This window comes from Haliotis cracherodii, unplaced genomic scaffold (assembly GCF_022045235.1).
Source record: "Haliotis cracherodii isolate W230 unplaced genomic scaffold, xgHalCrac1.p SCAF_17, whole genome shotgun sequence".
Lineage (NCBI taxonomy): Eukaryota > Metazoa > Mollusca > Gastropoda > Lepetellida > Haliotidae > Haliotis > Haliotis cracherodii.
Genome location: NW_027266272.1, coordinates 1,487,709 through 1,559,797, shown reverse-complemented (window position 1 = coordinate 1,559,797; position 72,089 = coordinate 1,487,709). Strand labels below are relative to the sequence as shown.

At 42.7% G+C, this 72,089-nt stretch overlaps 3 protein-coding genes across 3 annotated transcripts in view; 2 read left to right on the top strand and 1 right to left on the bottom strand.

Annotated features, from left to right (window-relative positions):
- Positions 1 to 534, bottom strand: part of LOC139464610 (uncharacterized) — an 8,714-nt gene extending 8,180 nt beyond the window's left edge. Inside the window, exon 1 of the mRNA XM_071246138.1 lies at positions 374 to 534. Within this exon, the coding sequence (XP_071102239.1) occupies positions 374 to 534 (161 nt within the window). The remainder of the gene's footprint in view (positions 1 to 373) is intronic.
- Positions 535 to 9,053: 8,519 nt separating this feature from the next.
- On the top strand, positions 9,054 to 18,559 carry LOC139464215 (uncharacterized). Its single transcript, XM_071245740.1, has 7 exons — positions 9,054 to 9,251; positions 9,743 to 9,842; positions 10,116 to 10,237; positions 10,785 to 10,872; positions 13,099 to 13,208; positions 14,829 to 14,955; positions 18,003 to 18,559. The coding sequence occupies exons 1-7, from the start codon at positions 9,076 to 9,078 to the stop codon at positions 18,057 to 18,059; spliced, it is 780 nt and encodes a 259-aa protein (XP_071101841.1). The 5' UTR covers positions 9,054 to 9,075; the 3' UTR covers positions 18,060 to 18,559.
- Positions 18,560 to 35,182: 16,623 nt separating this feature from the next.
- Positions 35,183 to 68,608, top strand: LOC139465100 (protein white-like). Its single transcript, XM_071246792.1, has 19 exons — positions 35,183 to 35,492; positions 36,080 to 36,128; positions 36,905 to 37,091; positions 38,171 to 38,242; positions 39,324 to 39,422; positions 43,421 to 43,587; positions 45,097 to 45,168; positions 45,393 to 45,495; positions 47,391 to 47,492; positions 48,054 to 48,085; positions 52,106 to 52,211; positions 54,970 to 55,101; positions 57,657 to 57,749; positions 58,293 to 58,350; positions 61,147 to 61,224; positions 63,894 to 63,999; positions 65,025 to 65,125; positions 65,396 to 65,478; positions 68,504 to 68,608. Exons 1-19 carry the CDS (start codon positions 35,183 to 35,185, stop codon positions 68,606 to 68,608), a joined length of 2,055 nt encoding a protein of 684 aa, XP_071102893.1.
- The last annotated feature ends 3,481 nt before the right edge of the window (positions 68,609 to 72,089 follow it).

Below are 72,089 nucleotides of genomic sequence, written 5' to 3'. Positions count from 1 at the left end.
TATAGCTGTCACAACAAAACATATAGATGTCACAACAAAACATGTAGCTATCACAACAAAACATATAGCTGTCACAACAAAACATATAGCTGTCACAACAAAACATATAGCTGTCACAACAAAACATGTAGCTATCACAACAAAACATGCATGAATCAAACCATGAACCTACGACACTAATGGTACTGCTAAATACAAACATAGCGATAACCAACCAGTATGTAGATACAATGTCAAAACATGAATATACCGATAGTAATAGTTAATGACAAAAATATCGATTATATAGATACATAATTAGTTATATACAAAGAGATTGCAAGTGAAATACACAGATTGATGGTCGCAGAGGCGCATTTAAAGCAGTGTTTACCTTGGTCCATTTGTGCTCGATAGGGGAGTTAAGTCCACCACACCTTTGTCGGTTTTACAGGAACAAGAGGACATTTTCTCACATTTAGTAATTGCTCCGGACGAGGGCACAGATAGGACTGTTAATAAAATCATCAGCATCACTTTATTATGAGTCGCCATGTTGAGAGAAGTATTGAAACGACCTGCCCTGGTCATGTGATGGAGGTGTGTGACAGGTGGCTCGAGTTTCACACATCTGTTATAACACTATACCCACTGTCATTTGAATGGTTTAATACTGAACCGAGATGAACTAGTTTCAGTAGCATCAATTACTGCTTACAGGGTTAGGCTGGACTACCTTGGGCTCATTTTCCAGTGTATGTATGTTGTTTGTTTGACGTTTATCGTCTGTAAACAATCGACTCCGGACCAGGCAATCAAGTGATTGCTTCAATCTACGTAATTAGAATACAATGACATGTTGTTGAAGACCAGTTCTGACTCGGAATCTTCGCGAGGCTATATGTGTGCAATAACGGTTAGTAAGAGCGGTGGTGGTGGGGTAGCCTTGTGGTTAAACTGTTCGCTCGTCACGCCGAAGGTCCGGGTTCCTTCTCACTCACTCACTCACTCACTCACTCATTCACTCACCCACCCACCAACAGCGATCTGAATGTAATCGACTTTGGGAACACGAACCAGGGATTGATAGCATGAGCAGCAATTCACCCCGTTGGGGCACGATGCTACCCAACCAGCGAGGTCATACGTTTATACCTAGACTAGGCTTCGGTCCCGTCCACATATAACAGGGGACAAAAACACGAGTGATATATATGTGACATATATTCGAAAGTGATTGATTTCTTTTAGATTCGATCGTTATATATCTATACAAAATAACACACGGAAGGACATGTGTATGTTAACACCCGAGAACAGATCCTTTTGGATTTGCAGTTAAGATATGCACTGCACTACATTTTCTTATGGTGAGTGACTGAGCTGGGTTTAACGCCGCTTTGAACAGGATTCCAGTTTCGAGAGGAAAGTCCGACGTGATGCGATGTTTGCTTGGAAAAATGATGGAATATGAAACGGAATGAGTATTGGAAGGTTGGGTTTTTTGGAATCGAGAAGAGTCAAGCACCCATCCAACTACTCTCCGAGACCGACGTTGCTTCACTTCCCCTGATTTGTGATCTGTGCGCTGTGCACAGGACCACGTGCCACGTGCCACCATAATTGGTGCAACAAGGCTGATACAAGCCGCCACGTTTGCCATACTGGCGTTCTATTTCAAGAAAGTGATACCGTTTGTGTGATTCTTGAAAAGGCTGCGTTGATCAACCCTTTGACATGTGTGAGTTTGAATGTTTGGCCACGAATCCTTCACAGCTCAAAAGGGTTGAGCTCACAATGTCTGACTGGCGTATGTGAGATTGTCAGAAGGGCTGTATTCCTGGCAACAGACCCGGGTACTCTCCAAATGTCAGTCAACCAATCACATTAGTGTCAAAAGGGACAGAAAATTCAATAATCTAAAGTATTTCATTGGATATATAAAAAAGGACAATATGAGGTTTGTTGGCCTGGATACGTCTGAGCTGTATACGGGCCTATTCCCAAGAAGTTTGTATTTTTCATTTTCAGTGACGCCCTCTACATATTCTGGGTCGTACCATGGATGGACCTCTGTGTCAAAACCACAAGCATGGCGAAGACGGTCATAAAATGATCGCGCCACTCCGTCACGTCGCTTAAGATACTGTGTTTGTGCCAAAGGTGGGCATCCACTAACAACCAACTACCCACAGATAGGTAGATCCGTAGTTACTCGATATTTCAATAGCAACAGCTAGCCTGTGTAACATTCTATCTCGTTTAAACGGCAAAAGGGCATTTGTCAGTATTTCCGATTGTACGTTGTTTTAGTATGTGTGATAGGCGATGTGACATGGGGTTTAACCTCGCGTTCAAAATTAATGCACCCATATGCACGTGCGTGTGCGGCTTCTTGTACTGGTACAGTTTAACATAAATACCACACTCAGACACAGTATACTGACTCCGAGCCGACCACTACTTGTTTTAGCCCCTTAATGCTGAACGCCAGCCAGGGTAACAACAAATACAATATTCTAACATCTTTTGGTATGACGCGGTCGGGATCGAATCGCTCCCCGGGCGGACGCTCTACCACTAGACGGCGGAGGCGGTCAGTATGTATGCTGAGTGTGAAGTACACTGTTTGTGTATAAATAACTAATTGCTTGTTTTAAACTTAGTGTGATGCTATTTTCAAAATGACTTTTGAAGCGTCAGCTCATGCGTATTAGTAGCATTTTCGTGTTGAGTTTCAAATAAGCGTAACCTAAACCTAATAATGTTTAAGTCATGTTATGATGCAAGAGCTCACGGAAGCGTACATAAAATAATCACTTAGCCTCATATCTATGTTGTGATAGTCCTCCACTCCACAACAATCATGTGCGCTCACTGGGACATTCTGATGCGGCAGTTATGTTTACATTCACGTGGAAGTTGATCAGCTTTACATGGACGGCTGAAATGTTTACGATTTTGAACTTGGGTAGGAACGTATTTCAATGAACTTACAAAACGTTGAAAAAGGCCAAGGCAATGCTATTGGAGAAATACTTGGGAAATATGATTTGTTTGTTGTTCAACGCCGGACTATGCAATATCCCCGCCGTACAACGATGGCCTGCAAATAATAAAGACTGGGCTAGACAATCCAGTGATTGATATTATGAGCTGTGATCGAAGCCATTATAACATGCACTTCACCAAATCAGCGAGTGTGACTACCCGATGCATTCAGTCGCCTCTTACGACAAACACAGGTTGCAGGTGCCCTGAATGTATTCTGATTCTGGGAGTCCTCATAAAGTGTCCCTGATCTTGTTATCACGTAATTGTCCTAAACTGCCTGTTCCGATAATCACGTCAGCATCCTATTGTGCCTTGTATACTGGTCTTGACAGAGATTACGCGGCTGAGTGAGTGAGTGAGTGAGTTTGGGTTAATAAGTATTGAGTGAGTGAGTGTTTGTTTTGTACTTTCTACGCATCCTGCACAATGGTCTTGACAGATATTACGTGAGTGGGTGAGTGACTGAGTGAGAGTTTATTTTTACGCATTGCAATATTCCAGCTGAGAGGGCGCTAAGGTGGCCCACTCGTCTGAGGCGCCGCGATTCGCTGTGCAGAGTTGCGTCCCTTGGACACGCCAGAAACCAATGATTGTGGGTTCGAATCCCGGTTCGCCCCGATTATGTTTCTAGGTTTGTCAGCACCATACCCGTGCTCGTGGGTTTCACCGAAGTGGTAAACGGTCTGAGACCTGCGTCAATTGGGGCTTTCCTCCCGCATTAAGCTGACACGCCGTGATATGACTGGAATATTGTTAAAAGCGGCGCCAAACACAACTCACTCACTCACTCCAGCTGAGAAAACAATCGAACTACAACAGAACTTGATATAAACGCTGTGAGTCAAATAAGGTCCCTCTAGCGAGGAGCCAGTGCTTTAACAACTAACCTTCCACATCGCCCACGCGACGATGACCTAAAACCAGCTTGGAACTGTATTGACTAGCTTCCGCAGATCTGAGGGAGCTATATTGCGGTGCACCAACACGCCGTCTGAATGTAACGGTGTGACCTGTCGAATGTGTTTCGTAAGTACCAGGCTCGATAACATTACGGCCTTATAAGTAGGCCGGTAAATCAAGTCTGTAAGAAATGTTCCTTTGATTGTATTTATTGACCCTGTTAGAACATTTTGTCCTGGTCGTGTTGCACTGTCGGACTGACAAGCTATCTAAGAAGCAGGCGCCATAAAATTAAAACACAACCACATAAAATTCTCCTTCCAATGTTTCTTGCTTTGATGTCATAAAGGTCAAGAAGACATGACACATTTGATTGTGAAGGAGTTAAGGTGTTGAGAAGGTCTCTCTGTTTCTTCCAGCTGCCTCGCGACCCTCGCTACGTATCCGCTAGATGTCGCTGTGTATCGTGGAACCTTCCCATCATTAACGCATCCACCTCCTTTTTTACTGGACCCGTGGAGATCCGGGGTAGAATAGGTCTTCAGCAACCCATGCTTGCCGTAATAGGTGACTATGCTTGTCGTAAGAAGCAACTAACGGGATTTGTCGATCAGGCTCGCTGACTTGGTTGATGCATGTCAACGTATCCCAATTGCGTGGATCGATGCTCATGATGTGAATCACTGGATTGTCTGGTCCAGACTTAATTATTTACAGACCGCCGTCATAGATGGAATATTGCTGAGTGCGGCGTTAAACAACAAACAAACAAACAAACAAACACTCCTATCTCACTACCTTACATACTCACCCATCAGGGTTCATGCCGTCCGTCACCGGGGACCACTGTCTCAGTAGACACGTTAACGCAACGTCATTTCTGAGTGTGGTGGCAGTCACGAAGTGATGACGTCTTCCTACATTCATGCGAACCTGTCTTCCAGCTGTGTGGTGCAACGTTGCCGGCCACCTACATGTTGCTGGGCAGCTGATTCAAACCTTTGATTCAATGCCCACACTTTGGCTGACACCAAATACGTTTGCAACGTGATTTTGCGTTGACCCAGTTTTAAGCATGCCTGCGCGTCTGCCTTATTCTGCAGTCCTCAAACCACGTCTTTGACGCTGAGGGGGCAAAGGTGCATTCAGATGTTGCAATCCTCAGTAGCAAATGTTGTGCTGATAATGATGTGCAACGATTCTGTCGTGACGCATCCAAACAGAGCTTCTCAAGCACCCCGTGCACATCGAGCCCTTGACTGCATGCCTCTGTCTGTTCATCATAAAATTAGGGCCTACAGGAGCTACCCATTCTTTGTGTACCGAGATATTTCAATGTTTATTTAATTGGGTGGGATGATTTTTTATATATAATCAAACCTTGATCCTCAGCAAACAGCGAGTCGTAAATAATCAAGAAGAACACAGGAACAATCACCTCGGACAGCTTGGTATCTGAATATGAGTGAGTGAGTTGGGTTTAACGCCGCTTTTAACAGTATTCCAGTTTTATCACGGCGTCGTATCTGAATATATGTATACACGCTCTAGGACGAAACTGTGAGTGAGTGATTGAGTATTGTTTAGGGCGGAGGACACCAGAAATGGGCTTTACATATTGTACACATGTATGGAATCGAACCTGGGTCTTCGGCGTGACAAGCGAACACTTCCACCACAAGGCTACCCCACCGCCCCGGCCGGATCTGTGAATGGCGTGACCAATATAATTGAATAGTATTAAGTTGGAAATAATTCCAGCGTATCCTGATTCATGGAGAATTAGGATAACCGCGGTGTTCCAATGTACACGTACAGACTGGATATATACACGCACACACGGTCCTGTCCGACATATCGTCTCATGTAAAGTCTTTTTGCCAACGTTTTCTCATTATGGGTCTTCTGAACCTTGGAGGTCTCTGTTGTTTTTGTATTTTTTTCTTAAGGTATATGATTGGAATAACATACGCCCTCTTTTCAATATGACTAGAATTATCAGACTCTCTCCCTTCAATTTGGCTTAAACTCGGTTTAACTGAAATCAGATCTTCTAAGCAAACTCAATAACTCTCACGGCCAATAGAGTTATCAAATTGGAGATCCGTTTTTGGTGATGTTGCCTTTAAATTAAACGCAATCGCTCCCTTAATGAGTATAAAAACTTCCATACGTTGTTTTGATCCAAAATATAAAATAACACAACTGTGTACGCTTGAGGGAATATTGTCAGCCTTTTCCCTGCAATCTGGCTCCTGCCTTGGGCAAGTCAAGTAATGGATCCCACCAGATTGACGGAGAAAGGCCTCATTCGGGTACTTGCATCCCCTTCTCTAGTTTTTCACAGCGTGCTTCATCAAACAGATCATATCTTGCCAAAACCGTTGGAAAATTACGATCATGTCCCTAAGCAGTAATTATTTCAACGAGTCGTATTGTACAAGCGCGATTAGAGTAAATAAGCTGGATGTTGCCCGTTTGTGCTTGTGCTTCTGGTGTAAGAGAGCACATAGTCTCGTGTCTCCGTGCAGTCCAGTGGATGTATGAGAGCACATTGTCTCGTGTCTCCGTGCAGTCCAGTGGATGTAAGAGAGCACATTGTCTCGTGTCTCCGTGCAGTCCAGTGGATGTATGAGAGCACATAGTCTCGTGTCTCCGTGCAGTCCAGTCGATGCATGAGAGCACATCGTCTCGTGTCTCCGTGCAGTCCAGTGGATGTATGAGAGCACATGGTCTCGTGCCTCCGTGCAGTCCAGTGGATGTTTGAGAGAACATGGTCTCGTGTCTCCGTACAGTCCAGTGGATGTATGAGAGCACATGACTTCGTGTCTCCGCGCAGTCCAGTGGATGTATGAGAGCACATAGTCTAGTGTATCCGTACAGTCCAGTGGATGTATGAGAGCACATGATTTCGTGTCTCCGCGCAGTCCAGTGGATGTATGAGAGCACATAGTCTAGTGTCTCCGTGCAGTCCAGTGGATGTAAGAGAGCACATGGCCTCGTGTCTCCGTGCAGTCCAGTGGATGTATGAGAGCACATAGTCTCGTGTCTCCGTGCAGTCCAGTGGATGTATGAGAGCACATAGTCTCGTGTCTCCGTGCAGTCCAGTGGATGTATGAGAGCACATTGTCTCGTGTCTCCGTGCAGTCCAGTGGATGTATGAGAGCACATGGTCCAGTCCAGTCGACGGGGGTATTTGTCATTTGGTCCGGTGTGGGTTCTGAGAACATGTTCTTTTTAAGACTGTTATCATACGTAAACAATAAATATGTCTGCATTCGTCCTGTAATTTAAACTCTTCTGGACAGATGATTGCGATGCTGGTGTACCAACACAACTCAGCACGTCTTTGCGTAAATGAAGAATGGATCCGCCAGGCTCTTGTTGACCTTTAGCTGTTGTCTCATTGTGAACACTGTCGATATCAGGCGACCTTTGCACCTGTAGATCCGGAGTGTCCTACCCTTGAAACCACAAGAAGGATCTGTAGAGTTCATGTTCTTCATTGGGTACGTCTAATTCCTCCAGCTGTGCTTGAACTAGTCTGGCCTAATGCTGGGTTTATAGTTGACATAACATGCCGCACTCTTATTACATAACTTGGATACCCATTCAGACACAGTATACTGACACCAAGCTACCCAGTTCATGTTTTAGCCCCTTAATGCAGAGCGCCAGGCACGGTAGCAACAAGTAGCATCTCTTCCCGTCCTTTGGTGTGACGCGGCCGGGGATCGAACCACAGACCTTCCGTTCTCAATTCAGTCGCTCTATCGAGACCAGAAAAAAATAACCACAAGGCCACCATCCACCCCCAAACCCTGGATAATGGAGGATGTAATATAACGAAACTACAAGTCTGTAAGAAGCAGCGTTAGATACAAATCCCTCGTTTGGGTTGCAAGACGCACACCACATGACTAAGCTATCATTGCAATAGGGTGGCCACACAATGGACGGTCAGATATCAGATTTGTACCAGGCCACTTGCAACCTTTGACCAGTCAATCCCACGCCTTCGGTTCACCGATATAGACGCGCGTGGTTTTCACAGCGTGTTAACTCAACTATAGTCTATGCAAGTTCGATGAAAGCATATTTTCAATAATTATATCAATTTTCAGTATTTGACCTTTCGGGTTTTCTGTTCATGGAGTTGAAATTTCAGTTGCTCAAGATAAAAATTTAAATAAATTATGTATTTTACAAACTATGTTGCATGAGAAATATTGCGCTGTACTACTGAATATAAAAGCGATAAACCATTTCCATCACCATAAGGAATATCTGGCAAAGCATATGTCCGTTGAACGATACCGACTAAAAGATGGATATGTGTTTATGTGTCGTCAAAACTTGAACGTTTCCTGCCCCATCGGTATCACAGACACATGCAAAGGCAAGTCAATTGTTCGCCTAAACAAAACACGGGAACATATGGGACGGGTCAATATAGGGTGAGGTGAGGTGAGGACGGACGGATTCCGATTAATAGTGCTAGTACACTAAGATACCATGCCACGGGTTAACATGAATACCCCACTCAGACACAGTGTACTGACTTCGTGCCGACCTGTCCTTGTTTTAGTCCCTTTATGCCGAGCGCCATTTTGAAATTTCCTACACGTGTCCCATTGATCACCCAATGTGCGTGTCATCCAATGTCCCAATGAGGCCCTGAATGTTGTCACCCTGATCAAACTACTGCTGAGCAGGAGTCAGATCAGGCATTTTGAAATCTTCGTAGAAAGAGCCTGTACTTCAAAAGTTGTGAAATGTTGACCCCAAAGGCTGGAGCTGCTGGAATATTGCTCGACATAAAGGAAAGGGTGACTATTGGAACTCTTGTCATATAGTCTTGTGGGAAGATTTTTTCACACCCCAATGATGACTGATGAAAATACAGCGTTGTAACGAGACGCTGTAATCTACCAAGTGGCACTGTATAGTGAGGATGCTGGTGGCGACACCTGGCGGTTCACAGGCGACACTAGCCGAAGGTGTATAATATGTATTATAGAACGTATGCGTCGTGTCGCATGTGACAAAATATCCACGAATCAGGTCACAAACCTCGTGCGGACAGTGACGAAGCACTGAGTGACCTGTCTTCTGGGATATGATACCTGTTTATTCAGTAACATGACCCACCGCAGTATTCATCCTGTTTATATTTGTCTACTCTTGTACTCGTTCGCTCTAACTCCCTCACTCACCCAAGTATTAGACACGTGTGTTCAAGAGACGTCATGCACGTGCAAGAATTCCAAGGGGACGATCGATCTTACCCCTCTTGCCAACACAGCCGGGTCCGCCAGGTGAGTTTTCAACATCCTTCTAAAGGTACATTCGACCGCCTGGTCTCGTGGTAGAGCGTCCGCCCGGAGAGAGGGAAGTCGGGGTTCGATCCCCGGCCGCGTCATATAACTATCGTGTGCCTACTATTACTGTACTATATCTCTGCGATCTGTCATGTGTTGTATATCATGGAGGATATATCTGCCATCTGTTCTATATTATGGAGTATATATCTGTTATCTGTTCTATATTATGGAGTATATATCTGCCATCTCTTTTATATTATGAAGTATATACCTGTTATCTGTTCTATATTATGGTGTATATATATGTCATCTGTTCTATATTATGGAGTATATAACTGTCATGTGTTGTAAATTATGGAGTATATATCTGTCACCTGTTCTATATTATGGAGTATATATCTGTTTTCTGTTCTATGTTATGGAGTATATATATCTGTCACCAATTGTATATGATGGAGTATATATATATCTGTCATCTGTTGTAGATTCCTCGACCTGTCAGACGCAAGTGGGTCCAATTTTAAGTACTCCTGGAATCCCTGCCAAGACTTCACTGAGGGTAGTGGCTCTTGTGACAAGGTCGCGGTGAGTCCCACACAAGGTCAAACAGAACATGTGAAGCCCAAGGCGCCGCAAGTCGCTGTTTTGAGATGTGTCCGGGATTCGAACTAACGAGCATAGACTTCTGGCACAGAAACGTATGATAGTGGGTTCGAATCTCGGTTTGCCAGCGCCATACCCACTGCGGGCTTCACTTTCACGCCCACATGACCGGGTTCACTTGAAACACTCCACATCCATTTACTCTCTGTCCTGTCATCTATTAACATGTAGTTCACCATACCCATTGTATTACAGGGATGTCAGTCTGACAGCAGCACCGCCACCTACTACAACCTCGGAGACCAGGCCTCAGCTCAGTTCGTGAACGACGCCACTTCTCTTAGCCTCCATTACTCAGCCACAACCGACATCACCAGGTACGCCGACATCAATTTGTATATCTTCATGAACGCGAAAACATATTGCTATCAATTGTTATAAATACATTCGTCAACAATAATAACTTAACAGACAGCTTATATAATCATCAACACACAAAAACTGAACACAACGGTACTAACTAGGTGACATCACCATGCCACACAGGCCACGCCCATTCTATTATGAGATAAACTGGAAACAGTAATCCGGCAGTGGGCGTGGCATAGTATTTTGTTTTATTTGTTTGTTGTTTTACTCCGCACTCGGCAATATTCCAGTAATATGACAGCAGTCTGTAAAATAATCGCGTCTGGACCAGACAAGCCAGTGATTGACATCATGAGCATTGATCGACGCAATTGGGATACGATAACATGCCTCAACCAAGCCAGCGAGCCTAACCACCCGATCCCGCTAGTTTCCTCTTACGACAAATACAATCGCCTTTTGAATAGTATTATGTCGGTTCGTGGACATATAAGCGCAATAAATTGCTTTGTTAACCAATCAAGTACCTCGGAATCACATGCAATTTATTTATAGAACGATGATAGTGACGTTGACGTGTGACGAAACCCAAGAGGACACGCTTAGCATCACAGGGGAGGACCCCAATAACCCAGGGACATACGTCAGTATCTGTTGCTTATGTCCCCTCCCCAGCACCCCTCACTCCCCACACGCCCTCCTCCACACAAGCATACCCCCTCCCAGCACCCCTCACACACCCTCCTCCACACAAACATACCCCCTCCCAGCCCCCCTCACACACCCTCCTCCACACAAACATACCCCCTCCCAGCCCCCCTCACACACCCTCCTTCACACAAACATAACCCCTCCCCAGCACCCCTCACTCCCCACACACCCTCCTTCACACAAACATAACCCCTCCCCAGCCCCCCTCACACACGCTCATTCACACAAACATAGCCCCTCCCAGCACCCCTCACACACCCTCCTTCACACAAACATAGCCCCTCCCAGCACCCCTCACACACCCTCCTCCCCACAAACATAACCCCTCCCCAGCACCCCTCACACACCCTCCTTCACACAAACATAACCCCTCCCCAGCACCCCTCACTTCCCACACACCCTCCTTCACACAAACATAACCCCTCCCCAGCCCCCCTCACACACCCTCCTTCACACAAACATAGCCCCTCCCAGCACCCCTCACACACCCTCCTCCCCACAAACATAACCCCTCCCAGCACCCCTCACACACCCTCCTCCACACAAACATAACCCCTCCCCAGCACCCCTCACACACCCTCCTTCACACAAACATAACCCCTCCCCAGCACCCCTCACACACCCTCCTTCACACAAACATAACCCCTCCCCAGCACCCCTCACACACCCTCCTTCACACAAACATAACCCCTCCCCAGCACCCCTCACCCCTCACTCACCCTCCTCCACACAAACATAACCCCTCCCAGCACCCCTCACCCCTCACACACCCTCCTTCACACAAACATAACCCCTCCCAGCACCCCTCACCCCTCACACACCCTCCTTCACACAAACATAACCCCTCCCCAGCACCCCTCACACACCCTCCTTCACACAAACATAACCCCTCCCCAGCACCCCTCACACACCCTCCTTCACACAAACATAACCCCTCCCAGCACCCCTCACCCCTCACACACCCTCCTCCCCACAAACATAACCCCTCCCAGCACCCCTCACACACGCTCATTCACACAAACATAACCCCTCCCCAGCACCCCTCACACACGCTCATTCACACAAACATAACCCCTGCCCAGCACCCCTCACACACCCTCCTTCACACAAACATAACCCCTCCCAGCACCCCTCACACACCCTCCTTCACACAAACATAACCCCTCCCCAGCACCCCTCACACACCCTCCTCCACACAAACATAACCCCTCCCCAGCACCCCTCACACACCCTACTCCTCACAAACATAACCCCTCCCCAGCACCCCTCACACACCCTCCTCCACACAAACATAACCCCTCCCCAGCACCCCTCACACACCCTCCTCCTCACAAACATAACCCCTCCCCAGCACCCCTCACACACCCTCCTCCTCACAAACATACCCCCTCCCAGCACCCCTCACTCCCAACACAACCTCCTTCACACAAACATAACCCCTCCCAGCACCCCTCACACACCCTCCTCCTCACAAACATACCCCCTCCCAGCACCCCTCACTCCCAACACAACCTCCTTCACACAAACATAACCCCTCCCCAGCACCCCTCACACACTCTCCTTCACACAAACATAACCCCTCCCCAGCACCCCTCACACACCCTCCTTCTCACAAACATAACCCCTCCCAGCAGCACACATCACACACCCTCCTTCACACAAACATAACCCCTCCCCAGCACCCCTCACACACCCTCCTTCACACAAACATAACCCCTCCTCAGCACCCCTCACTCCTCACACACCCTCCCTCACACAAACATACCCCCTCCCCAGCACCCCTCACACACCCTCCTTCACACAAACATAACCCCACTCACGCTCACTCACTCATAACAGTTGGTGACGTTACCTAGCACGTATGCTTGTCACAAAGCAACGTTACACAAACGCAAGAGCGTGAGTTATTGTAACGCTGCTCTGGCGTTACAATTGATGACGTTGACCAGTAAGTATGCCTGCCCCAAAGCTACACTTACCCACTCATTCCAGTTGATTTCGTTGCACAGCAAGTACGCTTGTATCAAAGCAGGTCTAGGACCTTACCTGAATGTGTGAGTGTAACGCTCCTTTGGGGCAAGTATTAAAGTGGATGACGTTGGCCAACAAAAATGCTTATCCTAAAGCAAAGTTACACTAAGTTGCTCACGCATTACAGTTGATGACGTTGACCAGCAAGTATGCTTGTCCCAAAGCAGGCCCAGGACCAACCAAGGGGCCCCCGGGGCCTGACGGGGGGATATCCATCGGCAGCATCCTTATCATCATGTAAGTCGCACTGAACGACGCCTGTATATTCCTTCTGCGCCATGTTGTTGGCCCTCCTGGTTGCCCCATCACCGCCATGTGTGCTGCTTTTAGGTATCTTTCATTTCCACCGGCTCTCATTGCCACTTGTGAGGCATCGTCATAGCAAGCTAACTGTCACATTTCTCTTACAATATACATATCCTTCTTGCCACATATTTGTAATCATCTCGGTACTCTCATTGCCACAACTTTTGTAATCATCTAGGCCCACTCATTGCCTCATGATTGTAATCATCTAGGTCCCCTCATTGCCTCATGTTTGTAATCATCTAGGTCCCCTCATTGCCTCATGTTTGTAATCATCTAGGTCCCCTCATTGCCTCATGTTTGTAATCATCTAGGTCCCCTCATTGCCTCATGTTTGTAATCATCTAGGCAGCCTTATTGCCACATGTTTGTAATGATCTATGTACCCTCATTGCTACAGTTGGTAATCATCTATGTACCCTCTTTGACAAATGTTTGTAATGACCCATGTACCCACATTGCCACAGTTGGTAATCATCTATGTACGCTCATTGCCTCATGTTTGTAATCATCTATGTACCCTCATTGCCAGATGTTTTGTAATCATCTGTGTACCCTCATTGCCACAGTTGGTAATCATCTATGTACCCTCATTGCCACATGTTTGTAATCATCTAGGTACCCTCATTGCCACATGTTTGTAATCATCTATGTACTCTCATTGCCACATGTTGGTAATCATCAATGTACCCTCATTGTCACATGTTTGTAATCATCTAGGTACCCTCACTGTCACATGTTTGTAATCATATAGGTACCCTCATTGCCACATGTTTGTAATCATATAGGTACCCTCATTGCCACATGTTTGTAATCATATAGGCCACCTCATTGCCTCATGTTTGTAATCATATAGGTACCCTCATTGCCACATGTTTGTAATCATATAGGTACCCTCATTGCCACATGTTTGTAATCATCTAGGTACCCTCATTGCCACATGTTGGTAATCATATAGGTACCCTCCTTGCCACATGTTTGTAATCATATAGGTACTCTCATTGCCACATGTTTGTAATCATATAGGTACCCTCATTGCCACATGTTTGTAATCATATAGGTACCCTCCTTGTCACATGTTTGTAATCATATAGGTACCCTCATTGCCACATGTTTGTAATCATATAGGTACCCTCATTGCCACATGTTTGTTATCATCTAGGTACCCTCATTGCCACATGTTGGTATTCATATAGGTACCCTCCTTGCCACATGTTTGTAATCATCTAGGTACCCTCATTGCCACATGTTTGTAATCATATAGGTACCCTCATTGCCACATGTTTGTAATCATCTAGGTACCCTCATTGCCACATGTTTGTAATCATATAGGTACCCTCATTGCCACATGTTTGTAATCATCTAGGTACCCTCATTGTCACATGTTGGTATTCATATAGGTACCCTCATTGCCACATGTTTGTAATCATCTAGGTACCCTCCTTGCCACATGTGGGTTGATTGTAACACAATAATGCTACTCGTATGTATTCCATACACCTCTAAGAAAACAACAGGCAATATCAAACATAATGTGTAACTATTTTCCAGCTTCTTCGCGACTGTCGTCGTGTACATGTCGGGAGGGGTGGCCGTGCAGACGTTTGTCCGCCGGGCCTCGGGGAGGGACATGGTCCCTAACTATGGACTATGGACTACACTGTTAGGACTCATTAAGGTAAGCTGTCATATTTCAGATCTGTGCGGCCCAGCTGACAGGCTAATTGTTGCTCGCAACTTTACATCAGACCTGATTAATAAAAATTGTTTAATTGTTATTGTTTAACGCTGGATCCGGCCATAATCCTGTCACATGGCGGCGGACCGTAAATAATGTCATGAAAGTCCAAGGTAAGTGTCTTCCCCAGGACGCTGACTCAGCCGGTCAGCTGATTGCAGGGTTTCGGATATGGTCATTTAGAATGTGATTGATATAACGTGTCCACTTACATACCGAATAACTCCGCACGCGAGTTACATCCCACGTCGTAGGAGGTATAATGACACAAACTTGACGTCTCATCACCCAAACCGACTTTAATGTAACCCGACAGGGTTGTGGGGTGTGTGGCCATCAAGCGTTGAAGACAGTGAGTGAGTGAGTGAGTGGATGGGTGAGTGAGTGAGTGAGTGAGTGGATGGGTGGGTTGGTGGGTGGTGAGTGAGTGAGTGAGTGAGTGATATCACACCTATTATGTTGAGGGGAGAGGAAAGCCGAAGTGACACAGGTCACACGTATATATATATATATATACATAACTGTGCATGTACGTGAATTTTAAAACCAGGCAACAGTCCTACCACTGAAGAGACCCGGGTTGTGTTATCCATGTTCTAGGGCAATATGCAAGGCAAACTGGCCCGACCTGATAATACTAATCTAAATGTTATTTACCCATATTGATAGGCCTGTTATGATGAGCAAACATATATTGTAACCCTGATCAAGAAAAGAATACGTTTTGTTCAATTTATTCGATTCCTTGAAGGAAAAGCTTTTAATCACACGTACATTCAATGTATAGATTGGATACTATATAAAACACACATATCCCCTTTCATACGCCGATTCAGTATCAGGTCTTGAGGTAGGCAAATATTCAATTTTTAATTCCATGTCGCCGTGGCTGAAGACGCCATTCGTTGCAAACGTTGCCCGATGGCCACACAGGTTTTCCATCCAATTACACTATCAGTCAGATCCTTCATTGCCAGTTGCTGTTAGCAAATAATTTCATTTTGGCACAGACACAGGAGTGGCGGTTTACAAGCGCTGTTCATGACGTTGCCGTGGCGTTTTAATCACATTACCTGACAAAACCTGATGTAACGGAACTATTGGTCAAAGTGGCGTGTCACCCAACACAAACTTCTGACATTCACTCACTCATCCACTCACTATAGACAAGTATACATGACTACAGACGCTTGAAGAACTGGATCAGCGAGACTGAACAGCATCAGGTTTGATGATATTTCTCGAGCATTGGTGTTGTTGGGTAGTCAGAAGGTAGTTAATTAAAACCATTGGTGCGAATCATGAAGTAGGACACTGTCGTTGTTTGTATAAATCGGATATGAGTTTTGAAATTTGCATTTAAACTCAAAAACGATTTTCTCAACAAAGGTCAGTGTTTTTACAGCAATAGAATTAAGTGTGATTTTATTGTTCTTTCGTGGAATCGATTAAGCACGTGAATTGAAATCATTTGACACTTTTGACACCCTGCAGGCCTGTTTCATTGAAGGTGGAATTGGCAAAGGACATGATATTGAATTTGAACGAGTCTGTTATCGGCTTTTCAATCACGAGTACCAGCTTTGCTTGCGGATCACTGGCACTGATGATGAAGGTGCTTTGACCATGTTAGAGAATCACTGACGTGTTAATGCATGCCCCCCTTCAATTCTCAGAAACCATCAACAGTGATCTATATTTGATTAGGGCATCTGAGTCTTAACACGGTTTTATTCTTGATGTTTGGTTATCAGGCTATGCATTACATGCGTAACTGACATGGCTGCACAGGGAAAACGTTTGGCTGTTGGGGAAATAGACGAACGATAAAGAATGGTTACTTGTTAATCTGTGAATCTCAACACGGTGAGGTGAGGTGAGGTGAGGTGAGGTGAGGTGAGGTTTAACGTTACGTTTAAAATTATTGCACCTATTTAGCGATGTGCATGCATGAACGCTTACCGTGTGTGTGTGTGTGCGTGCGTGTGCGTTTGTTTGTGCGTGCGTGTGTGTGTGTTTGTGTGTGTGCGCGTGTGTGTGTTTGTGTGCGTGCGCGTGTGTGTGTGCGTGCGTGTGCATGTGTGTGTGTGTGTGTGCACTTATACTAGAACTACCCAGTGCCGGATTTATAGTATTAGCTCTCAGAGATACCATGCCCTGCTCAGACACAGCATACTGACTCCAAGCAGACCATTCTTTGTTTTGTGCCATGAGAGGAAAACGACAACTACCACATTTGAACGTCTTTGGGTATGACGGAGCCGGGGATCGAACCACGACCTTTCGCTCTCCGGGCAGACACTATCCACAAGACCACGGAATCAGTCACACGTCATCAGTGCTTCATCTTGAGTGAATACATCTCACATGCCATGTACTCTGATTTCACTTCACGTAGTTTCGATCCAAAGCATCTTTATACGATAATTTGAACTTTTCTTTTAAAGAGGCGAAATATGCTCATATCTAGGACTAGACTCTGTAATAGGTTCCGAAGAATATTTTGTCTTCATAAATATCGTGTTGGTGTATGACGACTCAGTAGATTGATGGGGTAATACTTTTGAGACGAGTAAAGCATTAAAAAGCGCCTGAGGCACCGTGTCCAGCAACTAAACTACCGGGCAAAAGAAAGCTTACATCCATGTATGAAACAACCACGAAACAGTAATTCGATGGTGATATATTCAATGCGGGTGTCGTTGTGTTTTGGAATTTAAGTGTTTTCAGGCTAGTTTGTTTGTTTGTTGTTTAACGCCGAACTTAGCAAAATTCCAGCTCTATGAGGGCGGTCTGTAAATAATCGAGCCTGGACAAGACAATCCAGTGTTTGACATGATGAGCATCGATCCACGCACGTTTTGATAACGTGTGTAATTTTGGTGTCACAACCAATTTTCAAGTGAATAATTTCTTTTCCCCGACAGTTCAATTGGCGTATTATTGATGATGCCCGTCGTATATGTGTTTGATGTTTCTCCTTGCAGGACGGGTTCTTATTCTCCTTCTCCTGCGGTAGACGAACTGGTTATGGAAAAGCTTAAAAGGTCAAGGCCACGCTTGTTTCGGGATAACCTCGCGTTGATCTAGGAGTGACGTCACGTGTACGTGTGTACGTTGTGAAAGCTGCTGTAAAAAATAGTGTTGCCCCGGACAACCAGCCAACGGATTGTGCTGATGAAGGCAGTTGCTGATACATCATTACACAGACCGTGTTCTATTAGGAAATGTTTTGTGAAGAGTCCATCGACTCTTATTGGAACCTGGATGGGAAGTACATGTACACGCATTGTCATTGTGTTCAAAGTGTGAATTATCTTGTGGTTCATCGTGAAATATACTACTCAAAAGAAGTTAAAGACCATTCTATTCTTTCATATTACTATAGTTAATCTATCATGCCAAATTTGACGCATCAGTGACAAAACTGATGTCCGATGCAATTCCCAATATGACTTGTACCATATGTTCCCATGTTTTTTCAGGTGAACAATTGACATGCCTTTGCATGTGTTTGTGACGGGTGCCACCGTTGGGGCAGGATACGCTCACCTTTTCGCGAACACCTGGTATCATCACTCTTTGATAGTGATTCATTATCACATGACAATAGTCGGAATCGTACTCCATTGTAGGATTTCCATTGGATATGGAAAGGGTGTTGTCGCTTTATTTACAGAAATATGAAAGAATCGAGTATTTTCTAACTTATTTTCAAGTAGCATATATATCTTGAGTACATGGAGTCAATTTAAACAAACACACCTTGAATTAAACGCCTTGATTCAGCCATTTCACTATAATTATGAGAGATCTTGTGAGACCTAATATATGGTTGCACTGGATTCGAACACCTTTACCCGTCTCGCAGTCACGTGACATTACAAAGTATTGGCATCTCGCAGACAGCGCATGGTGTACATGATTGCTAAAGGCTTGTGCTCGGCGTTTTTAAAGTAGCAAGATTGTCCTTAGTTCACCAGAAACTACATTGATTTATGACACCGTGTTGATACCTCTCATCACGGTTTTCTTTTGTGGGGGCTATTATTTGTCACTGTCTGGATACAAATTAAATTTTCTTATAGTTATGAAGATTAAAATGATGTTGATATTTCCTTATACTAGATACAGACAAATCACCAGCTGTAATAACAGTATTGGATATAATATATTTGTTCATCTCTGCTCTCTTACGTTGCTTTAAAAAAGCGATCGTTCCGAGAAAGAAAGAATTCCATAGCGGAACAAACTAGTCTTTGTCGACTCTAGCTTAAATTATTAAATTCCAGGTTTTCATTATGTTTCCAATACAATCATAAATCCTCTCCTGACATAAAATTGCAGGCTTCTTGCTTTCGTATTGAAAACTTCAAGCATACTGTGTATACTGTTTTAAGCAGAGCGACACGTTGAGCAAAATATACACGTAGCTTTGAGGAAGTGACGTAATGGATCGACTAATGGTGAACATCATTCCTGTTGCTTCGTCCTCGCCTCTTGAGATTTACAGAAGGCATTAAATGGCACTTTAGCCATCAGCGTGTCCATTCAGTTGTTGTAAACCTTGTTTGTTGTTTAACACCGCACTCGGCAATATTCCAGCTACATAACGGGGGTCTGTAAATAATCGTGTCTAGATGAAGTGATTGATAATGTGAACAACGATCCATGCTTCTGGGGTACGATGACTCGCAATCAGCCTTGCCTGACCACTCTTACGGCCAGCATAGGTTGCTAGTGGCCAATTCTAACCTGGAATCTCCACAAGGTTTACATCCACGTAAGCGTTGTTAGTACTTGTGTGTATACTTGAAATAAACATGTCGTCATGGAAACGGCTGACCGGCCTCGGTCGTGTTCTTATTTTAAAGGAATCTGGGTTCCACACTATGGCAGCCCCCGTAGATTTGATTGCTCGCCCAAACTGTATGTGATTATCTGCTAACAGTGACACAGTCCTTACTTAACCTGACGACCACGGACAGTGTCTGTTTCACACATGATAGTGAATACAGGTGACGAGGTAGAATGGGGTTTAACGTGGCGTTTGTGCATTTTGCACTTATAAAGCGACGTGCGTGTTTGTTAGTGTTAGTAAGGTTCAGTAATACTAGCCCACTGAGATACCATGCCGCAGTTGACATGGTTACCCCTCTCAGACACAGTTTACAGACTCCGAGCCGACCAGGCATGGCTTTCTTCCCTACAACTGAACCCCAGGCACGGCAACAACGGCTGCCATCTTGTGACGTCTTTTGGTATGACCCGACCAGGGAAGAGTGCCACAGGTCTTCTCTGGGTAGACACTCCATCCACAGTTATCACAGAATGTATACCATAATGTATGTTGCCAGGGGTAATAGTAGACACTTGAGATTTAAAACAGTACAGGATAGTAATGTTTCTTACCTGAGTGAATAAACAGTGAGGTTATTAGTCAGCCACAGAGAGACGATATGTATGAGTGGCTGGCTGTACTAATACCTACTAGCTACCAAGGCAAACATACTTTCTGTTTAAATTGGCGAAATGATTGTTACTTCGAACCTTAGTGATGCTACCTCGACCGACTTACATTACTGAGTTTGAGGAGGCATTGATGAAGTTTAGTGTGAAGTAGAATAGCGGCCCAGATGCTACGCCACGGATGTGCACGTGGTGAATTGACGCTGAATACGGTTTATTTAGGGCCCATGGTGGTACGTGTGATTTTGATAAGTGTGACTGATACAGATAAAGGAGTTAACGCCTTAATTGTGTTTGCCGAACTCTATCTATCCGGCACAATAAGAGACTTGGCCTGGATTTTGTCCGATGCGCGTTATCATTTTGACCCAAGGCAGGTTTAAGATATCTGAATTATTATATATCCTTTATTTCTCACTTATCAATCCTTAATATGTCACATGTAACGTGATAAAATATTTGTAAAACTTTGACGATTTTCCGAAAGTAAAAATTTGTCCGTACGGACTTTGCTAGTACCCGATTTGAAATGATCTTTCTGTAACAGTTGGTGCCAGCTTATCAAATAATTATCGGTCGAACGGTAGATCTAGAATTCACTACAAATCGCTTTTGTATTAACGCTAATTGTGGTGTTAAACATCCTGCATGTTCACATTGGCCGCTTTTGCCGAAAAACGAGAATACTAATTCTTAAGCGGCAAGCAAGGAAAAACAAGAACAGCACAAATTTCTAATACCACACCTACATGTATGCCCAACTACTTAGACAGAGGCGCAAAAGGAACAATATACCTCTCAGTTATATGTTTGACTTTTAATTGAAAATATCTCAAATTAGCGATATTATATTTGTCAATAAAGATAATTCTATATAAAACTCTTCAAGAATAAATAAATTCGTTTCTCATAATACCCAACTAATAATGAGTATTTTAGACGTATCTTTGAAAATCAATCAATATTGTTTTGGGGGCACAAATTTACAACATTCCAAACATCGTCGGGGTCACGTGGTTGCAAATTCTTCCTTTCCCCGATCTTCATTAAACCAATGTAGTTTTACACAATATTACCCAGATTACTGTTGCAGGTGCGAGTTATGGTTAAATAGACATAACTGAATTTAAAAACAATTCTTTTGACTTTCAATTACATAAACAATAAACTCAGTATACTTTCCTTTGCCCCTCAGATAAGTATACTCACCTACTGTTAGACATTCCGGGACATCTACCGTTTATCTATCTACATTATGTGCAAACTACCTTCATGGAGAAATATCTTTACAGCTCGGAGGTGAGATACATCACGAGAACACGACACAGATTAGTCATAAGTGAGTGAGAATGGTTTTACGCCGCTTTTAGCACTACTCAAGGAATATACTACGCCGAAGGACCCCTGAAATGGAGTTCACACATTCTACCCATTTGGGGAATCGAACCCGGGCTGGCGCGACGAGCGAATGCTTTAACCACAAGGCTACCCCACCGCCCCTGATGAGCCACAACAACGGACTGACTACACTAGACATTTTGTATAATTAGGAACAAGTACGAAAATGCCTATCTCCGACGACTTAAACTTAGAAATAAGCAGGCTAAGCCCCCGTTAGCCCATTTGGCCGCATCCTTTGCCATGGCAGAAAAGAAGCTCAGTCAACAAAAAACCTGAACAGATACAAAAAGTGAGGTGAGGTGAAATGGGGTTAACGTTGCTTTCAAGGTTGTTGCACTTATATAGCGATGTGTGTGTGTGTGTGTGTGTGTGTGTGTGTGTGTGTGTGAGAGAGAGTCAGGACTAATGCTGATTGATAGTGCTTGCCCTCTGTTATTCAAACCCGCAGTTTATCACGAATACCCCTCTCAAACGCAGATTTGGACAGCCCGGGCCAAGACGGACAGAACACTTTCGACAGAGACTATGTTGAGAGTATGTGGAAAAGTGGTTTACTTTTATCAACATGTCTACCTTAAATACGATAAACAGTGACATAATAAAGTGGATTTTACTTATAGTCTTATACTATAGATGTAAACGCTATGCCGGACGGATGGACATTTGCATCATGCCAGATGGAAGTATTTGAACCGATCAAATCCTATTTCCCCTTTTACATGTTGAATAGCTCAGCCACGTTTACAGATAGCTCCTCTAGCTGAATAACAAGCGATTTACTCGTAATTATGTGGTACGTTTCTGGTTTGTGATTGCACAATAATGTCATGTGTGTATGTTGCATCAATAATATATAGGTATGGTAGTTTATACTGGTGCAATTAGCTAATAATAACGTTGTCCCGTCTTTGCCAGGTCCGACTCGACTTAGAAGGCAATCCCATAATAATCATTACGTACGGCAGGGGCTGCTGGAACGGAAAGATCTGGAACGACATCAGGAACCTTGGTATGTTCATGTGATGTAATAACAAAATCAACCTCCGAGCACCCGGTTTTGGCGAAGGTGGTCGTACTCGCCAACACGGCCGTTTAACACGAAATTAAACAGATTCCAATGGCTTGCTCGCCAACACGGCCGTTTAACACGAAATTAAACAGATTCCAATGGCTTGCTCGCCAACACAGCCGTTCAGCTTGAAATTATATTGATCTTAACCAACTCAAAGCACATCAATCTATTACATTTATTGTAAATTTATTACATTTCGATCATCAATACTGTCAATACCTTCTACACAGCCCATCGTTGATCCCAAACGTGCGTCATTAAAGCCAACAGATTCACGTTATGCCTTCGTTAGGGTAAATATGCCTTTTCTCAACTGAAGTCTGAAGAAACGTTTCTCCATCTTTAACTCAAGAGAAACAGACAGGAGGTAGATAACATACACACAGCACAAACTTCTTCATTTACAGAGTGGTTACTTTACTCAAGTGTTCAGTGCTGTTGTTGCAAAACAGTCTTGACAATTTAAAGTACAAGCCTTAGGGAAACTGATACTATTCTGGCATCGGGTATATACAGCTATCTATAAGGAGCAACGAATTCACACGGAAATAACTAATGGTAATCATAAACTATTGCAGGGGGTGGGCTGTGGGGGGTGGCTCGGGTGGGTGGGGGATTACACGTGTGGAATGTCTCCAGCGGGTTTTTTCCTTATCTACCGGAAATCTTTTATTGCAAGTTCTAAATTTTAATAGAGATTTATTTCTATTAATTTGTTGTTGGGTAAGAGGTATTTTTCAAATGATGATGTGGTAGATTTAAAAACAGTACTGAAAAGTTCAGTCATTTTACAAATTGACTAACTTTAGACATCGACTGTAACCTAAAACACAGCTATGACGTCACTCTATTGTTTACACTGAATATGAATATGAATATGAATTGAAAGCCTACTGGTCTACTTCCTGAGTCAGGTCATGCATTAATTATTATAAACAGGTGTGTTACACGTGTTCTGGCTGAGACGATCAAATCGCACAAAATGCACGTGCAGTGCGAATATACGGGCTAATTCAAATGCAGCAGGGATATCGAAACACGAAATTAAAGATTCTCACGTGATGTGAATGCACTGCATGAAATGTCCATGCAGGTTATTTGTGTTGTGTAAATTTACATTTATTGATTAATTTATTATTCATAGCTAAACTTCCAGGCTGTATTTTAAATCTGTATTTTGTTACTTTGGGGTCAAGTCAGATAACGCACGCAGAACTGGACATTCTCTTGTATATTATTGTAACGAAAGTGCAGTCACCTGTGCGTCCTTCTTACAATGCACATATCACGGCCCAAGGGGGTGTATTAGCTTTGTGAATGCTAAATGTAAATGACACTGGCCAAATAAATGGAAATAAACTGAGAACGTTTAGATTATTTATAACTACAACAGAAGTTTCAACTTATGCATGATCTATAACCAACAGGCATCATCGCAGTGGTCTTGCAAAGTTGAGTTGGGGTTCACTCCCTCAGGAATCAGAACTCGGTCATTTCACGCCCAAAGACACATTTACTTCGTCGTATTTGTAAATACTGTGACCACCAACCAGTGGAGGATGAAGTTCACTTTTTAACTAAATGTCCATTGTATTCTGATATAAGATCTCCACTGTGGTGCACACGCCACTCAACTTGACCCGCTGCTCCCGAGTATGTCCCCACTTAACCCGCCGCTCCCGAGTATGTCCCCACTTAACCCGCCGCTCCCTAGGATGTCATCAACTGACCAGACCACATCAATGATGCAGAATGTTCTGCTTGTTTCCACCTCGTCGCTCCTGCTACTCTCATGTTAAATCGCAGACAAGTCACTGCGCAAAAGAATATTTTATAATGATTGTGTTACATATTGCAGCACTTACGTGCTTTTATTGTGAATATATTTCTCTTCCCCTACCCACAAACCCCACACAAATAACAAACACACTGAACGTCCCCTGCAGATGAGAGAGAGAGAGAGTTAGTTGGTATTTTTAGGTGTGTTTTCAGAGTTTATGCGTATTCGCGGGCCCTCCAGACCATTTAGTGGTTTTGTCGAGGAGGGTATGTCCGAAAAGGAGGGGCAACCAGGGAACTTTTGGGTTGCTTATTTAATTTTGGGGAAATTTTGGAATTTTGAAGAATGCTGTACTATAGGTGAAAATGTACACTGATGAATGTTTTGTATTATCTTATAACGTATGTACATTGTGACACCGTGATAAAATAAGAGATAAGTAGGTAGGCCCCTCGCGAAGGGTGATCTCTGTGTGCTACGTGTTCACGTTTGGCGTGTAAAACTAGTGTTGTAATGTGTATCATGTAATGTTATGCTCGGTAAATAATGAACTTTAAAGGGCACAGTTCAGGGGATAAATACACAACGTAATAGCGTGTAAAACTTTCAAATGTATTTATCGAGATAAACCGACATCAGTCGTCGTCATTCCAGTCGGCGTAGGACCACTCAGCGTTCATCATCTTCAGTGTCAACGTCTTCAGTGTCAAGGTTAGGAATAAGGTGTCTTACATGATGTTGTTGTAAATATACAATATGATGTACCGATCATTCATAACAAGTCTATACGCAGATGTTATACCTTGTTGTTTGTTGTCTAACGCCGCATTCAGCAATATTTCAACTATATGACGTCGGTCTGTAAATAATCGAGTCTGAACCAGGAAATCCACTGATAGATATCATGAGTATCGAGGTACGCAACTGACATACGATGACATTCATCAACCAACGAGTCTGACAGCCCCATCACAAACAGACTTATTGCAGGCTCACCCAAATTCATTACAACACCGTAACATAATAAGCTATGTGTATGGGCCACTCCGTATGCCGAGTTGAGAGAGAGACTCTTCTAAAAATGTATTCACATATTTAGCATATATAATACAAACAGAGCTGTTTTAAAACACTTTGCCTTTTTTTGTAAAATGTCATTGCAGGTTTTGGCGGTCAGAGCACATAAAGTTTTATCTGACAAAATATAGACTATTTTCTGTACATCAAAAATTAAAACTCGGAGCACAAGTTGAAGAGACTACGTCGCTCACCACTATACACATGGCAATTTAAAACGACATGGCATTCGTCTTCTACAACGTGGAGACACTGAAAACACTTCCTATGCTAACACACCGTCCTCATTCACTTTGGACTGGGCCTCTGTCACATGTTAGAATTCTGATAATATAGTTCATGCAAATATAGCTCTTTAAATATAGAAAAAGACAACAACTAAATGTACACCAATGTCTCTCTAACTCTTGCATTAATGTGAAATGCTGCATCGTGCGTTATTTACATAATAGAGAAGAAGGATGTGTCACATTTCTGGTCGATTCTTGTTGCTAACGTCTCCCGTACATCTCCTTGACGGGTGTTGAAATCAACATGTTGTGTCGGTATCTGTTCTTGAAGTAATATAGTGTGTAGCTTATAATATACAGTTTGATTTTGATAGGAAGTTCGTGCATGAAGCAGCGTCCCCACTGTAACAACGTTCCTACGTGAAGCAGCGTCCCCACTGTAACGACGTTCGTGCATGAAGCATTGTCCCCACTGTAACGACGTTCGTGCATGAAGCATTGTCCCCACTGTAACGACGTTCGTGCATGAAGCATTGTCCCCACTATAACGACGTTGGTATGTGAAGCATTGTCCCCGTGTTTCATTGGCTCGTGAGATGTTGGTGACTAAACAGGAAAACGTACCAATGGATAACAACTTCTGGTTTGTTGAAAATAGCGACGTTCCGGTGGAGATGTGTACACCGTTATCAAGCTAGAGTCGCTACAACCAAGTAATGAGATCTAGAGCATGTCAATCTGCTTCTTATTGCAACCTATCACCCACATACACCTCTCAGTTCGTGCTTGGCACTTTGTCCCCATTCAAAGAAGTTCGTGCAGGAGCCCAGGCCTCCCATGAGAAAGTGACGTCAATATCAAAGGCTTGTTGGCGATGAACTTCCTTTTCCTTTTGCCAATCATCCCAAGCCATCTGTATTTGTAACATGTGAACACTGTGTGGACTTTTTTGTAAATCAAATCTATATTCGCCCGTCAGCATATTTTTTTAATGGAAGCAATTTTGCAATATGGAACAAAATACTCTTATAAAGGCGATTGCATTCAGTTTATTTCCTTCAATATTTTTAATTTCTTTGGCAACATATTTTTATATGTGAAATACTAAAAAGGCTGCTGAGAATTAAACATTAGAAACACGTAACGGCCGTTAGCGTTCTGTGAAATTGGTTTCATGGGAATCTAAAAGTGAATTTTAGCTTAATAAAAATAACTATAATTCATCAAAATTTCGTTATTCATTTTATTCAAATATTTTGACGAAACTCTTAACTATATTTATAATCTAATTTTTGTGAAGGAATTTCTAACAGCCATTTATTCAACGTTTTGACGAGTTCATCAATAAATCACTCGTCTTGTAAAACTCACAGCGAATAACAGTATAAGAAACGTTGTGAAAGCATTCGTTTCTCCAGTTTGCCCTGCTATTCCAATAAACTGTATTCAGATGATAATTTGAAAAGAAAGTATTTTATACAGCTAATCAGGTTTTGATTGTTCGTCGTGTGATGTCAAGCTGTGTCCTCGCCTCATGTCAATACAGCTAATTTATCATCGCACCTCCAACGGCTGTGCTGCACCTACACAAGGCCATGGCGAAGATTAGCATTAAACGTCCTCGTTGGTCTTCATATCCGCTATTAACCTTTTAATCTGCCATTGACCCAATTCAGCAATCCCCCCTAAGCTTTGTTGAGAGAACAGCTAAGCGGTGATCAGATCAGACGGAAATGAATCATTACCATTTATATAGATGGGATCTGTATGTGGGAAAGCATCCGATCAGTTTCGAGCATCCCCATTTCTACAAGGGCAGGTGTTAACCATCTCATCAAACTGAGAGCGTGAGTGAATGCTGGTATTCCTTATTATTACGGCTGGGGACACATTGCGCTTCAAACGTCGTACTCATGTGGGACGCATCTATTTCACAGATCTGGGTTAACAAACCTACTTCACAGATCTGGGTTAACACATCTACTTCACAGATCTGGGTTAACACAACTACTTCACAGATCTGGGTTAACACATCTACTTCGCAGATCTGGGTTAACACACCTACTTCACAGATTTGGGTTAACACATCTACTTCACAGATCTGGGTTAACACATCTACTTCACAGATCTGGGTTAACACACCTACTTCACAGATCTGGGTTAACACACCTACTTCACAGATCTGGGTTAACACATCTACTTCACAGATCTGCGTTAACACACCTACTTCACAGACTTGGGTTAACACATCTACTTCACATATATGTGTTAACACATTTACTTCACAGATTTGGGTTAACACATCTACTTCACAGATCTGCGTAACCACACCTACTTCACAGATCTGGGTTAACACACCTACTTCACAGATCTGCGTTAAGACACCTACTTCACTGATCTGGGGTTAACACACCTACTTCACAGACTTGGGTTAACACATCTACTACACAGATCTGCGTTAACACACCTACTTCACAGATCTGCATTAACACACCTACTTCACATATCTGGGTTAACACACCTACTTCACAGATCTGGGTTAACATACCTCCTTCACAGATTTGGGTTAACACACCTACTTCACAGATCTAGGTTAACATACCTACTTCACAGATCTGGGTTAACACACCTACTTCACAGATCTGGGTTAACATACCTCCTTCACAGATTTGGGTTAACACACCTACTTCACAGATCTAGGTTAACATACCTACTTCACAGATCTGGGTTAACACACCTACTTCACAGATCTGGGTTAACATACCTACTTCACAGATCTGGGTTAACACACCTACTTCACAGATCTGGGTTAACATACCTCCTTCACAGATTTGGGTTAACACACCTACTTCACAGATCTAGGTTAACATACCTACTTCACAGATCTGGGTTAACACACCTACTTCACAGATCTGGGTTAACATACCTCCTTCACATATCTGGGTTAACACACCCACTTCACAGATCTGGGTTAACACATCTACTTCACAGATTTGGGTTAACACACCTACTTCACAGATCTGGGTTAACACACCTACTTCACAGATCTGGGTTAACACATCTACTTCACAGATCTGGGTCAACGCACCTACTTCACATATTTGGGTTAACACATCTGCTTCACATATATGGGTTAACACATCTACTTCACAGATCTGGGTTAACATACCTACTTCACAGATCTGGGTTACCACACCTACTTCAGAGATATGGTTTAACATACCTACTTCACAGATCTGCGTTAACGCACCTACTTCACAGATCTGGGTTAACACATCTGCTTCACATATATGGTTTAACACACCTACTTCACAGATCTGGGTTACCACACCTACTTCACAGATCTGGGTTAACATACCTACTTCACAGATCTGCGTTAACACACCCACTTCACAGATCTAGGTTAACACATCTACTTCACATATCTGCGTTAACACATCTACTTCACAGATTTGGGTTAACACATCTGCTTCACATATATGGGTTAACACACCTACTTCAGAGATTTGGGTTAACACACCTACTTCACAGATCTGGGTTAACATACCTACTTCACAGATCTGGGTTAACACATCTACTTCACAGATCTGGGTTAACATACCTACTTCACAGATTTGGGTTAACACATCTGCTTCACATATATGGGTTAACACACCTACTTCACAGATCTGGGTTAACACACCTGATTCATGATATTATTCTCTCGTGGTTACACGTTTAAAGTTGCAAAAGTGTCATGTACTCGTTAGTTTCACCAACACGTTTCCTTCACTCGGTTGTGTTCAGACTCAATGCATCTACCACCGCAGGTGAGGTGAAATAGGGTTTAACGTCGCGTCCAAGATTGTTGCACTTACATAGCGACGTGCATGCACGTGTGTGTGTATGTATGTATCTGCTTGTACTAGTCTGGACTAAAGCCGATTTATAGTGCTAGCTCACTGAGATACCATGCCGCAGTTTAACACGAATACCCCACTCAGACACAGTATACTGACTCCGAGCCGACCAGTCCTTGTTTTAGCCCCTTTATACCGAGCGCCAGACAGGGTAACAACAAGTACCATCTTTTAACGTCTTTTGGTATGACGCGGCCGGGGGATCGAACCCCGGGCCTTCCGCTCTCCGGGCGAACCACGGAGGCGGCCTACCACAGCAGGGGACGGGGCCGACATTGTATATGCGTCGTGTGTCAGGTGGGACCAGCAAGGCTGTACTTGGCAACAACACAAAAACTATGGGAATGGAACTTGAATAAATATTTAATGATTAAGTGATTTCTGTTCACCGCTTTCAGCAGTTTTTCACAAGATCCAAACATTTGTGCGCGGTGTGTAGTGACCAGCTCCCGGACTTACCATTGTGTAACCTGACCACCCCTACATACCAGCCACTGTCAGCTGCTGTCCCACCCACCAACTCGACTACTGCCTCACCTCCCCACCTCACTATCTCACACACTACTGCCTCAATACGATACGGTTTAGAATTGGTCTTCAGCAACCTCTGCAAGGCGACTGTGCTTGTCGTAAGAGGCGACTAACGGGATCGGGTGGTCAGGCTCACTGACTCGGCTGATGCATGTCATCGTATCCCAATTGTGTGGATCGATGCTCATGATGTCCATCACTGGATTGTCTGGCCCAGGCTCCGTTTATTTACAGACCGCTGTGACATTGTTGGAATATTGCTGAGTGCAGCATTAAAAAACAAACAAACAAAACAAAAAACTCACTATCACACCTCACTATCCAACACACTACTGCCTCACTGCTGCCCCACCTCACTGCTCCACCTAACTACCTCATCTCACTATCCTAGCCGACTACTGCCCCGCTACCCCGACTTCACTTTCCAACCCGACTGCTGTCTCACCCCACTATCCCAACCGATTACTGTCTCACCTCACTATCCCACCAGACTACTGCCTCACCTCACTATCCAGCCAGACTACTGCCTCACCTCACTATCCAGCCAGACAACTGCCTCATCTCACTATCCAACCAGACTACTGCCTCACCTCACTATCCCACAAGACTACTGCCTCATCTCACTATCCCACCAGACTACTGTCTCACCTCACTATCCCACAAGACTACTGCCTCACCTCACTATCCTACCATACTACTGCCTCACCTCACTATCCCACCCGACTACTGCCTCACCTCACTATCCCACCAGACTACTGCCTCACCTCACTATTCTACCAGACTACTGCCTCACCTCACTATCCAACCCGACTACTGCCTCACCTCACTATCCTACCAGACTACTGGCTCACTTCACTATCCAACCTGACTACTGCCTCACCTCACTATCCTACCAGACAACTGGCTCACCTCACTATCCAACCCGACTACTACCTCACCTCACTATCCTACCAGACTACTGCCTCACTGCTTCACCTCACTATCCTACCAGACTATTGGCTCATCTCACTATCCAACCAGACTACTGCCTCACCTCACTATCCTACCAGACTACTGCCTCACTTCACTTTCCATCCCAACAACTGCCTCACCTAACTATCCTACCAGACTACTGCCTCACCTCACTATCCTACCAGAATACTGCCTCACCTCACTTTCCATCCCAACAACTGCCTCACCTAACTATCTAACCATACTACTGCCTCACCTCACTATCCTACCAGAATACTGCCTCACCTCACTATCCAACCCGACTACTGCCTCACCTCACTATCCTACCAGACTACTGCCTCACCTCACCATCACATCAAACACGACTACTCACCACACGCCAACCCTTTACCTACAATACCCCTCTACCCGTCACGTGTGCATCTGGAGTGTCACGGGAAAGAAATGACCGTTACCAAGACTTTTTAGTAAGAGACAGAATATGTGTCCGTAACTGCTTCATTGAATATCTGTTTCCTCTAAAACGAAGAGGTTCAGAAGCCACCCAGCACATCCAGTGAGTAATAGTTGTTGGTTGAGAAATAATTTTCTTAAAAATTCTAGGCATCCCCGAAAGTCCTCCACCACCACCTCCATCTTCAATCCCTAGAAGATCAAACCGCCGTGCTGACACTACCACCCAGAAATGTGCCATCAATATATTCCTGGAATAAATAGTTTCTTTGTTTTTAAACTTGTCATGTCAGGTGGGAAAAGACTTGGTGTTTGTTCGAGGTAAATATTAAAATAACAACTCCACCAGGTGGTAATTTCTCGCTCCATGAACTTTAAACAACGCTTATGTTGCATATGAATGAACTGTGCTTTCTCAATGGGTTCATGATAATGACTATCTTCGGTGTATGGAAATGGAATGACTCGTTGCATTGACAGTGAGTTTGTTGCTGATAGGAACACAGGCGTGGGTTTAGAGAGGGCGTCTGTATGTCTGCGGTGTGTAAGGCGGACTATTTTAAAACATTAGGCTGATCGTCAGGACTAGTTGTTAGTCGAGCTGAATAGCAGAAAAAAGCAACATACGGATGACAAGTCGCACTTTACGGAGGAAAGAAACAACATAATTATAGCACTGAACGACGTACCGTGCAGTAGAATATACACAGTACGAAGGACGTATTAACATTCGTCTATTTGTTGAATGGCGTGTAAACTCATGGACAGTACCTCATCCAGCACCGGAAGTAGACATCCCTTCCTGCAACTGTATCCTGGTAAGTGTAGTCGCGTGGCAGACCACATCGTCGCCATGGTTTCTGTTGTTAAAGGTGTTGGTGTGCTGTCTGGCACCTCTACTCTGTATTGTATTAGATTGTAGGTGTTCTCAACAAGAACACACCAATGTATTCATACCACACGCACACGGCAATGTTAACACACATCCATTTGCATGGGCGTCTTGTGTCTCCAGCAGCATGTAAATGCTAGTCGTACCAGGCGACTAAAATGATCGGGTGGTCATGTTCGGGGACTTGGTAATTTTGAGTGTCACCTTACTCCGAGAGCTTGGGACATTTCTCATGATATTGTTACAAGATGACTCCCCGTGAAGAAATGAGCTGCGTCCCAGAGAGTACAGGTCCTGCCCTGAAAACGAGCAGCATTGCGGGAAACAAAAGTACTTTCATTTGAAGAAAATGAATCCTGAAATGAATGATCCAGGGAACTAGCAGCAAGACCAAAGTGGTATCAGTCTGATTTAAAATCTCCTGCGCGAAAGAACGCGTCACAGCCCATGAAGCAAACATACCAGGAACGACTCCCTGAAGAGATTTAGTGCTCTCCGAAGTGCTTGCATTAACATTACCCAGTGCACTTGTGACCATTACAATGTTTTAATCTTTCATAAAGTGCAAGAAGAAATATCAATTTTCGCGAAATAAAACGGTTTCTCACTACCCTCCAAAAAACCAACGCTAAAGCTGATTAAACCAACAATTCCTCCTCAACCAAGTTTTCCACAAAAAGTGAATTAATTTTACTTCTTTACATTTGAGGCTTGGCACTAAGGCGATAACGTCTAGCAACAGCCAACGATGCTGATTTCCCCCTCGCTTGGAGACTCAACACGTGTCTGAACCTTAAAATGTTATGATATCGCAATAATCATGTGCGGATAGAATTGAAATGGGCAAACGTGGCACTATGATAGTTCTGTTTACGAATTTAGAATTCTCACCAAATGTCATTCAAATGCCAGACGAGGCCCCAATCTCTGCTACGAGGCGAATCCCAAGTTGAAACGCGAAGTTGGTACGTACAGAGTTAAATTATGATACCAGTAGATAGACACACAAGATCAAAGAATAACTACCACATTATCTTGAGAGACACGGAATTTGGTTCACAATCACAAGAGGCAATACAGAAGGTGAAATAAGTGACAACAGCAATACATGGCAGTCCCTATAACAAAGGTCAGTGCACTTCCGGGTGCTCGGAATAAACTCCAGTGTGTAAAATGAGTCACGTGCTCCGTTCTTGAATCCGGAATGGTGATGAAGTCTGGCTTAGCTGGTGTTTCCCGATATCCTGACGGCACGGGGCAAGTAGAAAAAGGGCAGGTCAAGTCAACACTTCATCCTCCTTTCACTCTTATACTGGCACAACCAGACTTTTACAAACGGTCATCTGTCTAAACTTCTCGCGTGATGTAGTCTCACACAGTTTCAACAACAACAACTAAGGGGAGGTAACTCTAATCCGGGGGCATGTAGATACATTTTACGAGAGACTCAATCATTTTGCTGCTACATAAAATATCAATTACTGGTTTGTCTGGCCTTGTCTAGATTATTCACAAGTCGAATAGCTGAAATATTGCTGCGTGTAGCGTTAAACAACAAACAAAATAACCACATAAAGATCTTGCCAAGGTTTGGAGAAGATTGCATTTGTGTATAACTAGATAACATGTGAAGATCGTTCTATAGACCACATTGTGTTGCGCATTACGTATTTCCAAATCAGTTCAATCAATATCAAAGTCAAATGATCCTGTCGAAGAAATGTCGCAGGTTCTCCCTTGAGGTGTCATAACTGTTAGAAGGTAGCCCAGTGGTTAAAGCGTTTGCTCGTCAGTCTGAAGGAGCAGGTTCTTCCCTTGAGGTGTCATAACTGTTAGAAGGTAGCCCAGTGGTTAAAGCGTTTGCTCGTCAGTCTGAAGGAGCAGGTTCTTCCCTCGAGGTGTCATAACTGTTAGAAGGTAGCCAAGTGGTTAAAGCGTTTGCTCGTCAATCTGAAGGAACAGGTTCTTCCCTTGAGGTGTCATAACTGTTAGAAGGTAGCCCAGTGGTTAAAGCGTTTGCTCGTCAATCTGAAGGAACAGGTTCAGGTACGATGGGTTTGTAAATCTGTTACAATATCGTTATGGTTGTTACCACTAGTTATTGATGTACCGAGCATTAGACAGTCTCCGTGTCAGGAATTACATAAAATCGTTCCAGGAAATATATAATATTTAAAAAATAAAATTTAAATACTTTTGCGTAATTATACAAAAAAAACATATTCGGTGGACATGTTGGAAGTCCTGACTTAAATGTGAACAAAACAATCGAAAAAAATGTATTTCTTGAAATAGATACAATTTTTTGTTGTCTCCAACAACAATCCATCCCCTTACCCCTACCCTGAATATTAAATTATCATTCCACTATGACGTGTCTGTATTGCATTATCCTCAGGTACAGCACCAATGATGTCAGAGTATGATCCCAACGAACACCTCCCTATCCTGGCGCGGGGACACCCGGTGAGCATACACTTGGACGTCGTGAAGGGCAGCTGTGACGGTTGCCCTGTGAAGGCCGTGGCGAGTGACGAAGGCTACCACGGTTCATCGAATAACTCCCCTCGTGAAGGCAAATATGAAACATTTGCCACGCATAACTCTGGCCTTGACCCAATCACACTGTCCTGGCAGAATATAACGGTCAGTGTCAAGGGCAAGGAGAAGGCTTGTTGTCTTGGAGATGACATTGCGACGCCGAAGCAGATCTTGAAGAATGGTGAGATAAAACATGGGATACATATATGGGTTAATACGTAAAGACATCATGTGCGCCAGAAATGGAATTATAGTCATTAACACGTTCTGGTGAAGGTTCTTTAACTGAGCGTACATGAACGTACATCAGAACAAGATATATTTCTGATTAATGACGAATCTTCTACATGAAACTGCATAAATAGTTTATATAAATGTAGAATCTTTAACTAATTAAGAAGGAATTAGCGGGGTTTTGACAAGCGTATGGACACGTTCGAATCGTGAAGCGAGCGAGGTGTAACTAAGTAACGCCATGTCTTTTGAAGGCGAATAATCTAATTGTGATTTTACCATATGGTCTTACGGGATGCCGCAGTCAGTTATGGACAGACACGTTTGTACCTAGGTACCTGGCTGTCAGTTCGAAATCATTAATCGAAACACGAGATGATCCAGTATTCTAAACGTCAACCATTGCGTGATTATGTATGTACGGAGTGATGTAGATTTGAGGACAAATCTGTTGTACTCGAGTTGAAAATTCTATGAATCATCTTATCACATTCTTGTAGTGATTGACGTGTAAGTGACCTGGTGTCTCTTCAGTGACTGGCCTTGTGAAGCCGGGGATGCTGACAGCAGTGATGGGAGTCAGGTATGTTGACAGGTGTGATATGTATGTTTACAGATGCGATGGGAGTCAGGTATGTTGACAGGTGTGATGGGAGTCAGGTATGTTGACATGTGTGATGGGAGTCAGGTATGTTGACAGGTGTGATGGGAGTCAGGTATGTTGACAGGTGTGGTGGGAGTCAGGTATGTTGACAGGTGTGATGGGAGTCAGGTATGTTGACAGGTGTGATGGGAGTCAGGTATGTTGACAGGTGTGATGGGAGTCAGGTATGTTGACAGGTGTGATATGTATGTTGACAGGTGTGATATGTATGTTGACAGGTGTGATATGTATGTTGACAGGTGTGATATGTATGTTGACAGGTGTGTTGACAGGTGTGATAGGTATGTTGACAGGTGTGATAGGTATGTTGGCAGGTGTAATAGGTATGTTGACAGGAGTGATTGGTATATTGACAGGTGTGATAGGTATGTTGGCAGGAGGGATATGTAGGTTGACCGGTGTGATATGTATGTTGACAGGTGTGATAGGTATGTTGACAGGTGTAATGGGTATGTTGGCAGGTGTGATAGGTATGTTGACAGGAGTGATAGGTATGTTGACAGGTGTGATAGGTATGTTGACAGGTGTAATAGGTATGTTGACAGGTGAGATGGGTTTGTTGACATGTGTGATTTGTAAGTTAAAAGAGATGAATGGCGACAGGGGTGTATGTAATTGACATGGTGACATCAGCATGGAATCTCTCATACCCTCTTACTGACATATTCATGACCAACCATTTCTCCTCGTTGTAGCGGTACCGGAAAGTCTACCCTGATGAACGTGCTGGCCCACAGAAACACACAGCAATATGACGTCACTGGTGACATCAGTGTAAACGGCGTCAATGTCGGCAACGGCATCAGGAACATTTCCGCCTACTGTCAACAGGACGAGATGTTCATAGGAACACTTACAGTTAAGGAACATCTCGAGTTTAGGGTAGGTGATGGAAACGTTTGATTTAATCTTTGAATTGAACTGATGTGTTCTTAGAAGTTTACTATTTTGGTGACAGACACCCAAAAGCACTTGACGGTGCTGAGAAACCAGAAATGATAATCAGGGTGTTCTGGGATTTGAACCCACAATGATAGATTTCTTTCACGCCAAAGGGAAGTAACTCTTTATAACACATTAGAGGCAAGGCGGCTTGATCACGGTGCTACCTACGCCTTCTGTTATTGATGATAGTAATGAATACAGCGAGTAAACCATTTCCCTATTCATAAGAAATCTCCGTTGTACGATTCCGACTATATCAGGAGCATGTGTTTATGAATCACTATCAAATGGTGATGACACCACGTGTTCGCCTTTTTCAGAAGCTCCGGGTTCGATTCCCCACATGGGTGCAATGTGTTTAGCCCATTTGTAGTATCCCCCGCCGTGATACTGCTAGGATATTGCTTAAAACGGCCTAAAATAATACTCACACACTTAGGCCAAGGAGAACTTAAATATTCAACTATATCGTATTTCAGGAAGAGTTCTTCCCAATTAATTTCGCCAGAAATGTTCTGAAACTAAGACATCTCGCGTATGACGGTGTTTGAAAACAAAAAAAACCGCGACAATTATAATCTCATTCCCTGCACAGCTTGTGTTGTACTTGTATGCACTTAAATCGGTTAACAGTTGATGTTTGACATTTCGAACCTGTTTTTAAACCTCAGCTGTCTCTGAAGACCGACGCAAAAATACGTAACTGCCGTGTTATATGTAGTTGTTATGTCGCCATAGCGTGTGCTAGACAGTTATAACGGCCTGGACAGATCTTTAATTGTTTTCACTATTGGTTCTGGAGAATTGAGAGCCTAACGAGTACTTACAAAGATGATGAAAAACTTGGACCCTGCAATGTTAGTGTTTGATGGTCGCTTTGATATTCCTCTGCACAATGCCTTGCAACAGAACCGCTTAGAAATATGTTACAATCAAGCCAATTAGTGATCTGAAGGGTGTGTAGCCGTTATGAGAAAACATATGTGGTTTAATTCCTTTTTATTGCCCTTCCACAGGCCCTTCTGCGCATGGACAAGACGTTGCCTGAAAGAGCCAGGAAGCTGAGAGTCGAGGAAGCGATGAGCGAGGTCAGTCAGCTAAAGAGCTAATGAGATGTGACTCGGGAGTCAGGAAGATGTTTTTTGTTATCACCTTTCACGTGAAGTTATAAATATCGCAACTCCTCACTTCTGATGTCCCTTTCTCAACGGATTGCTAGGTAGACGGTTCTGTTCCCGGGGCCTGTGGGTGTGTCAGGGTGTCGTTTTGCTAAGGCGTTGACGACAGCCCATACCCCACAGCCCACCATCCAAACCCATACCCCTTGAAAATACTTGGAATCAAACATTGAAATACATTTACTCGTGTTCAATGCCAAGGGCCATGGTGACTTGTTGGCAAATCCGAAAAGACGGCATATGTTGGATAACAAAACGAAAAGAAATAATAATTGATCAACAGCATTTTACATTTCAATACATATAACGGTGATCGATAATAGCGCGGCATCGATGGTATTGGTAGGATAACATGGACAATTTCGATACATCGTTCATTTGAACGATGTTAACATCCCTCGTATTTGATCACAAGGGGTGATAACTCTTCCAAACTGAATATGATGGCTGACCGACGGTGTGATGTCGTGCTCTGAGTATTGATCCAAGCATGTTTTCATAAAGCGACTTCAGAACTAAGACTATGAACTTCCAGACGTTAACGCCGAGTGCAGGAGGATGAACATTTCTCCTCCACTACAGATCCATGAACTAGGTGATCAACTGTGGCTTGTTTCAACTGAAATAGCCCCCATCAGTCACGCCGTGATACTGAAAAACTGTTCAAAGCAGGGTTAAACCAAGCTCATTCACCAACATCAACAACAACCGCTTGCAGCTGTAAATATTTTTTACATCAATGAACAAGCTGGGATTTGTGTGGAGACAAGGTATATATTTCAGTTACAGCTGCAAAACCTTCTTAATATTGTCTTTTATTTAAAAAAACCATCTAGCAACGATGCCATTTTTGTGGAAAAAATGTATTTATTTTCAGACACATCTGGGACAGTTTTCATTTTGGCAAACATCCCAAGTAAAGGGGATAAAGAAATGTCCCCAGTAAAGGTATGCATGTTTTTTTCAGTGCTGATGCATTCTTGTGTTATAGACTGGGCTAACGGAGTGTGCTGACACGGAGATAGGGACACCAGGGAAGAAAAAAGGGATTTCGGGTGGACAGATGCGAAGGCTGTCTTTCGCTTCAGAGGTGCATTGCTGATATAGCTTATTGTTGCATGTTTCTGATTACTAAACTCCCGGGCAAAAGAACGTGTATTGAAAATTGGATTTGACAGACAAATTACAAGTTAACAAAACATTACTTGGCTGAAAACTGTCTCCGAAACACTACAACTTCAGGTCCAAAGCGCAACTATGATACCCGTATATACCCGTGAAGATCCGGGGTGGAATAGGTCTTCAGCACACAATGGTTGCCGTAAAAGGCGACTTGCTTGTCGTAAGAGGCGACTAACGGGACCAGGCTCTCTGACTTGGTTGATGCTTGTCATTGTATCCCAATTGCTTGGATCGATGTTCATGATATCCATCACTGGACTGTCTCGTCCAGAATCGACTATTTACAGACCGCCGTTATATAGCTGGACTATTGCTGAGTGCGGCGTTTAAAAACAAAAACAAACAAACAAACAAACAATGTTCCATCTTGAGTGAAAGGTATTGCGACGGGATGATACGTATAGGTGTTTTTCTTTCCCCCAACAAACCACAACAATCAATATCCTATCGTGGTGCTTTTACGTGTATATATACATGTATATGTTCAGCGAAACACTTCAGCAAGTCTCGCCATGTTAACGTGTATGTGTGACTTCTACATCGTCCGTACGCATGTGCAGCACACATTCATTCAAGCATGTCATCTTCTCTCTACATTCTAATTGTTGCGCCCATGTTGAAGGAGATTTAAAGTGGTATCCGATGTGGTCAAAAGTATAAGAAAACCTTACATTAGATATTCCATTTTCTTCTTGTTTCTGAAAAATGTTTCCAATTATTGACAAGGATCAATTGTCACGAGTCTGGATGGTGGTCATAAGACCTAATGGGATCACAGATATCTAATTGTATAGATTCTAGTCCATGTGTTGCAGACATCGAAACAGGATATACTAGTTAGTATCATTTAAATAAACTGACGTCCAAAAGAAACTTTACCAGAGTTTGAAATCACTCTTGCTAAAAAACAACAAAACATACATGCATGAAGTCAAGTGTATTGAGAAGATCAATTCGACGCACAGAAAAAGTCAGTCGTCTGATGAGGTCACGTGGGATTTGACGCCATTCTTCTTGGGGGGCCAAGATCAGTTCTTGCCGGTTGGCTGGAGAGTGTGGTCGTTGTCGAAAACGATGATCCATCAAGTCCCAGAGGTGTTCTATGGGGGACATGTCGGGTGAGCGTGCAGATCACGGCTGTACGTTGACGCTGTTGGTTGCGAGGAAGTTAGTGACATTTCTGCCTGTATGGGCTCTAGCGTTGTCATGCTGATAAATGACACCACGTGGCTGCTGTTGGAGAAATGGTAGGACAACTGGACAAAGAATGTTATCCATGTAACGCTGAGCTGTCAAGTTTCCGTCAACGATGACCAGCGGTGTCCTCTCCTGCCCACAAATCCCTCCCCACACCATGACACTCCCTCCACCATATGGTACGACCTCCTGCACGCAACACGCCGCCGTTCGTTCAGCCCTTCGGCGGTAAACGCGTTGTCTTCCATCAGCCCTAAACATACAGAATCGACTTTCGTCAGTGAAAACAACCCTCTGCCAGTCACGTCGTTGCCAACGTCGTACAGACCTGGCCCATCTCAATCGCAGACGACGATGTTGCGCTGTCAATAGCTGTCCTCTGTATGATCTAAAAGCTCTGATTCTATGAGCCCTGAGTCTCCTGGCCACTGTCTGTCGACTAACCCTGTGACCTAAGGCATTTGTCGCCGATGACGTCACTGTCAGGAAGCGATTTCGGTGGTGCAAGGTACGCAAGTACCGGTCATCATGGGGCGTAGTCACCCTGGGTCTGCCTGTTCTTGGCCTGTCAGCGGTCCGCCCTGTCTGTCTGTAACGTTGCATCAAGTTGGTAACGGCAACACAGGAGCAACTTAAGGTTCGTGCAATATGGGCGTGGGTGGCTCCCATCTGTACCATACCCAAGGCTCGTTCACTTTGTTCGACTGTGAGTCGTGGCATTTCTTTTGTGTTTTTTTTATCACTGTGGATGTCTGACTTGCCGTTGCAATCGTTTTATACCCTTACCCGCACGTGCATTTGCAGTTGTCCGTGTTTTTCACTTTTTCGCAAACATGTAACAGAGATTAACATTTTCTGCATACACTATTGTTGTATTTAGGTTATGTTTTTTAGATAGACTTCATCGAAAAAAATTTAATAATTTGTCTGAAATTTATATTTTCATTTGGTAAAGTTTCTTTTGGACGTCAGTTTATATGCCTTTTGAAACATGACTCTTTTCAACTTTTGTGAATGTGTACACGGTACCGGTAGTAATATTACCTAGCAATGTGTCTGCAAACCTTTTAGCGCCGCATACGGCAGCTGGGTTCGTGTAATAAACTGACGGCCAAAAGAAACGTTACCAACGATATTTCTAGATTAAAATATGATCAACATAACTTGAAGCAGCAATAACAATTGTATTGTAGAAATTCATCATTCAGAACAGTAAAATGCAAAAAGTCGGAAGTCTCTAGTAATACGAGCTTTATGGGGTGTGGCGTTATCTTGTTGGAACACCATCCGTTGTTGACGCTGGATGAAAGGAAGAACCACTGGCCGTAAGATATTGTCAATATAGCGTTGTGCTGTCAGATTGCCTTCGATGATGACAAGTTCCGTCTTCTCGTCCCCGCAAATGCCGTCCCAGACCATCACACCTCCGCCCCCGTAAGGTTTCACCTCCTGAACACAACAAGGAGCCGTACATTCACCACGTCGTCGATAAACTCGCGTCCGCCCATCAGGTTTGAAGAGTTAGAACCTGCTCTCGTCACTAAACAGCACTCGCCGCCATTCCCTTTGTTGCCATCGCGGAGTTTGCCTGCACCGCGTCAATCTGGCACGTCGATGTTGACGGGTCAAGGTAATGCCCTTGAAAGGCCGATAAGCCCGGAGACAATAATGTCGTAGTTGTCTGGTCACTGTTTGTCTGCTGACCGGATGTCCTAAGCTGTTGGTAGCTGATGACGTCACAATAAGAAATCTGTTCCTCAGATGAAGTGCCCGTAAAAGGCGGTCTCCTGCGGGGTCGTGACCTTTGGTCTGCCACTCCGTGCTCTGTCTGCGGTTCTGCCAATCTGTCGGAGACGTGCGACCAGTCTGGTAATGGTAATCTTGGAGCAGTTCATGTTAATGGCAACCTCTCTCTGTGTCGCTCCCATCTGCAGCATACCTATGGCTCTCTCTCTCTGGACAGCGGTCATTCTTGGCATGTTCGTTGGTGTTAATCATCGCAACCAATGATAGGGAACAAATCCGTGCGTAATTTATACCCGGAAATTGCACGATAATTTGGGAAAGAATGTTCTAAAAAATTGCTGACAAACACCAATATCTCCCAAAATCCGCAAAGCACGTGCAAAGAACGACAGAGAACATGAAGGCTGTATTCGTGAGATGTATTCTTTACTGTTTGTGAACAGGTTGGCATCTTTGCTTCAAAGTGGCAAATCAGTTAATGTTGGTAACGCTTCTTTTGGCCCTCAGTTAAATAATAAGATTATTTACAGACCGCCTTCATATAGCTGGAATATTGCTGAGTTCGCCGTCAAACAACAAACAACAAACAACAACCAACCAACCATCGAATTACCATTTCGTGTTTATTTCGATTTCAGCAATTATCAAACATATGTGTGTACGTTTCCTTTCCCCCAGTTTCTTGAAATTCAGTAAAGGAACAGTATTTTGTGGTGACATTTGAGATGATGGTTGAAATAATTTGGCTTCAGGTTTTACACACATATATTTTTCACATGACTTGCTGTTTCCTATATAAACGTGTCCCGATGGGTAACACAAGTATATTGCAGGGCAGATGAGCTATAGTAATGTGAAAGAATTGGGTGGTCTTTAACTTCTTTTGAGTAGTATGCAACTGGTACAATGTCTTGTTGTGATATCGTCTTAGAATAACTAGATAACTTCGTATGCCTGCCTCAGATATTGACAAATCCTCCTCTGATGTTCTGTGATGAACCTACCTCTGGTCTGGACTGCTTCATGGCGGAGAGCATCGTGAAGACCTTGCAGACTATGGCGCAGCGCGGCAGAACAATCATGTGCACGATCCATCAGCCGTCATCAGAGGTCTTCCAGCTGTTTGATCAGTGAGTGAACTGGCCCTCCTAGTCTAAACAGTCTCGCCCAACCCCATGGCCTAACAGTCTCTCCTACCTTGATCTACTTGACTCGGTTGGTTCTACAATCTACCTGTCTCTTATACTCTGATCTGATCTAGCCTTCTTGTCTTGTCCCTGGCCTTAGTGTCACCCCTATCCTGATTTATCTGTATGCCCTAATCCCGGGGTCTGTATGCCCTAATCCCGGGGTCTGTATGCCCTAATCCCGGGGTCTGTATGCCCTAATCCCGGGGTCTGTATGTCCTAATCCCGGGGTCTGTATGCCCTAATCCCGGGGTCTGTATGTCCTAATTCCGGGGTCTGTATGTCCTAATCCCGGGGTCTGTATGTCCTAATTCCGGGGTCTGTATGTCCTAATCCCGGGGTCTGTATGCCCTAATCCCGGGGTCTGTATGCTCTAATCCCGGGGTCTGTATGTCCTAATCCCGGGGTCTGTATGTCCTAATCCCGGGGTCTGTATGTCCTAATCCCGGGGTCTGTATGTCCTAATCCCGGGGTCTGTATGTCCTAATCCCGGGGTCTCTATGCCCTAATCCCGGGGTCTCTATGCCCTAATCCCGGGGTCTCTATGTCCTAATCCAAGGCTCTGTGTGTCCTTCTCAAAGGGTCTGTATGTCACTATGTTACAGTATCTTCTAGCCCCGTGGTCTAGCTGTACTTCCGACAACCGTATCCCGTCTCTTCTAGTTTGGTTCACCTTGGTCTAAATATCTGTCCTACTCGGGTCAATCTGTCTCTCCTACTCCCTTGGTCTAACTGTCTCTCATTCCGCGGTCTACAAAGTCTCTCCTTCCTCGGTCTACAAAGTTTCTCCTACTCTCATAGTCTCTCAGCTTCCGTTACTTCCAATGCCCAACTTACTCTATTATAAGGAACTACCTGCATCTCTTTCTAAGGTACATCGCTCCAATCTACAAATTCTAATTTTCGTCCAGAAGTTTTCCACCTAGCTGGCCCCGCTACCGGGTTCCAAGGATATCTTGTCATACAGTATGGGGGTCCCTCCTGCGGAGTTAAGCAGCTCTCCTTCTTGTTTCTGAGTGTGTCACCTACGGACCCTATCATACCTCACTACTACTACCACCACCACCACCGCTACTACTACGACTACTACTACAGCTACTACTACGACTACAACTACTACTACGACTACAACTACTACTACTACTATGACTACTACAACCACTACTACTTCAATTCTTAATACTACTACTGCAGCTGCTGCTACTACTATTACTACCGCTACTACTATTACTGCTGCTGCTATTATTACTACTACAACTACTGCTGCTGCTGCTGTTGCTACTACTACCACTGCTACTATTACTACTACTACTACTACTACTACTACTACTACTACTACTACTACTACTACTACTACTGCTGCTGCTGTTGCTACTACTACCACTGCTACTATTACTACTGATGTAATGGTCACAAGTTTCTACAACTTGTATCTCCCCCTGTGTGTTCCAGCTTGTTGCTGCTGTCTGAAGGCCATATAGCCTACCTGGGATCAGCCTGGCAAGCGGAGAAATTCTTTCTAAGGTAGAGAGTTCTTTAATCCTGCATACTTACTTTGATTTACTTTCACGATAAAATATTTTTTTTTAGTAAAACGGGCTCCATATTTAATAAGTAGTACTTCAATGAAAGACACATTGTATCATATGTCAGGGTACTCATTGGAAGACGTGAGACTGCGAATGAAAGTACAAAGTATTAATACATAAAATGAGACACCTGCTAATCTCAGCCGTTGTGTGTTGAAGCCAAGGGCACCTGTGTCCTGCAAACCACAATCTGGCTGACTTCTACATCAACACGATGGCCATTGACCCTGGCAGACAGGAGGACTGCCGACGGAAAGCAGTGGTGAGTCTTACATCAGATGTAGTGTGAGCTGTAGTGAGTCTTACATCAGATGTAGTGTAAGCTGTAGTGAGTCTTACATCAGATGTAATGTGAGCTGTAGTGAGTCTTACATCAGATGTAGTGTCAGCTGTAGTGAGTCTTACATCAGATGTAGTGTATAGCTGCAGTGAGTCTTACATCAGATGTAGTGTGAGCTGTAGTGAGTCTTACATCAGATGTAGTGTGAGCTGTAGTGAGTCTTACATCAGATGTAGTGTGAGCTGTAGTGAGTCTTACATCAGATGTAGTGTGAGCTGTAGTGAGTCTTACACCAGATGAGGTGTATAGCTGTAGTGAGTCTTACATCAGATGTAGTGTATAGCTGTAGTGAGTCTTACATCAGATGTAGTGTGAGCTGTAGTGAGTCTTACATCAGATGTAGTGTATAGCTGTAGTGAGTCTTACATCAGATGTAGTGTATAGCTGTAGTGAGTCTTACATCAGATGTAGTGTATAGCTGTAGTGAGTGTTACATCAGATGCAGTGTAAGCTGTAGTGAGTCTTACATTAGATGTAGTGTATAGCTGTAGTGAGTCTTACATCAGATGTAGTGTATAGCTGTAGTGAGTCTTACATCAGATGTAGTGTCAGCTGTAGTGAGTCTTACATAAGATGTAGTGTAAGCTGTAGTGATTCTTACATTAGATGTAGTGTATAGCTGTAGTGAGTCTTACATCAGATGTAGTGTATAGCTGTAGTGAGTCTTACATCAGATGCAGTGTAAGCTGTAGTGAGTCTTACATTAGATGTAGTGTATAGCTGCAGTGAGTCTTACATCAGATGTAGTGTATAGCTGTAGTGAGTCTTACATCAGATGTAGTGTGAGCTGTAGTGAGTCTTACATCAGATGTAGTGTGAGCTGTAGTGATTCTTACAACAGATGTAGTGTGAGCTGTAGTGAGTCTCACATCAGACATAGTGTGAGCTGTAGTGAGTCTTACCTCAGATGTAGTGTGAGCTGTAGTGAGTCTAACATCAGATGTAGTGTCAGCTGTAGTGAGTCTTACATCAGATGTTGTGTGAGTTGTAGTGAGTCTGACATCAGGTTCGTGTTTCCTTTAGCGTTGAGTATATTATGCCTCCTCAACTTACAAGATACAATTTATTCTGTTTCTAGATGTACATGACAAATACCCTGCCTTGAAATGATGCCTTGAATTGTGTGTGTGTGTGTGTGTGTGTGTGTGTGTGTGTGTGTGTGTGTGTGTGTGTGTGTGTCTGTGTGTGTGTGTGTGTGTGTGTGTCTGTGTGTATGTGTATGGGGTGAGGGTTTTGAAACGTGTGTGGTTTATGTGCATGTGGGTGTGGGTGTGGGTGTGTTGTGTGATGTGGGTGTGTTACTACAGACATAATAATTTGTCTGTCATTGCTTCATTATCATTGTGTGTAAAGCCACACAAGATTAGCCTAGAGATTAGTTTCAGTATTTTCCAGATCAAATGCTTTTTTCTGTAGAATCTCTTGTCTCCGTGAGGCCACGTGTTGCTGCTGACTTTACCAATTTCCAAAAAACGAAATCTTAAAGAAATGGTACACACAAAAACATCATAAAAGGATAATTTGTTTTAGCATTTTAGCCTTTAGCATTCCTTGCTTATAAATTCAAGCATCTTAAGGAATATACCTCCTCTAGAACTGTCAGTTCGTCTCATGGAGGTTATAATGGACTTTCAGTTTATATTCAATTATAGTTTCTATACATTGTTCATGAACTCGGAAAAAGAACTGATGGTATTACCCATGGTAATAACCTTGACTTATCACGAGGATTTCCTGGTGCCAATGACCGACGAGTTAGTAAAAGTGAGGACAGTTTGAACTTTAGCATTACAAACGTGGACGTTTCAATTTTTCAGGCGCTGTGTGACGCCTTCAGGAAGAGCGAGGTTAATCAGACTTTACTCTGTAATCTGCAGGAGGTGACAGATCAAAGCCAAGCAAACATCAATTCTTCTTTGGTAAGCAGTTAACATATAGTCTCAGCATCAGTCTCTGTTATCTGGCTAGATGGACACTTGACATGTGCCTACGGGCGCGAGAACTGTGCCAAAATCAAAATAACACTACGAATAGTCATTTTTGTAAAATGTTTACCGCTCATAATAACAGCGTGCACAAGCGGTAAGTTAAATGAGATTAAATAAATAAATAAATGCCATCTGGTCGTGAGAGGTCCTGACAATGGTAGTTTGTGCTGCTTCTTGTTGGCTCCGTCGGAGGCGGTAGGGTAGCCGACAGGTATAAGCCAGAGAAGAACCGGGTTAGACTCTCTGGTGTCCCTCGCCGTGGCATTGCTGGAATAGTTCTAACAACGTTGTAAAATCATACTCACTCACTCACAACTGCTTTAATATTAAATCTAGAAAAATCAGAGTCCCCTCTGTTACAAGAAACGGTGTCAATATATCGTCTGCGCATACAAAGCGAACAGTACATAAACTGCATCTGTCTAACTTGACCATCTTAGAGACGTTTTGCGATTTTAAAACTAAAGCAATTATAATTGTGTTATATTTCAGTTTCAACACGCCTTTAACAATGGAAATGACAGGTAAGGCAACGTGACTTTCTTCTCAGTACCTTATTCAGTTGTGTCGATGGGCTCAAGGAATGGCTTAAAGCCAAGACTACAAGATCTGCCCAGTACTCGCCAGCATTATAAACTGGGCGGCAAAAGAAAGTATGGGTCGAGTTGCATGATCGATACAAAAATAACAAGAAGAGGTTTTGTTGTGAATTAAACTATAATCTAGGGAGAGCTAACAAATGATTGATCAATCATAGTTTGAATGAAATTGTGCAATCATAGGTAATGTTAGCTCAAGGTAAACAATGGTCGGGTAAGAAATTTCATTTTCAAAAGTTGTCTGAGATGTCACGAAACAATTGTCAGACACACTACAAATTCATTGTCGACACAATTGCCTTCAATAGCGTGTATGACGTCCAGCTGCCTCAATGCATGCTGAGATACGCCGCCTTATCGATGACGTCAGTCTTCTGATGACGTGGACTGGAATCCGTTGCCACTCTTCTCTCCGGGTCTGCTGCAATTCTTGTCTGTTGACGGGATGCTGATGGCGCGCTCTAATCTGTCTGTCAAGATGGTCCCACAGATGTTCAATAGGATTCATATCGGGTGAGTGGGCAGGCCAGGGCAAAACGTCAACGTTCTGCGGGTTTAGAAAGTTCCGAGTTAGTCTTGCAGTAAGGGGCCTGGCATTGTCGTGTTGGAACAATGTACGATGCTGTTGGTTTTGTAAGAACGGAAGCACAACTGGCTGCAACACTTGGTCTCTGTACTGCACAGCGTTCAGGTTTCCCTGTATAATCACCAAATCAGTCTTCTGATCTCCACAAATACCGCCCCACACCTCCCCCGCCGAATGGATGGACCCCTCGAATACACACCGGAGCCAAACGTTCCCCTCTGCGTCGATAAACTCGTTCTTGCCGTCATTTCGAAACAAGTTAAACCGACTTTCCTCAGTAAACAGCACTCGACGCCAATTTCTCACTTGCCAGCGTCGAACTTGCCTCGCCCATCGCAGTCTCAGGCGTCGATGTAGAGCAGTCAGTACCATTCCTCGGAAAGGACGATACGCTCGGATTCCAGCAGCACGTCGTCGTCACTGTTACGAATCTGTTTCGCGGGTGAATGAGCCGTCTCTGACCGTCTACCAGTGGTGTTGTCACTCGGGGTCGTCCGGCTCTAGGTCTGTCCTGTGTCCTCCCTGTCTGCATGTACCGTTGAATCAGCCTGGCTACTGTCAATGGTGTACTACCAAACATTCTGGCAATTTGGACATGTGTTGCCCCAATTTCGGCCATACCGATGGCTCTCTCTCTCTGCTCCCGTGACAGTCGTGGCATTTCTTTTGTGTGCTTTCGTCACCTATATCCTGCAGACGAACGCATTCTTTACGGCTAACATGCACGTGTAGTTTATGCCAAAGGCGGGAAACCTGTTTCACCATTTTTTTTTGGTCACCGCACGAGCGCCGTCACAGGTGGCGCGTTGTTGGTACCTGTTGCTGGGCAGTCATATTCCCAATACCAAATTACAAATTGCCAACCTATACTTTCTTTTGCCGCTTAGTTTATGATCCTACACTTTCCCAGGTGTAAGATTCAGGCGACAATTCGATCACTTCACTTCACATTTACCGAGAATATGTTATCATACACTGTGTAGTCTTTTTAGAAGTTGGGAGAATATGAATACATGACATTTCTTTTTAAAGATAGCACATTCTTATATTCAAGGAACGACGTTTCAGCGCTACTTTTTGCCCCTTCATCAGGTGAAAGCTTCGTTACTGTATATCCATAAAAAGTGTCATGTATCAATACACTATGTAAACACTTCGAGTACAATAGAACACTACAGACTGGGCTAGATAGACACTAATATAGCGAAGAACCATATCCCAGCGGCTTCATTTGTTTTGTAAAACCGGAGACAAAGTATTTTCCTCCAGAATTTGCTAGAACAAATTATTAGTTTACCTCAACTCTCAAAAGAATTTTAACTGGTCGTCCCCTAGAACATAACAATATTGACCTAAAAGGAATTTTCCTTTCACAACGTAACTGAATAAACAAACCGTATATCATATCCATTGTTAAATCTCTCAAGATCATTCACAGATCCGTTACCTGAAGTCAGATCACTGTATGTAAACATATATGTTGACACTCCGTCACGTTTAAGCGATGTATACATCAGTGTCCGGAGATGAACAGAGCTACAAAATGTATGATAAGGATTTCGTTAAGTGCACTTGAGTTACCCGGAGAAACAGAAGTAGTGTCCTCAACACGGTCAGTTGGTTGGGCTCTGAGGTTTGGAAGGAACCCATTATTTGTTGAAGGATATGGCTGCAAGCATCCATCATCTGCATCAAGTAACATCCCCAGGAGATGCAGGAGATTACCTGTTTAAGATGGAATAAGGTTTGACAGTTGTTGAGGGCAACTACATACAAAACTCGCGGTTGATTTTGAAGTTAACAGTATGTCCCTTGGTTTTACAGAATGGCGTTGTTTTACACTTGACGAACACCGGAAGTAAAGCTTCCCGACATAAATGTCAGACATACATTTTACGGAAACCACAAGTCGACGAAGAACGTTTTTTATCGTTAAGAAAATAATTTTCAGTGTATATAATAATATTTCTTGTGCTTCTTCAAAATCCCATCTGCGTCATGGGAAGGTTTTAATAACAAATACAATCTACATTGCAGAAACCAACCAGCACATCCTCCTAAAAAGCTTAGGATGTCTCCTTCATGACCGTGTGTTTGTTCTGACATGAAACCGTTGTCCTGTTTCTCTGACATGACAACGTTTAACAAATGTTATATTTGGGATAACGCTTTCTTAGTAAAGTACAGATTCTCGTACTTTATTTGGTTGAGTCCCTTGAAAAGAAAGTTGAGCCCCATGAAAAGAAAGCATTATCTCAAATATAACATTTGTTACATTGGACCACTTTCTAAATGGCATGTATGGCATATATTTGGCATAATATGGCACAGTGATTAAAACATTCGCTTGTCACGCCAATGAACCAGGTTTGACTCCAACATTGGCTGAATTCCGATTCTTGGTGACCTCTGTTGTTATAATTATGGACAGTTCAAAACAGGTTTATCTTCAAGGTGACGTCTCTATCGCATCCGAGCGCCTCCGTTCTCTGCACTACAAAGAGAAGTAACTAGAAGTAACTCTGCAGTAACTAGAGAATTGAGGCTTTATCACTGTTTTGTTTTGCAGTGTTGACCTAGATTTTAATTTGAATGAAAGCCCTTTTTCTGCTTTAAATGCGTCACACAGTGGTAATAGTACTGGCATCCACTGTGTGGTTAAATTGTCTCCAATTTATTATGAAATACATATAAATACAATACAAGTTATTCCATGGCATTTGATGGCTAAACAATTGTTTGTGTTCATATTTCCGTGAATTAAAATGTCTTCATCCAACGCCGCTAACGGACTACTGTTTGCTAAGACCCGGAGAACGGGGGTAGAATAGGTCTTCATAGGTAAAAGGCGACTATGCTTGTCGAAAATGGGGACTAACGGGATCGGGTGGTCAGGCTCGCTGACTTGGTTGATACATGTCATCGTATCACAATTGTGTGGATCGATGCTCATGATGTCAATCACAGGATTGTGTGGTCCAGATTTGATTATTTACAGACCGCCGTCATATAGCTGGAATAGTGTTCAGTGTGGTTTTAAACAAAAAATAAACAAACAAACAAAAACAGTCACCTGATGATGGGCGTGACCCGTAATGGGTTTTCATCAGATCTTTGTTTAGGGGTAGTCAGAACTAAGGTCTGACTTTAATGAAATTCTATTAACAGAGGTTAATAATAAACTAGCAAAAATATAATAAAAATCTATACAGTATTTCTGAAGGTTTTTAACACATTCGGAACACACTGAGCGAGATGGAAAATATGATAAGATTTGTTATACTATTTTTACATTCACATTGAAACAGGTACGAACTCGAGTCAGGTGTGATGTGATCACCAGATCTTGCTATCTGCAGGTACAGCTCCCCTGGGCACAAACAGCTGCAGATGCTGCTGTGGAGAAGTGGTATCGGGATGAGGAGGGATGCGGCGGTGTTTGTAGCACAAGGACTTCAGACTGTCGTGAGTAGGCGCATACATGTACTGTCGCTGTTGACATTGAAATGTGTTGGGCGAGATGCAGTGTGAGCGATGCTGAGGTGGGTGTCACGCCGCTGTGAACAGTATTGCAGTTATATCACGGCGTGTCAGCTTAATTTGTGAGGAAAGCCTAAAGTGGATGTTTACCACTCCGGTGAAACCCACGATCTAGGGTATGGTGCTGACAAACATGATGACAAACATGATGACAAACATTATCGGGATGAACCAGGATTCGAACCAAAACTCATAGCTCCTGGTGTACCAAAGGGACACAACTCTGCACAACGAATTGCGGCTTCTTTGACGACTGGGCCACCCGTGCACCCCCACCCCTCTTCACCCCCCCCCCCCCCCCCCCCACACACACACACACACATACTCGTTCTCAGAAGCCAGATCCTGACGTTATAATAGATTCTTTCTATATATATTCTTTCTTCATATTTCGTGATCCGCCTTCATATTCCCTTTACTCTTAGTGGCATTCGTTGTTGTAATGGCAACATTACTGCGGATGCATGATATTGTATCAATATAACAATTAATATTCTTTATAAAATAGTACTTCAAACATATATGTTCAATTCCAACGGAAACGACGTTTGATGGATTAAGACGGAACAGTTTGTAACGAAAGAAAATATGATATTTAAATTGCATTTCTGTTGATTTCGCGGTCTTCTGCGGAGTGCGAGTGAACGAAAATAATATGTTGTTATGACACTATGTCAGTAATTAGTTAAAGACGCAACGACACATCTGGGACAATACACATCCGTTACTGGGGAACAACAGACGAGGTCACTGCCCTGTAGACGCCCCCAGAAGGAGTAATCGTTACTGGGGACCAACAGACGAGGTCACTGCCCTGTAGACGCCCCCAGAAGGAGTAATCGTTACACTGATCCCGAGATCATGCAATAGAATAGGTCTTGCTTGCCTGTCTGATGTCATACGTGATTTCAAATGACAAATTATCGCTGTCATGTTTTATTCCGATATGAAACATTGCCATGAGTGGAAACACTAACCTTTTGTGACATTTATATTGAACTGGCGAGTCTTGGTTTGGAGGTCAACGGTTTCTGGAGATTGCAACAAAACCCCGATCGAAATAGAGTTTTTAAAAAACTTACACTTGTTTGCGTTGCTGGGACCTTTCATGTCATGCCCTTACATATTTTACTTAAAGGCAATAAACTGTGGCTTTAAATTAAGGCATATTCAGTAAGCGAGATAATATGTTCTCATCAGCCATGACGCGAACTGCCGCATGATCGATGATGTTTTGTGAAGCAATAAACAATGTCAAACTCCCCGTTTAGAAAGTCCAGTTTAGCGCTACGACTGTCGTATGATACGCTAATGGGAAAAGACTTTTTGAAAAATAAATATGTATTTTGTCGATATGAACATTACAATAAAACAATTATATTTTATAATAATTTGTATCGAGCGCAAGAGGATAAAAAGATTCTACTGTATTGCTGTGACACTGTACGTCAGTCAGTGTATATAATAATGAGGTACAGACACGTATCCGTTCTTCCATATGTTTTATATTTAGAGAATCCTAAAACATTGATAGCGACGTCAACGTATAATACTTTCACGGGTCCCTGTACGATTGCACCCCAAAAGCGCCCCTAAACATGCCCCTAAACATGACCCTAAATGTCTTATCTCAGTCGAAAACGCTCGGGGTCTGATTATTGTCATTTTGTGCCATGTCCTACACAAATACAAGGTCGAGACAGATGGACCCTTTGTCTGCACCATCTACCCGCGTCATGGAGACAGATGGACCCTTTGTCTGCACCATCTATCCGCGTCATGGAGACAGATGGACCCTATGTCTGCACCATCTACCCGCGTCATTGAGACAGATGGACCCTTTGTCTGCACCATCTATCCACGTCATGGAGACAGATGGACCCTTTGTCTGCACCATCGACCCGCGTCATGGAGACAGATGGACCCTTTGTCTGCACCATCTATCCACGTCATGGAGACATATGGACCCTTTGTCTGCACCATCGACCCGCGTCATGGAGACAGATGGACCCTTTGTCTGCACCATCTACCCGCGTCATGGAGACAGATGGACTCTTTTTCTGCACCATCTATCCGCATCATGGAGACAGATGGACCCTTTGTCTGCACTATCGATCCGCGTCATGGAGACAGATGGACCCTTTGTCTGCACCATCTACCCGCGTCATGGAGACAGATGGACCCTTTGTCTGCACCATCGACCCGCGTCATGGAGACAGATGGACCCTTTGTCTGCACCATCTACCCGCGTCATGGAGACAGATGGACCCTTTGTCTGCACCATCGACCCACGTCATGGAGACAGATGGACCCTTTGTCTGCACCATCGACCCGCGTCATGGAGACAGTGGACGCCGATTGTTTGGTTGTGCCGAGTCTATGTAGTTCCGTCCTGGCAGCACACATTACGCATGATGAATGGAATCTGAGCATTTTAAATGGGCTTCTTATTCTTACAATTATTGGCTCTAATGAAAACCTTACCATGAATGAGTACGTAAATGTTGTTTATCGCCGGAGTGACCAGCATTCATCCGTGGACTGAACCATTCTCTGTTGGGGTATAAACCCGAAAATGCTTGTTTGTGATTTTACTTTTTCTATTCAATGCTCATTACATTCAGTATTTTGACTTAGAGACTTGAATGGCGACGTCTCTTTATTGCTGCAAGGTGTGTTGCAGTTGGCGGCGGTGTTCCTTGGGCTAGTATACCTGATGCAAAAGTACGACCAGAGCGGCGTCATGAACATCGACGCCGCTATCTTCCTCCTCATCACCAACCTCTCCTTCACCTGCATGTTCTCTGTCGTCAACGTGAGTAAACACGCTAGAACATACACATCAACACACACGTACACTAATCTTCACACACCTGTATGAGAACACACATACAGTTGTCCCAATATCATCATACACTCTGCTCAGTACATATTCATCCATACGTTCACACATGTACATAAACACACACACACACACACACACACACACACACACACACACACACACACACACACACACACACACACACACACACACACACACACGCACACGCACGCGCACACGCACGCGCGCACACACACGCACACAATAGTGGAAAGTGGTGTAATTGACTTAACACAATATCTTGGGGGCATATCCACAACCAGATGGAGTTTACTGAGCGAATTATTTCCCAGTATCAAGTTCACACCAACAGATTTCATAAATTCCCTTTATGAACCGTCGTAGCTACACATATCTACACACATAAACACATCAGTGAAACTACACGGACTGAAGTGCATCTGATTCGAACACGCAACTTTTTCACTTTTTACGTCACTCCGAGAAGGCGAAATAATTTGTTCCATGAGAGAACAGAGGAGGTTATGGTCATTCAGAAATCTGTCACTGTCACCAGCGTATAAGACACATACATTTTCCTAAAGCTCGCTTTATATTTGACGTCAAGAATGTCTCTCAAAACGTCAGTCATATTATATATTAACCCATTTCTTTTCAATATAAAAAAAGCACTATCCCTCTTCATTTCTCTTTGTTCATGATCACATGTCTTCAGGGAGAGAGTCATCCACAGGAGATTCTGTTTCGGAAGCAAATCCATTAAAATTGTGTTTCCAATGTGTTAATGTAGGAGCACAACTTAATAGTCAATACTGCGTGGTGTTCAGCATTTAGCTGCTGCTGGCGACTCTACACGCCATTGATATAAGGGAGACATGACTCGAGCCAGGAACATTGTCCCGACAGATTTAGGATGATATAGGGCTTGAGGCATGCAGTGGTAAAACTAAGTGATCGCTTGTGTCAGAATGGATACCGGTTATTAGCAGAGATCGATAACGCTGTATCTATTACTTACATTGCAACGGGAGTCACAATGATCCTGAATGGCCTGCCATATAAAATAGTATACAGACATTGCTGTGCAGAGTTGTGGCCGCTGGGCACGCCAGAAACCTATGATTGTGGGTTCGAATCCCGGATTAGGTTTCTAGGGGATTAATCAGTTTCCAGTTACAGGAAAAATGTCCTTTACTTTTACCCCAAGTAATAATTGATAAAAGAAATTGTTCGGCTCAACTATTTACTTGAAATATTATGCGTGTAACGAAACATACATGTATCTACACCTCCTAGCCTACCCCAACCCTCCCCGGCCACCACACCTGCGCACACCACCAACCTAAATAACCTAGAACGTTACTCTGTGGCTTACACTGAGTCAGCGACCAGGATACATCAGTGTATTAATACGTCAAATTGTCAAGAACATCTGTCGTAAGCCTGTTTTTAGCCAGGATTGTGTTAAGACGTCCATTTCGTCTCTCAAACTGACAGTAATTTTATTTAAGAACGGAACGTGGTTTCCTTTACAAATGGTAGAACGTCACACAGCATAGGGAATGATAGACACTCCAGTTTATCTTAGATCATCAAAAATCGTACTAGTCGAATCCCTAATCTGATCATGTCAATCAAAACTAGTTTGCGTTGTATTAACCGGGATTTCCTATTTTACTTGAGAATTTCGACATCGCATGCATTATTCCCAAAGAACACTAAATTGGCTGATGGTGGATGGGGGAACAGGCAATGACAGACATATTGATGTTGCAGTCAAATCAAACAATGTTTATTGTATGATAGGTCATAGGCCCAAATACATGAAGTTCATACAATACAGTACAGGATGTTATTACAAGTAAAATCACGTTTCATTTCTGTACAATTCTGGTCTCGAAACATATTTGAAATATAACATAACTATTGATGATTTGAGGTTACCACAAGGCGAATAAATTGTTGGACTGGCGGTCGAAATACATTTATATTTGATATATGCATTGCTTTCGAATATATTTTAAGGGTGGTCATATAAGGGTGAAATGATACAGCTCTTGCTTACTGTAATAAGTACATACTCTTTCAGATTTTTGAATTTTGTCACGTCTCTCGGTATCAACATTAGCCTTGTACATCCAACTCGAAAACGTGAAACATCTGTAGCAAATGTACACAAGGTCAAATTTATTAACTATTTCTGTGCTTCTAGGCTTATCTTAAAAAGTGTATAATACTCATATCTTGTACTAGACGATACTATATTGGACCATTCTTGACTGTACATATCTTTCAATCTGGCACAGGTTATGGAAACTCACTATACATCCACCATCTTGGTAGACCCAAGCATATCCTAGACCTGAACTGAACAGAATAAGTGGAACATTGCTTGCCCAGGTCTGTCTACCTACTGAATCAAGATACAATATCATGTCCTATGCCTTACGCGGATGTCTATTAGATGGCATATGAAGTAGTTTCAGCTAGTAGTTAATGCCTTTCACCGATCTGTTTACAAACAGTCGTTCCCGGCGGAGTTGCCAGTGTTCATGAGGGAGTACGGCAGTGGCCTCTACAGAGTCGACATCTACTTCATATCGAAGACATTGTCAGAGGTGAGACCATTTGATAGCCATGTGAGGTAGGTTGTGAACAGTTTCTCAATTACACCCCGACGTGTCATCTTGATGTTGATAGGCAGTTCGAAGTGATGCAGGTCTCCGACCAGATCTACTAAGATAAAACTCACGAGCACGGGTGTTTAAAAACCTAGAACCATAATCTGGACAAACCTGTGATTCGAACCCAATGTCTAAGGGACGCAACTCTGGAACCTACCTGGTACAACAACATAAGGTTCTTTTGAAATGGACCCGGGTTCGATTCCCGACATGGGCACAATTTGTGAAGCCCATTTCTGGTGTTCCCCACCGTGATTTTGCTGGGATATTGCTAAAAGCGGCGTAAATAAATGTTGGATAAGCCATATGGTATAAGAAACAAACGTCTCAAAATACCTACTCAGATAAATATTTCCTCCTCCACGTACGAAGTGATATAGATATTTATTTTTCACTTAAATTAAATTTACTTTAATTGCATAATTGAATTTCAAGATGAAACTAAATGTATTTCACGGAGTAACGTTACTGTTTCAGTTGCCAACTCTTATCATTCTGCCAGCGTTGTTCGCCAGTATAAGCTATTGGATGATAGGTATGTACCTAGTTCCTTGTAACATCTAATGGACGATAGGTATGTACCTAGTTCCTTGTAACATGTATTGGATGATAGATGATAGGTATGAACCTAGTTCCTTGTAACATCTAATGGATGATAGGTATGTAGCTAGTTCTTTGTAACATGTATTGGATGATAGATGATAGGTATGTACCTAGTTCTTAAAAAATATATCGGATGATAGGTATGTATCTAGTTCCTTGTAACATCTAATGGACGATAGGTATATACCTAGTTCTTAAAAAATATATCGGTCGATAGGTATGTACCTAGTTTTAAAAAATATATCGGATGATGGGTATGTACCTTGTTCCTTGTAACATGTATTGGATGATGGGTATGTAGCTAGTTCCTTGTAACATGTATTGGATGATAGGGATGTACCTAGTTCCTTGTAACAGGTATTGGATGATAGGTATGTAGCTAGTTCCTTGTAACATGTATCGGATGATAGGTATGTAGCTAGTTCCTTGTAACATGTATCGGATGATAGGTATGTACCTAGTTCCTTGTAACATCTAATAGATGATAGGTATGTAGCTAGTTTTTAAAAAATATATCGGATGACAGGTATGTACCTAGTTCCTTGTAACATGTATTGGACGATAGGTATGTACCTAGTTCTTAAAAAATATATCGGATGATAGGTATGTACCTAGTTCCTTGTAACATGTATTGGATGATAGGTATGTGACTAGTTCCTTGTAACATGTATTGGATGATAGGTATGTAGCTAGTTCCTTGTAACATGTATTGGATGATAGGTATGTATCTAGTTCCTTGTAACATGTATCGGATGATAGATGATAGGTATGTACCTAGTTCCTTGTAACATCTAATGGATGATAGGTATGTAGCTAGTTCTTAAAAAATATATCGGATGATAGGTATATACCTAGTTCCTTGTAACATGTATTGGATGATAGGTATGTACCTAGTTCTTAAAAAATATATCGGATGATAGGTATGTACCTAGTTCCTTGTAACATGTATTGGATGATGGGTATGTACCTAGTTCCTTGTAACATGTATTGGATGATAGGTATGTAGCTAGTTCCTTGTAACATGTATCGGATGATAGGTATGTAGCTAGTTCCTTGTAACATGTATTGGATGATAGGTATGTAGCTAGTTCCTTGTAACATGTATTGGATGATAGGTATGTAGCTAGTTCCTTGTAACATGTATTGGATGATAGGTATGTAGCTAGTTCCTTGTAACATGTATTGGATGATAGGTATGTAGCTAGTTCCTTGTAACATGTATCGGATGATAGGTATGTAGCTAGTTCCTTGTAACATGTATTGGATGATAGGTATGTAGCTAGTTCCTTGTAACATGTATTGGATGATAGGTATGTACCTAGATCCTTGTAACATGTATTGGATGATAGGTATGTAGCTAGTTCCTTGTAACATGTATTGGATGATAGGTATGTAGCTAGTTCCTTGTAACATGTATTGGATGATAGGTATGTAGCTAGTTCCTTGTAACATGTATTGGATGATAGGTATGTAGCTAGTTCCTTGTAACATGTATTGGATGATAGGTATGTAGCTAGTTCCTTGTAACATGTATTGGATGATAGGTATGTACCTAGTTCCTTGTAACATGTATCGGATGATAGGTATGTAGCTAGTTCCTTGTAACATGTATCGGATGATAGGTATGTACCTAGTTCCTTGTAACATGTATTGGATGATAGGTATGTAGCTAGTTCCTTGTAACATGTATTGGATGATAGGTATGTACCTAGATCCTTGTAACATGTATTGGATGATAGGTATGTACCTAGTTCCTTGTAACATGTATTGGATGATAGGTATGTAGCTAGTTCCTTGTAACATGTATTGGATGATAGGTATGTAGCTAGTTCCTTGTAACATGTATTGGATGATAGGTATGTAGCTAGTTCCTTGTAACATGTATCGGATGATAGGTATGTAGCTAGTTCCTTGTAACATGTATCGGATGATAGGTATGTAGCTAGTTCCTTGTAACATGTATTGGATGATAGGTATGTACCTAGTTCTTTGTAACATGTATTGGATGATAGGTATGTACCTAGTTCTTTGTAACATGTATTGGATGATAGGTATGTACCTAGTTCTTTGTAACATGTATCTTGTATGATAGGTATGTACCTAGTTTCTTGTATGATAGGTATGTACCTAGTTTCTTGTATGATAGGTATGTAACTAGTTTCTTGTATGATAGGTTTGTACCTAGTTTCTTGTATGATAGGTATGTACCTAGTTTCTTGTATGATAGGTATGTACCTAGTTTCTTGTATGATAGGTATGTACCTAGTTTTTTGTATGATAGGTATGTACCTAGTTTCTTGTATGATAGGTATGTACCTAGTTTCTTGTATGATGGGTTTGTACCTAGTTTCGTCTAATGGATGGTAGGAAGGTTTCAATATAATGCGAGGAAAGAGGTCAATCAGAAGTCGATGAAACTGTCTCATCACCTTGTCAGTTTCAGTAAAATGCATTACATATTTGAAATGTTCAACCTTTTTCGAAGGTCGTTTACATATTATCCTTCCTTACTGCAGTCGTTAATGTATTTACTTAATATGCACTACTGTGGAGCAGTAGGGTAGCCTAGTGGTTAAAGCGTTCGCTCGTCACGCCGAAAGCTCGGGTTTGATTCCCCACATGGGTTCAATGTGAGAAGTCCATTTATGCTGTCCCCAACCGTGATATTGCTGGAATATAGTAAAACAATCGTAAAACCATACTCACTGATTATGTTCTATGACGCCAGGTCTTAACCCTTCTGTGACGTGCTTCCTGGTGTTCGTGGCGATGATGATCCTTGTAGCCAATGTTGCGGCTTCTTTCGGTGAGGACTCTTTCCTTTCAGTGAAACTATGACAGTACACCTTTCTCAATTCATTCTCATTACAAACAATTATGAATGAATTGCTTTTGTTTAATTAAAATGCTGAGAATATACAATCTTGGAACGATAAACAAACAATGGTACACGAAACTCGAACCAAGAGGACATATTAGACAGGAGACACCTACAAGATTGACTAGACAAAGGGACACCTGGCCGGTTGACTAGACAAAGGGACACCTACACAATTGACTTCTTTGAGAGGCATTAAGAAGTTGGAGTGCTTAGGAAGGATAAGTTGGATGCACAACTTGGAAGTAACGTTCCGATGTAGGTACCTACCGTGTCTCGTGCTTCGAGTTTCGTGTACCCGGTTTGGGTACATAATAGGCTTCCCCAGTCCATTGTAACTACATTCCAGTCAACTCATCTGTATAAACACCACCTCATACTTGTAACTATGCTTGTCAACCATACCCTGTACCCCACTTACTTACTAACAGGCTTAGAACCTACAACGAAACGTCGCTCCTGGTTGTAATAAAGAAGTTGCTCATCCATATATACTCAACAAAAGTTCCTGTGATACCAATATTTTATCGTATTTTTGGTTTGGTTTTTTAAAGTTTGGATTTCAATATTGTAGTACATGTATGGAATCAAGTCACAAAAAACGCATCTGCTAAAGAAAAGCATGCATTCCATGCAAAAGTTGACTTTTATGCAAGCCTAATGCATTCCACTACCAAAGAATGGGAATAAAACACGTGCGTTGACGGGATTCCATATGCATTGTTTAGCATCCGGCTGACAACAACCACTCAGAAAAACAACAAAATTACGCAATTATTCAACATTACGAAATGCCACGACTGTCCGAAAATGAGCGTCTGTGATCCATTGGTATGCTTGAAGCAGGATCGAGTTAACGTGATGTTGCAAGACTATTTAACGTCCACAGAAACACCATTTGGTGTTTATGGCAACGTTGGCAACAGACGAATTCAGTCAGAAACCATCCTCGGAGTGGCGGGCCACGCGTAACCAATAATCGACCACACAACTGGATTCGAACAACACACCTACGATATCGATTCCAGCCAACAGTGACTGCAAGAAGCATCCCTGGCCTTCGACGAATATCTTCACAAACCGTACGTCGTCGCCTCAGATGTGCAGAGATTGTCGCCAGAAGACCCGCCAGACGTCCCATTTTGACAGGAAACCACCGTCAAGCACGTCTACAGTGGTGCAGACAGCGTCTACGATGGACGGCCGTGCACTGGGGGCAAGTTCTATTCACTTACGAGTCTCGTTTTCACCTCAGCCACAGCGATGGACGGATTCGAGTGTACCGACGTCGAGGTGAACGTTACGTCAATCATTGTGTCATGGAAGAAGATCGGTCCGGGGGCGGCAGCGGTATGGCGGTGGAATGACAGCAAGACAGAGGACCCGTTGATAGTGGTAGAGGGAAATCTCAATAGACAGCGCTACTGCGACGAGATCATTGGCCCTGTTGTTCTACCGTTTTTGCGTCGTCATGGCCCAGGCATCACCTTTCAACATGACAACGCCCGGCCTCAAACGGCTCGACATGTTCATGATTCTCTTCAACAAAACAACGTGAATGTCATCCCCTGGCCGGCTCACTCCCCTGATCTCTCACCAATCGAGCACATGTGGGATGATATGGATCGGCGCATTCGACGTCAACCACGTGTTCCACAGACACTCCGGGAACTTCGAAACATTATTCAGCAGATATAGACAGATATCCCACAGGACTTTGTGCGACGCCTGGTCCATTCCATGAGACGAAGATGTGTTGCTTGCATCGCAACCAGAGGTGGACACATACGCTATTGATTTGTAAATTGACATTTTGGCATGTTCATGGTTTTTTTATATAAAATCACGCATTTTCTGAAGTCAGTATGGAAAATTAAACCATTTGAACACTTTCAGGAGTCTTTTTTCTGTTGCAAACCGAAATTGTTTCAGATTTGGTAAAAACATGACTTTGCATTACATCTTATTCAATGTCACAGGAACATTTGTTGTTCAGTATATCTTATCCTTACCTAGCCAATGGACTAGATAACGAGACACAATCCCGACTGACTGGACGGCCTACACAAGAGACACGCCTAGGAGACACCAGGAACCAAATACGAGACACCGTACACATGAGACACACAACACCGTACGCGATATGGCAGGGTTACGTTCCGCAAAGCGATTTTAGAGCTACATTGATCGTGACTCCCATGCGATGTAACAGCCTAACGATCATCGTAACTCTGACATCACTTTGTTGAACGGGGTCCTGACTTCGAAGCGACAAACATGAGAAAGTCATTGTTCACCAGACACTGTATCCGAAACAAAAGCACCCTTCACGAAACACGATGTACGAGTCAACATGATGTACGCCAGACACAAGACTAAACTCATTAAACACGACACTCTGACTGAGATATATAATACATGTTTCACTTTGTTATCGTTTCGCATACAAAGTGGTAATAAGAAATTGTTTAACAATATTTAAACCTCAGCACCGGACAGAAAAGGTTTAAGAAAACCTAATGTTACACATGTACACGGATCAAACATAATCAATCAAACATGGAAGACGTGTCTAAAGTGTACTTTCTGTTGTCAAGGTTACTTGATCTCTACTGCGTCCGGATCTATTGATGTCGCCCTCAATATAGCACCATCCCTCTTTATAGCGTTCACACTCTTTGGGGGATTCTTTCTCAATAGTAGGTGAGTATATGCTTCATTTATTATACTTGAAGAGGTATAATGTCAGCATGCGTATATTTTGGACAAGATATACACTAAGCCACTAGCCTTTTCAAGTTGAGGAATCTACTGTATTAAATGCATATTTGAAACTTATTTTGTTACGACATGCAGATATGAAACGTCTCTGTGAAGTAATATTAAATTGCTGCACTTCTGTGTTATGTGTCAAGGTCTGTCCTGATTTCACAAGAGCACGGAAACGTAGATGCTTGCTGATAAAGGTTGTCCCTATTAATGACACAGATACTCTATCAATCATGTTCATTCGAGCTTCTTTTAAGATGGTTCAACATTCGTCATTTATTACCAGTATTATGTTGCCCGCTTCCCTTATATTTATCTCATTCCCCATCCTTATATGTTTGTGTACCACGTGACTCATAAGACTATCATGACGTTTCGGCGTCACAATTTGTATTCCAATATAATCTGTGTCAGTGCAGGGTGCAGGGTGCATGTTGCGACTGGTAGGGCAGGACATGCTTACCCTTTTCGCGAACACCTTGTGACCTCAGTAATCCATTCATGTAATTTTGCCTTTTACGCCAATTGAAATCAGTATCGACAGATAACCGAGGCCGATTTTACTCTGGCTTTGACGATTAAAATTTATATTCAATATGCAATTAAAAAAACCATTAGTCATAAAATGTCACATCATATTTTTTTAAGAGAAAACTTTTCATGTTTGCACAACAACGAGTACATGCATCCTTATTCAGAAGTACATCGTTATATATCAAACAAATCTTACAGACTATTCTATCATAATGACACAGATGGTCATCAGATGTACATTTCAATGTCACGATACAGACAAGATGACATTTCTGATACGGGGGCATGTAATACTCTAAACGATGGAGATCTGAGATTATGCATTTTCATTTCCAGTTCGATTAGGTCAATTTTCAGAAACATTATTTAACTAACAAAACATAGTCAGCAGTCGTAGTTAGACGGATGTCTGTGTTGTATTTCAGCGCAGTACCTGTCTATTTCATTTGGCTGCAATATTTGTCATGGTTCAATTATGCAAATGAGGTTCTCGTGATTAACCAGTGGGACACCATCGACTACATAGGTGAGGCAATGTTTCGAGGAAAAGATATTACGAATATGAATATTATTTTTAAAGAAAGAAACCCCGAAATAAATAGTTTCTTGGCAATGGTGAAATATATGAATAGTTTGTTTTGTGGAAAATATTCAAACGTCACACATTTTGTGCTAATCGAGAAAATGATGAATTGAATGATCGATTGTTTGGTGGTGCTCAGTATAACCGACAACAATGCACATCAGATGGATGCTCCTTACATCAGTTCCACCAGTGCCTGAATTATATTTTCAGCTTGCGGAGAAGCTTCTAACTCTACTTCTGATGTATGTTTTCGGGATGGGCATGACATAATAGATTACCTTCATTTTCACCAGGTGAGTGATGAAGTGTCTGAAAACTGTATTGTGCTAAACGTGAATATTTATGTGTTCACATGTGTTGTTAATGTGCGATACGTGAATTTTTATGTGTTCACACGTGTTGTTAATGTGCGATACGTGAATATTTATGTGTTCACATGTGTTGTTAATGTGTGATACGTGAATATTTGTGTTCACATGTGTTGTTAATGTGCGATACGTGAATGTTTTGTGTTCACATGTGTTGTTAATTTGTGATACGTGAATATTTATGTGTTCACATGTGTTGTTAATGTGCGATACGTGAATATTTATGTGTTCACATGTGTTGTTAATGTGCGATACACTAAAAGAGATGCAGTATTATTAATCGAGAGTTTATGCAGACGTTTTACGTTATATATATATATATATATATATATATATATATATATATATATATATATATAGAGAGAGAGAGAGAGAGAGAGTTCCGGTTCAAGTGTGTATTTAAAAATTGAATAGGCTTGGAGTTTCGATTTAAGAAATATATTGCTGTGGCATTCTTGAAAGTCACAGTCCAGAACTCTTTGTTTAAGTTGAGATAGAAACATTGTTGAATTTCCAACAACTTGTATTGTCTATACAAATCCAAATCCGTATTTGAAAATAATGTTCTTGATGTAGTAGCCCAAGATACACGACCAACCTCATTCAGTCCATACAGCATTAGAAAGGCTTGTTTAAAGAATCGATTGATGTTCATAGCAAGCAGTTTGGTCCAGTATTTTATCCATTTGATGATATGACATACATACAGTTTATATCTTCCACATTCGCCTAGAAGGGCGTCGTTACATGCGGTGTTTGGCAGCTGAAGTATATGTTTGAAGTATTCAGTCTGTATCCTTTCTACGTATTCGCAGTAATGTAGTCCCCACAATTCTGATCTGTAAGTTGAAGATGGAAGACACTTTGTATCGTTGCTGTATGTACAGTAAAACGCCAGAGAGATGATGGATTGTGTCTAGCTAAAAGCATGCTTGTCTGGTTGTTGTGCTAAGTTAGTTGTTGCTCTTGTCCAGATTAGTTTTGGCGTGAAGAATAAATCCAGGTACTTGTATGAAGAGACTTGAATTCCTCTGTAATGCCATTTTTCATAGTGCCGAAGTGGTCCTCCATTTGTGAAAACAGTGACTTTTTTATTTTTCGACATTTTCAGCCATACCCCATCTCATACAAATATCCCTGATACAGTTGATCTGTTCCTGTAATCTCTCTGCACGGTCAGCTGAATTTGCGACGTCATCGGCATATAGCAACGAACAAACATTTTTCTCTTTGCTGAAATAATAATTCCTCCGCAATTTGCTTGATGCAGTTCGGTGACCATTTCACTGATAAATAGTGTGAATAATGTACGGCTTACCATGCATCTTTGACGTGTTCCGACACAACAATTGAAATACTCCGTAAGACCACTTTCCTTCCTTACAAATGATTTAAGTTTAGAGTACATATCACGAAGCACCGTCAGAACTTCCCAGACTTCAGGAGACGATGCCACAGGAAGGAGTGATTTACGCAATCAGTAGCTTGACTAAAGTCAATGAAAAAACAGTAGCATCTTCCTCCTTTCGCTTTTTATAAATATTTCCTCACCATTCTATCTATCGTTAACATACTATCTACTGTTTTGTTCGAAATCTGAACTGATTGTCAGAGATGATGTCGTTTTCGTCTGACCATATTGAAAGTCTTTCATTTAAGAATTTGGTGAATATTTTCCCTATGGCCGGAAGTTAGAGATTACTCCGCAGTTGTTAAACTATCTAGTGAAGGTTACATATAATCGCTCTGCACCATTTTTGAGGGAACACACCCGACCTGATTATCTCGTTGTACAGTTTAACACATAGAGGAACAGTGATATCGAACGCATTTTTAAATAGTTCGACTGGAAAGCCATCACATCCGGGACCTTTAATTTGTTTTAGTTTCCGAATTGCTCGTGTCACTTCTTGTTCTGTGATCGTTGTGATGAGTTGTTCAGGTTGTCCACCATGACAGTCAGGACATGGATCGGTGTCACGCGCTAGGACCTCGCGATGGACAATATCTGCCATAACAGAGTTGCCCAGGCACGAGTTTAAATGACGAGTTTAAAATTGACGTTGTTTGTAACGTTAAAGAATCCTGTCGCGATGGACAAAATATTGTTTGTAATGTTAATGAGTCTTTTCCTTTCCTAATTTCCTTCCACAGTTTATTTGTACGCAGTATTTTTGATACGCTTACATACTCACTGAAAAGAGAAACCCCATTACTCCAGAGTCCCCAATAAACTGTTCTGGTCATTATGTCCGCTTTAGACTATCATGAGAAGAGGGTAACTGGGGCTGAGTAGTACCACTTTGGAGTGAGTGAGTGAGTGAGTGAGTGTGTGAGTATGGTTTTATTCCGCTTTTAGCAGTATTCCAGGAATATCATGGCGGGGAACACCAGAAATGTCGGAAATCGAACCCGGGTGTTCAGCGTGACTGCCTAGGCTACCCGACCGCCCCAGTGCCACTATGGATATGTGTAAGCGTTCCCAGTAGTGATCATCCGTTAGATGGGGTTTCCTGATTAAGGGGGTCCCGGCTAGCAAGGTTTCATTGTATAGGAGAGATCATATACATGTCAGTTTCTAAACATATTCTTGGTTTTGATGAGTGCGTGCTTGAGTGATTTCGTGAGGGAGTTCTTAGTAAGTTTTTGAAACACTTCTTGGAAGAGATCTTGAATGAGTTCGTAGATGAGTCCGTAAGAGTTTTGCGTGAGTTCTTGCGTGAGTTCGTGAGTGAGATCTTGTGTGAGTTCGTGAGAGATGTATCAAGGCGGGGACACCAAGAAGAGGCTGCACACATGTACCCTATTTGTGTAAACATCAAATCAAACGTAGCTGGCGTCATGCAAATTCAGTGACGGTATTTAAGATTGGGAAATGATCTATGAGACATAGGAAGAGAAATGATCTGTTCAGTGTCATGACTAGAACCAATTTATTTGTTTCTTTCAGGGATCGTATTACCTGGACATCGGCCTGCTGTTTGTACTGCTGGTGGGCTTCAGGCTTCTGGCCTTCCTACTGTTACTTCTAAAGGCGAAGCGATCAAAGGCATAACCTGCTTCCATGGTTTTACGCCGACCTGTTGATGAGTTTCCGTTGCAGGCCAACACGTGACTGATAGTGGGGGCATTGATCGCCTGTCAAGATACGCTATATCCGCCAGGCATCAGAGCCGACCAGCAATGACCGTCTGATGTGACGAAGCGTCTATCTGTTCAATGTGGTTTGACCCTTGAAGAACTTTTGTCATACGTGGATAATATCATAACTCTACATCCTGACCATAACAGAACAGAGAAAACCATTTGTTTCATAAGAAGACACAATGCTGTTAACATCATTTGAACAAAAAAATCCTTGTGTTAAAATGAACGTTGTCCAAGGCTTTCAAAGCACAGAGACATGTAAACACACTGGTCTTACCAGGCAAACACGTGTGTTATGGCACACATAATGATCCTCTCTGTCGGAATAGGATGTCGCACAATGTCGGAATAGGATGACACACAATGGGCAAGATGGCAATCTGTGACATCCGATCCTAATGTGAGTACATCTGACCAGAAGAGGTCCTTGTGACATGCTGTGTCCCGGGCTCCAGATGGTATGTAGATCACAAAAGTACTGAGGTTCAAAGTACCTCAGCTCAGAGAAACCCTGAAGTTAGATCATGTAAACAAAAGTAAAGGTCGTGGTTAAGGTACAGACCTGTGCGTCGTACTTTAACATGGCGGATGAGACCCGTGAAGATCCGGGTTAGATAGGTCTACAGCAACCCATGTATGCCGTAAAAGGCGACTATGCTTGTCGTAAGTGGCGACTAACGGAATCGGGTGGTCAGGCTCGCTGACTTGGTTGATGCACATCATCGTATTCAAATAGCGTGTATCGATGCTCATGATATCAATCACTAGATGGTCTGGTCCAGATTCGATTATTTACAGACCACCGTCATATAGCTGGAATATTTCTGAGTGCGGCGTTAAACAATAAACAAACAAATAATACGGCGGATGAACGTAGAAACTTAATATGGCGGGCGAGACGGTGCCAGTAATCTTTATGAGTCACATATTTAGCACTGCCGGTTGTATGTCGATCACATAAGCATACGGATGTGTGCTAAATATATTGTATAATCTTTAATTTGAACATTCATGTTCACCAACGTAATATAATATCTATAAAACATAATCGTGACGTTATGTTTACCCATTACGGTGTTGGCTATGTACAGTATCACGCACAATAGACATCATTGTGTATACCTCTAACCCAATAAAGAGGTACAATAACATTAAAGATGTTGTTTATTGGATGTTTTGGTTCAAAAAGATATACAAATGTGTGTTAATGGAATTAAAAAACAACGGTATTGACGTTTTTATTTACTTCATTTATGGATGAAGACAGTTACAAGATGACAGGCCCTGGGGGAGGGCAAAAACCGTTCACATCTCACAGGACATGGCCTACATTGTCTTATGTTCTATTAAGCGAGTTATTCTTACAAAACAAGCGTGATTAGACACAAAACGTGTCACGTGGATGACCTCCCTGTAGATTAACTGTAAGATGTCAAAGCTATCTGTGATGGGCATAGTGTGTGGTCATGTGAAAGATCGTTAAACGGCCACCGACATTGCCGAATTGCACTCTGGGATCCAGTTATACAACTATGTTTGGGTGAAACAGGCACTCAATGTACCATCCTGTACATGGGCGGATACAGCTTTTTTTTTTTAAAAGGTGGGTTGCACAATTAAGATCTATTTACAGCCCATACTGTACACACTTGGATAGTTTCACGGAATAGTAATCAGTATTATATTGTAACACAGTAACACGCATTGAAAGTACAGACCCGTAGAGATCCGGGGTAGAATAGGTCTTCAGCAACCCATGCGTGCCGTAAAAGGCGACTATGCTTGTCGTGAGAGGCGACTAACGGGGTCGGGTGGTCAGGCTTGCTGACTTGGTTGATGCATGTCATCGTATCACAATTGTGTGGATCGATGCTCATGATGTCAATCACTGGCTTGTCTGGTCCAGACTCGATTATTTACAGACCGCTGTCATATAGCTGGAATATGGCTGAGTGCGGCGTTAAACAACAAACCAACCATTGGAAGTACAAGATCACAGATGCAAATTTTACTTGTTTTGTCCCGGCTCTACTTGATGAAGACACAAAACCCACACAGTAAGACTGACTTGTATTGTTGTGGTCTGTGTGAAGAGAAATTGCGTTCAACAAACTGAGGAAACGCGCTGTAATTAGAATGTAGTTTATTGGAATAGGACAGACACACATTCTGAACGTTGTGGCTGAAAGGCATGAGACCTGTCCGTTAGAAAGGGCTCTATTACACTGCATGACCCGCTCCATAATTAGACAGTCTGGAAGGAAAACAACACAACCATAAAAGTAGACGTCACGAATGCTGGCGCGCGTTAATAAGTTTGTTGTATGTTTGACATTTAATCAAAAGTGTTATACAAGTGTTATATAAGTGTTATATGTTCGCAGGACAAAGTAAATCAATCCAGTGTGCAGATGAAATTAAGTTTCTAATAAAATATGTTTTTCTGTGTTTATATATGTTTTATATGGCGTGCTACTCTGATTATGCGCAAAAAAGTTCATGATCTGCTGCAATGCGCTTGGCCCGAGGTTCCCCTTATCCAGACCCAAGGCTGGTAATAATGTGCCCAGACAAGTCACACATCAATATGTGCGCCCACCTCTCGAACTGATTATACCCTTCAGCAACACACAGATCTAAGCTTGTGTATATTGACACATCCAACTGCTGTCTCATCCTCTAACACCGACCATACCATTCACTGGAAGCAGTGCATCCTGAGTGTGTATAAATCTGGAAGAAATTGGAAGAAAATCAGTATTATGAATTTTTGCGTGTTTGTCTCCGGGCATGTTATGATTGAAGGATGTCCAGGATGATCTCGCTCTATGACATCGCAGTAATATTATGTTAAATGGCCTCTGAACTCTGTGGCGGGGTGTTGCCTTTGTTATGATTTTCCCCCGGTTTAAAATTATATCCTAGAAATATCGACTAGTTTTCTAACTATGCTGCGCGACAGTTAAACGCAGATGTCGTTTTTATTGATAAGGTGAGGGTGTGTCATCACGTTTGTCGTTTTCTATTGATAGTGTGAGGGTGCATCATCACATATGTCGTTTTTTTATAATAGTGTGAGGGTGCATCATCACATTTGTCGTTTTTATTGATAGTGTGAGGGTGCATCATCACATTTGTCGTTTTTATTGATAGGGTGAGGGTGTATCATCACATTTGTCGTTTTCATTGATAGGGTGAGGGTGTATCATCACATTTGTTGTTTTTATTGATAGGGTGAGGGTGTGTCATCACATTTGTCATTTTTATTGATAGTGTGAGGGTGCATCATCACATTTGTCGTTTTTATTGGTATTGTGAGGGTGCATCATCACATTTGTGGCTTTTATTGATAGTGTGAGGGTGTATCATCACATTTGTCGTTTTTATAA

What these genes read in the sequence shown, in the direction of transcription:
- LOC139464215 (XM_071245740.1), top strand. Translation starts at nt 9,076, where the DNA reads ATGACCCACCGCAGTATTCATCCTGTTTATATTTGTCTACTCTTGTAC. An exon ending in GCTCTTGTGACAAGGTCGCG is followed by an intron (nt 9,843 to 10,115) that starts GTGAGTCCCACA and finishes ATTGTATTACAG; the next exon opens with GGATGTCAGTCTGACAGCAG. An exon ending in GCCACAACCGACATCACCAG is followed by an intron (nt 10,238 to 10,784) that starts GTACGCCGACAT and finishes ATTTATTTATAG; the next exon opens with AACGATGATAGTGACGTTGA.
- LOC139465100 (XM_071246792.1), top strand. Translation starts at nt 35,183, where the DNA reads ATGTCAGAGTATGATCCCAACGAACACCTCCCTATCCTGGCGCGGGGA. An exon ending in TCGAGGAAGCGATGAGCGAG is followed by an intron (nt 38,243 to 39,323) that starts GTCAGTCAGCTA and finishes CTTGTGTTATAG; the next exon opens with ACTGGGCTAACGGAGTGTGC. An exon ending in GTCTTCCAGCTGTTTGATCA is followed by an intron (nt 43,588 to 45,096) that starts GTGAGTGAACTG and finishes TGTGTGTTCCAG; the next exon opens with CTTGTTGCTGCTGTCTGAAG.